This window comes from Meleagris gallopavo, chromosome 3 (genome assembly GCF_000146605.3).
Source record: "Meleagris gallopavo isolate NT-WF06-2002-E0010 breed Aviagen turkey brand Nicholas breeding stock chromosome 3, Turkey_5.1, whole genome shotgun sequence".
In the NCBI taxonomy this organism is placed as follows: Eukaryota; Metazoa; Chordata; class Aves; order Galliformes; family Phasianidae; genus Meleagris; species Meleagris gallopavo.
The window spans coordinates 14,999,589-15,071,677 of NC_015013.2; the positions used below are offsets into that span (position 1 = coordinate 14,999,589).

General features: G+C 39.9%; 1 long non-coding RNA gene across 4 annotated transcripts; it reads right to left on the bottom strand.

Annotated features, from left to right (window-relative positions):
• Nucleotides 1-5,347: 5,347 nt before the first annotated feature.
• LOC116216432 lies at nucleotides 5,348-46,774 on the bottom strand. Of its 4 annotated transcripts, XR_004159157.1 has the most exons (4): nucleotides 46,710-46,772; nucleotides 30,044-30,172; nucleotides 29,088-29,277; nucleotides 5,348-11,499 (listed from the first exon to the last, which is right to left on the bottom strand). It is a non-coding gene; the product is annotated as an uncharacterized LOC116216432 (long non-coding RNA). The 4 variants fall into 4 exon arrangements; XR_004159156.1 differs by lacking the exon at nucleotides 5,348-11,499 and having other exon boundaries at nucleotides 27,428-29,277; nucleotides 46,718-46,774; XR_004159155.1 differs by lacking the exon at nucleotides 5,348-11,499 and having other exon boundaries at nucleotides 27,428-29,277.
• Nucleotides 46,775-72,089: the final 25,315 nt, after the last annotated feature.

The window sequence follows — 72,089 nt, forward strand, 5'->3', positions numbered from 1 at the left end:
TCACCCGCACACTACTTCTCCCTCAACCATTTTCTTTAGGCAAAAAGAAATGGTGCTCTCAAGCCTGACATTAAACCTATATTTGAAAACTCAGTACTCATATGTGGCTGTAACTGAAGAAATGTTGAGTGCCTTCTATTCCCCATATGTTCAAGGGGAATTGATAGTGTTCAGGAACTTTTAGGATCCAGCCCTGCAAAGAGAAATATTCCAAGTCTATGAAACTCACAATAAAACTTCTGTTCCTCCAGCACATCTCCCTCAGTCTTCAGCATGACCAGTTGGACTAACCACCTCAGTTAGCACTACCTCAGTTAGCACTGCCTCACTTTTCCTCTCTATCCAAAAGCAATCCTCAGAGCTGACTTAGGTGCCAAACACTTAATGAGCAAAAAAAAAATCTTTATGCGTCAGCTGGCATAACCCCCAAAAAACCTAATGATATGTGGAAAACTAAGTAACTAGAAATGGGATGAGAGATCTGAAATACCTCACTTCTCAGACAGGCCTGTCTAGGTAAGAGATAGCGTTTTTATCCTTACAATCATCACAAGAAGTCTATAGACTGAATGAAGAGATGAGATTGAGATTTATATAGGCGCCAAAGATAAAACTTCCAGGAGCCCTTGAAATTCCTTCTGTCCTTACGGCTTTGATTAATCATCTTACATTTGTAAAATATCTGTTTAGTTTTGTGTACAGGACCAATGCCTTTCTCTACATGCTAGATTTTTAATATACCCACAGCATTAGTAAGATCCATGATCAGGTAGATATTAATAGAGCTTCATTTACTGCTAAACCATAGAAACAGAATGTCAGATATCAGGTGCTACAATTTAGTAAAATCACCTTTTGCAAGTCCTTTTTTCAAAATAAAAAGTAACAGCTGCATCTTTGACATTAGTGAGGTATAGAATCACATACTCTGCAATTAAAATAAATGTACTGCTGAGAGGTATGATGAGTATTTCACAAATTCAAAATAAGGATTATATTGGCTAAGCTCGTTATTCACAAAATATAAACTGAGACTTGAAAAAAAGGTGTTTTGTTTGTTTGTTTGTTTTCATTTTGTTCAGCCTTTTGGTGAGAAATACAAAAAGGCATTTGTCATTTACATCTCACTGGTTTCTGGATATTTTGTAGATTTATTGTTTACTTCCTCATCAATTTGAGAAACGTTATCAAGTCCACCTGGAATGAGTGTTTTTCCACAGTGCAGAGAGGAAGGAAGAGAAAAATATTTGCAGACTTCTACTCTGGCTGTGCAATTTACAGCATAAGCACAGAAAAGATCATAGATGTTCCTTTTGCAGCCATTTCCTACCTTGTGGAGCTACCTGTACGCTGGGGTCATAATGCTTCTGAAGTCTGCTTGGGTTTTTCAGTGTAAGATATTCTCACATTGAGCTTTTCTTGTTTTCTTCTCCATTATAATTGGAGAGTATGGAAGCATTGCCCCCTGCCCAGCCCAATCACTAGAAGTCCCAAATTAAGTCACTAGACTTGTTTCACCAGAGACATCATAGCTACCTCCCAAGCAGCAGACACATAACTGTTTGAAGTTGCCTTTATTTTAACAAATCACAGGTTGAAAAAGGCAGTGGTAAATCTAGATCTATCTTGAGTAACAAAGGAGCCAGGAGAATCTGCTTCAGAATGGCATTTGGTGGGGTAGGTCTTGCTGATATACCCCATTATAGATTAGATTACATTTCCAAACATACTGGAAATGGAACTGAAATCTCCTATTTTGCATAAATTCATCACAATGTGAGCAACCACCTTGGTGGCAGTCTTACAGCAGTAAGAGATCCTACAAAATAAAAGGATATCTACAGCTACGCATTCATCCTAGTATTACTTACTAGCAGCAGTTGCTACACACATACACCTTCTTTTTCTTCTTTGAAATGCTGCAGTTTTCCTCCCAAAATTGACTAGACAGCAGCCATCTCAAGAAGGTTCAAAACCAAATACAGCTGCTGAGAAGAATTCTGCTTTTTTCTTCTTTTCTGAACAAGAAAAAAAAACCAAACACCTATGTGCTTCTTATCACATAGACCATGAAAATCGCATACTGTTTGGCTCAAATTGTTCATTTCTAAACCCATGGATCAGGTTGTATAGAGTTTTCTTTTTTAAATTTCATCCCTCAGCTGGCTCTGCCTGATTTCCATTATTTTTAGCAGAAAACAGGTATAAAAATTTAAAAATGAAGCATTTCCCTATAACAGCAGTCTAAAATTAAGGTCATTAAAATTTACTAAACTTTAATATAGAAAAAGGCCAGTGGATAATTACACTCTCATAAATTTCTTTTAATTCAAGTTTTATATAATCATAAAGCCGTGCCTTCCTAAATCTCACATTTATGTTTTCATTACTATTTCAGTCAAAAAAAGCCATGAAAAGCCAACTATTCTTTAGCAAGAAATACTATATTAACATTCTGAATGTCAATTTTTATTTTTTATACGTGGTTAACCTGAATCAAAAGCATCTGTGGAAAAGGATCTACACATAAGAAAGTGTTAAGTTTTAGATGCTGATATTAGAAAATGTTTGACTTCTAGTTTAGTTATTGTCAATTTATGGGCTAAATGACTGCAGAGATTATCAACAATTGAAATTGCATCTCATGCTACTGGGATTGCAAATATATATATATATTTTTTCCTGAATTTCCAGGGATTTTGGATCTTCCTATTGCTTTTGGAATTTGACAGAACCTCAAGAGGGCAGACCAGAACCTCATAAATCAGGTAATTCATTCTTCTCTGAAAAGTTAGCTTCACTGCATTTACATCCCTTCTGTCAGCCAATATCTTTTCCAGCCTAGAGAAGCGGCAACATAATCAGTAGTCCATCTAATCCTAAATTGACATGTTGGGTGCTGCACACCCCTTTCTTCACACATCTGGGCAAAACACCAAACAAACAGATGCATTAATTACTCTAAGCACAAGGATTCTGCCAAGTAAGCACTGCTGGTCAAACATGGAAAAGAGGAAGGCATAAACATAGGCATAAAAAGAAACATACTGTACTAACAATTATTTTGTTTGTTTTAAAGTGGGCTGAAACCTCTTTCATCCACCTCCAACATAAGCCCCTTTCTTCATGGTTTATGAAATCTTGCTCGTTTTTACAACCAGAATCATGCATCAGAAGTGCACCTGAATTCATGAAGGAAATGTAAAACAACAACAAGAAGCTTGATTTCCACCTGAATTCATTTGTACTGAAAGAGCTTGGAGATTTAACATAGAAAAACATTTATAACACTCAGACTAGACATCAACCTTGAGGCACAAGCCAGCTTCCCTATTTAGCATAACGAGGAGGGAAGAGAAGGATGGAAGAGGTTCTAAAGTGGCTGATCACTTTCTATTTCCTCAGAAAAAGAGAAGACAAGGACCACACAAAAGCCTGTCACAACAATTTTGGAAGCTGAAAAAACTGCATTTGCCTTTTAAACGACTCCTTTGAGCACATCATGTTCTTAACCAGGGTAATCAAAAGAAAGCTTTTACAGCATCTGAAATGCTTGTTCCTGTTCCCTCTTCACACAGATCAAGGACAGTGAGAAGGTAACTCCTAACTCCCTGGAAATATACAGCCCAAAAAAGGCTTGAAAGTGAGTAAGAAGATAGTAGAGTAAAAAAAAATAAAATAAAATAAAAACAATTTTAAAAAAGGCACCCTTTTCTTATCCTTGCTCTGTTCCTTAATTTGCTGAAATTGACTGAAGAGGTCTCTTCGCCTTTGTTGAATATACATTTTCTGAGAGTTACTTTTTCTGCTTGATCCTCCTTAGCAATTTGCACTGCCAAGTTGGGACCTAAAGTTGATGTACTTTATCACCAGAGGATCACCTTCACTTGGGTGCTTCCTCTGTTTTTCCAGAAAGTATTGTAATTGCCCCCGTATCAGATTTTCCTTGGGCATCAAGAAGGTGACTCCTCCAGCCCCTACATTTACATTGCTTCAAGCTTCTGTCTTAACAGACCTTGTCTTACAAGGACAAAAGGTGCCCATGCTGCAAATGGGCCAGTGTGAACCCAAAGGCAATATCCACCCTGCTATGTCAGCAGCATCTTTCCGCTTCTCTCCTTGTGCTACCACCCCAGGAGCTCTACAGAAGGCCATGAGAGATGCTGGACCTAAATCACTGCCCAAATCCTGCTCTCTTCTTACTGACAAGAGGAAGACTATGGCAACATGAATGGGTTCCTTTTAGGTACAAAAGATAGGACAGGGACAAGACTGCTTCCTCAGCTCCAGCAGCTATTTCTGTTGCTTTAATGTGACCATGAATCTACCGCTTAAAGTTCTTAATATTTGTGTGTAAGATCCATCTAATCAGAAGGAGGAAGAGGAAGTTGATGAGGCCTTCTACAGACAGCAAAAAGTAGTCTCACTATCACAGGTTCTCATAAGGGACTTTAACCACTCTGGTATTTGCTGAAGAAGCAACTCCACGAGGCATGAGAAGGCCAGTAGGGTCTTGCAGTTCATGAAAGAAAACTTTCTGAGCCAGGTGGTGGAAGAGTCAAAAAGGAGAGATGCGCTGCTGAACCTTGTTCTTACAAAAGAAGGACTGGTTGTGAATGGGAAAGTTTAGGCAGCCTTGGATGCAGTGAACATGATACAGTGGAATTTAGGATCCTACGTGGAAGAAAACAATGCAATAAGTAGGATCTCATTTAAAATTCACCTGGACACTTTCCTATGCAGCCTACTATAGGAAAATTGCTTTAGCAGGGTGTTGGACTAAATGACCTTTCAATCTCTAGGTTCTTTTTAATCTCTACTCTTCTGCGATGAGTGTCTATAACTCACAAATGCCTAGATGGTCATAAGCAACATGATCCACAGCAGGATTTCCTGTGCAGTGATGTCCACACCATTTAAGATAGACTGACACATAGATTAAGAGAAACGATGGGAAATTCAATCCTATCTTGAAAAAAGGCTTCAAATCTACCTTAAAAATTTCCAGCATTCAGTGTGGTGCTAAAGTAGATGTGCACACAGCTTCATCTCCAGGGCAAAGGAAGTCATTTCCACATACATCTAATCTGGGGCTAGAACTGCTGCTACATAAGAGTAATTCAATCCTCAAGACCTTGTTTTGCAAACATGATTTCTGATTTTCTGCATTGCAGATTGTAAGTATCAGAAGGGAAAACTTTAGAAAGACTATTGAGTAGCACACACATGGCTTTCATTTGTAAACATGAATCACAGCTGAAACTGCACGAGTTGTTTTGCTATACTGCCTTTTACACTAGTATCAAAAAACAGTGCCATTAGCAGCAAAGTGCAAAAAGTACCCAACAAACCAGCAAATAAACAAACCAACTAATAAAAAGCCACCAAAATTGATAGAAAGGTTCCTTTCATTACTTAAATATGGCCCTCTAGCTTTTATGAGATCAAACCTCTTCACACAATTATGCCCTTGATTAAAAGCATGCATGAGTCATTTTTTAACACTTTACCCTGATATTGGAAATGCAATTTCAATACATCACAAAGGGGAGCTTTCATTTCTGTATTACAACAAGCTACTTCAAACCCAACATACACCAGAAAACAAGCATTCAGTGAAAGGATGAAATATGGAAAACAAAAAGGAAGCTACAGTTATTGATGTTCTTAGCATGAGATTTGCAAGCAATTCCCCAGAGCCACCCCAAAAGCCTCTGGAGAATGCTGAACAGTTCTTAATGTCTTCCTGCTGAGGGCAAGCATTTGTCCCATCTGTGTGATGGATTAGTCCTGTGCCAGCTAATAACTATTTGCTTCATCTAGAAATTAAATAGCTTCTGTTGCAATCACTGGGAAATGTTCCAGAAAACAAAATATAAGTTTTCAAAGGGGTAAGGGAGGTGGAAGGGAGGAAATGGAAAACCAGAGTAATTCAGACGAAGCCTCCCACCCAAATAATAAGAGTTGAGATTAGGCTGGCAAAATGAAAATGAAAAGACAAGCCAAAGCAGTGGGAACAGGCTGGAATAATGGAAGAACACTCTGTACGTAAGTAATGAGGAAAACCACAACTTTATAAATGCAAGAGGATCACATCTAGGGCTTAAAGCATGCTGATCATTTCAGAGCACCTGCAGGTTAGTAATAACAGGCCTCAACTCTGAAAGCATTCTTAAGGAGAATAATTACAGTCTATACTAGAAACCAAACGGAGTCTTTGTGTCAGCAGTCAAAACTTACACCCCAAGGACTACTCTTTCCCCTTTTCATTCCTTGCCTGCTTTTCCTCAGGGAAAGCCATTGCCCCAACCCTGTGCTGGTGGGTGGGGGCAGAGAACGGTGCACAGGGGATTGTTTTCACCCAGAGATATGCCTTTCCTGCTTTATTCCTAGGGTTTTGAGGATCCTGGGACATAGCCCAGCCCTCCCAAACCCAGATCCCCAACTGGTGCTAAGGGGTCATGCAGAGAAATGAAATCAATAGAGAATTGCTCTTTGACTGAACACCACAAAGCCAAAACATAACATCATATCAGACATGAAAAAAATCATTTCTGTCCCAGCTGAACCCAATACAAATTTGAGATAGATATGATGGAGAAAGCATGATTTCTGCAAGTCCATTGGAGAGTGATGCAACTAACTTGGAGAATTCGTACTGCTTAGAAACAGTATGCATCCTGGACAGCAGTGTAGAGCATTTTACTCCTAGGTGCATGAATTAAGTCCATTTCAATCAGCATATACGTACAAGCAGGCAGAAACAAAAAAATCAATGCCATTAATCATGCATTAACAAAAGCTAAGTTAAAAAAGAAAAGCAAACTGTATGCTTTATGGTAATACAAACTTGCAGTGACCACACACAAAAAGAAATTAAACACTTCTCGCAGAAATTTTCCTGTAGGGGTCAGTTCTCAAATGTTTAGGAACCTCTGCAGCATCTTAAAGAAATCACTCATGTCTCCAAATTCTTACAATTCACTGTTCACACACACGCACGCACAAAGAATGCTCCAAAAGTAATGCCTCCTATTTTATTATGTTAGCCTACAACATCAGAAGCAGATGATGGTGATATGGTGGTAAAGGTTGAACCTTCCCACCATACATTTTACAGTCATTAGACAGGTGGCAGCAGAGTCTAACATGGAGATGCATATGAAGCAAAGGGCTGTAATGCAATTCCTCCACATGGAAAAAGTGGCATATAGTGACATTCATCAATACTTGCTGAATTTTATGGAGACCAAACAGTGGACGTGAGCACAATGGGAGGTGCATTTCAGCAATGGGGACGGTAGGTCACCTCCACTGATACAAGTTTAAACAGCTGCAATATGCAGGCTTGTGTTTGTCACTGGTGAAAATACAAAGCTCACAGTGGTGACTGTACTGAAAAATAGCAGTTTGTAGCTGAGAATTTTCTCTATCAAAGTATTATTGTGCCCTTTGTATCTGTTGCAGCTTCCATGGAAATAAAAGGGAGGCATTACTTTCAGAACTATTTACATAGAAATGATATATAAATCACTGGGATGAAGCCAACATACTAGCAATTGAAGACTTGGTGTCAGAAGGAGACCCTAAGTTATACAGTGAAACATTTTTCCATACTCAGAATATGAATGCAAGAATGCCTGTTGGACTCAACTGCCTGACTTTGGGAGGGTATATATGAGGTATTTAACTCTGTATAATGCAATAACCATAACAATTTTGCTTGAAATAGGCTCTGAACAGAAGGTGGAACTATCTGAGAATCAAGTAGTCTATGCACACCACCAAATAATGGGTTTCTGAAATAGTGCAAGAAAGCAATTAGTTTGAATAAAGAAAAAAAATTAAAGCAAAACAAAAAATACTATATTTAAATAAGCACATTTTTAATTTTACAGCTTATCAAACATGCAATTACTTATAAAACAGCTTTATTGTTTACTTCTTGTTTTCATAGGAAATGGGGAAGATACAATCATTAGTTTTCATCAGGGTTGTTGTTTTTCTTAATATGTAAAATAGAAATAATTTCATATTTAAAAAGACTGATTAACTTAGAATGAAAATATTGTTCCATATACCAGGAATGATATTAGGAAAAAAAGAACAGCAGAAAACATATATGGGAACAAAGTCTTTCTGCTAAACTTTTACTTAATTATTAAAAAAAAAAAAGCATATATTTCATCAATTAAAATACACTGGTACAATATAGCTGAATTTTTGAAAACAGACATTTTAAAAGAAATTTATCTCCTAGCAACTTTTTAATAGCTTATGTTTTCTTTCCCCCACATTAAAAAATGATTATAATAAAGTCTCCTATTGGTCTTTGATCAACAGCTGCAGTCCTCTCATCGGTAAATTCCTACTGAAACATGCTTAAAGAGCTTACATGCATGTACCTCTGCAGAGCTGTTGAAACAAAACGTTCAATTGCTGCTACAAGCGTGTTTCACTCAGTGTTTAAAAAGTATTTTCTGTCATGCTCTCAGATGATATTATTCCTTCTGTAAATGCTGACTTAAAAAAAAAAAAAAAAAAAGCACTTCACATTCTCTGAGCATGACCTTTCACTTGCTCAGATAGTATTTCTATTAAAAATATATATTGCCTCTGAACTTTCATTGAGATCAGAAACTTTCTTCAGGGCCTTTTGTCTTCATTAAGTAACAAAATAAATCAGAAGTTAAGTATTACAGCCCGAAGTAGGTGACATCTTTACTTTCCTTAGTTACACAGTTTAATGATTCAAGACAAACTGAGGTTTTTGGCCAGTAGTGCAAATGAGATGACCCAGAACTGCAGTACCACCAGGAAGAATGCTGAGCTGAATGGCCCAGTTCATGCTCCTGCCTCATTCCCCTCTGTACAGGGAAAGAAGGTGATGACAGTACCTTCAAATGGGATACAGGCACTACAGAGCAATAACACATAACAAAAACAAATAGAAAATCAGTTCACCCCTTCCAATGACCGGTGATAGCTCAAGAGGAGAAGAATCTCTATCCAAAAAGGTATTATTCCCTTAGCTGCTAACCCTTAAATGAGGGGTGAGGAGGAGTGTATCCTGGCCCTTCCAATCACTGAGGTTGCATTGCTTGCACCTGAGCTCCCTGGATTAGCCACACCTTCTCATCTAATGATCAACCATTGGTGCAGGCCGTGACCTGGCAATTCCACTGCATCCTCCATCTTAATTGCTGAGCTATAGACAGGCTGGGAGGGAAGGCATCTCACAGATGATGTCCTACTGGGAATTATTTTAAAAAGTAATATAATATGTGAAGGAAAGTGAAACAGAGAAAGAAAACTGCAAATCAAAACCAGGAAGTCATCATTTTATAGATCCTCTTTGATCTCAATTAGAGCCTTTGTGATGCATCTGAAATCATGATTAGAAACAATTTAGGACTTAAAGAAAAATCTTTCCAAGCCTAGACATTTTTCCTCCATTGTTGAAAGATGCGGGCTTCTGGAACCGGAACCTGCTGGGAAGGTTTCTAGGAGCTCAGCTTTCATTTCTCATAAGAACAAGGGACAGAAACATGGCAGGTCCACAAGGGCAATCTTTAGCAATAGCTGTGGAATGTGGTGATTCACAGTTTTTAGACATAAATGATTTTACCTAAGGTGTTCTGCAGGTATGTATGTACCAAGAGCTGACTGGTAGGAAAGAGTCATTCTTCCCTTATTGTTCCTTGGGAAATACACTCTTCATACACAGAAAGCATTCAAAAAGAATATTTAATGATTTGCTCTCCAGGAGCAAACTACACAGCATCTCCAGGCTGGAAAGGCTTTTGTCAGTCGTGACTGCTTTAGTAAGTACAAACCACACAATACCTATGTGGGCTCGCTCTTATTTACACATTTAGAAAGGAATGAATCTAGAAACATTTCTGGGCTGAGTGTCGTCCTTTCCTGAACAGTTTATGAAGAACATTTTTCCTCTCATACTATTTGGCTACTCTAACTATAATCTCATAGCACCAAAATGCAAGATATGAGATGCAGTACATTAATAGTTACATTAAAACAACACTATTAAAACATTACATTACTTTACACTAAAACAAACAATATAAGCATTTTAATGTCTTCTATGAGCATGTATGGCCTCCTTCCATTTTTAGAGAGCAAGAGGTATGCCTCACTCATAATACTTGAATTTTCTTCTTTCAAAGTAGCTGTTAGCACATAATAAATCAGCTGAATAAGAAGGTGGGGGGCAGCACTGAGAAAAATGTAAAAAGAGGATTATACTAAAATTAACTGAAAAGAAACCCATGGAGTGAAATAATTTGAAATTACCCCAGGAGAGGGGAGTGAAAGAATTTTCTCCAGATATGAGTGTGTTGCAAGAAATTAAATACTTTGCCTGCAACAAGCATGTTCAGAGCATCCAATGACAAAGCAGATTCTTTGTAAAAAACTTTGGGATATGCCGAATACATTTTGAAGTGAAGAAACAAGTTTACACTATAGTCCGTCCACATCCTTCCCCTGACCAAAATTTCAACCCTATAGCCATTCAAATGTGCACAACATTTTTTTTCTATTGCTTGTGATGTAACTTTGTGTCATGCAGTTATTCTACACTGCATTTCCCTTGAGTAACTAAAATAAGAGAGTACTAAGCAAATATTTAGGAGTGTGCCTAGATAGGAGAAACCTTCATAGGTTTCTGAATGTATCCCAAGAAAAATCAGATTTAATTTCTTGTACATCATCACTTCAGAGATCAGCAGGAAGAGTTAATCCCTTTCCTAGAGCTGTACCAACAGTCAATTCTCAGAGCCTCAAAGAAAAACAAGAAAAAGAAAAGAAAAAAGAATTAAAACAAAAACCACCAAAACACCAAACCAAAAGCAAACCAGATGGGTTGAAATCAGTCTGGAAGGGTGAATCTGTTCCATTCTGGTTTTGGTCAATACGAAACAGTTTTCCAAGCTCTGACGTGGAAGATGATACAGCACCACCTTGTGAACTTCCTTGAAAAATACTCTTGAAGAGAAGAAAGACTCAGTCAAAAGCACAGGGGTCAGACTTGGAACTTGGTTTGCAAAATGAGTGAAGGCTCCGGAGCATCTTTCCTGTGATTCTTTTTCTTTCTTATTGTTCCAATCCAATTTCACACATATTTTATAAAAAGGATAAGTGATCATAAGTACTCTATATGCTAGACAATATTTTAAGAGTGTCATATATATATATACAGTGTAATACACACGTGTCCAACCCTTTGGCTTGCCTGGGCCTCGTTGAGTGAAGAAGAATTGTCTTGGGCTGCATATACATAGGCCGCTCAGTAGGGCAAAGCTGCTGTCATGATAGCTCAGGGCAGTGTGTAGCTGCAGTACAAGATGGGCTGGGCCACATGTGGTTCATAGGTTAAACAAATCAGGTGTAATTCTTAAATTATATTCCATACAATGTCCACTCACCATCTAGGCCATGCTGTTGCCAACCCCTGCAAGAGGCTCTGTGGTTCAACTCCTATACACAAGAATAAAAAAATGGCTATGAAAGTCAGCACATTTAGTAAGGAAATAAAGTTCTACTAGAATGAGATGGAAGAAGAAGATGGAGGGCCATCATGAGGATAAGTGGAAGAAGAGTCAGTACTCATGAGGAAGACAATAACCATCTGAACTCTTACTATGGACAAGCTGTGAGATATGCTAAAAGATTTCATCTGTCATCCAGATGAGCACATTGTCTGAGCACCTGAGTGCTATGATGCTGGAATAACAGCCTGGACATACAGTATGTGCTGCTCCTCACCTGTCTGGACCAGCATCTTAGCTATTAGCAGTAAGAATTTCTCTACTCAAGAGAGCAGATAACGTGGGTACACACCCTGCATCACCATGTTTTACACGTGTAGAGAAACCCCACTGGCAGCTTGCTGAGTTAAACCACAACTCTGTCTCAGTTATTTATTGGACCATAAAATGTGAATTACTAGACTGTAAAATGTGAACCTTCATATTCCTATTATCTTAGAGTGCGCAACCTGATGAATTATTCTGTTATATTGAGGCTATATGGAAGGCTGTGATATCCTGAGGTTCATGGGTTATATGGAGGGGCAAGCACTATATTGAGGTGAGCGTTGTAAGTATTACATGGTGGATTATTTATGACGTATTATACAAAGGGGGTTGCTATTTGGAGGAAGCATTTTATCGAGGTGCACACATAATATGGAGGGATAGGCAATATATTTAGATAGGTGTTACAGTGACAATAAATTAGAGACAAAAATAACAGTTATGGTCTTTTTTTTCTTAATGATAGAGATTGAATTGGAACATGGAGATACCTTGTTTTTTGTTGGGAGTGCAGCTTTCTTTCAGCTTTTTATTTATATCACTGTAAAATGTGAAAATTTTAAAATGTAGATTTTCTTAACATCCACTGCCAGAGAATTTATTCTGTGCTACTGAATGGCATACAGAATGGTATGAAGGCAATTCTAAGGAAGTTATTATATAAATAGGGTGTTATATGGATCTGTGCAGATACCATATGGAGGAGTTATATTGAAGAAGGTGTCATATAGAGGGGGTGAGGGTTACAAGAAGGTTAGCATTATATGAAATTGCAGGGTTTATAGGGAGGAGCGAGTGTTATGTTGAGGTGAGCAATACAAGACGGATGATTTACAGAATAATGCTTTATATGTATATGAAACTTGAAGATAATTTGAGACATTATCTGCATGCAGAATAATTATGATCAATTATCTAGGCTAATATAGTGCCATATATACAGACAGTGTAATACTTCTGCAAATCATCTTCCATGTAGTGCCCACCATGTAATGCCTGCACCATTGTATAATGTCCTTCTTCCCTAAAATGTTCACAGATTCTATATAATGCACTCTTCAGTGAATCACAGACTCTGTTCTTTTGCCTGGATTATTGGTTTCCTAGAACCGAGAGAGTTGGCAAGAAGCTCGATTCCACCATATTTTATTTTATTCACCAAGGCTTTAATTACTCTTCTGCTTAATAATTGCTTTTAATCTTCGTGTGCCGTTGAGATCAGACGAAAAGTTACCCAGAAAATGCATCGTCAATGATAACACCACCTGACACAGATCACATCTGTGAGGGATGCACTGAGATGCGCTTAAACTGATAGGACGTAGAGGGTGCTGTTGGACTGAGCATCTCGAGGTGGTCTGAGCACACATCTGGGAACATTGCGCTTTGTCCATATGTTTTTCCTGGCCTCATACAGCCGAAACTCAGGATATTACTATCATTTGCTAAAAGGAAATACGATTAGAAATTATAATTCACTTTCAGCCTTGTAAATATGAGGATGAGCTGACAGCAGCGTCAGTTTTAATAGCAGTCCCATTTCTATTTCATAAGCCCACAAGCAAAACACTGATTTCACTGCCTGACACACATTGTAAGTTTCAAACACCATGAGAACTGTAAGATCAATTTGTGTTACAGAGAACCTCATGTGGAAATTGTTTGTCTTAATCATGAATCATAATGAACAAAGTTTGTCCTTTTTTGTTTCCCTTGCAACGGCCAATACTACCTTTAAAGCAAGAGAATGTGGCAGGGAAAAGCAATCAGGCTCATAGATGGATGAGCTGAAAAGGAACTAACATCCTACTACATATTTCACCCCCAGTTTTTAAGGGAGTCTACTTTTAGATTGAGCTTTGAAATAAATGATTTACCCCATTAATGGTCTTGCTCATTGTCTCCAGTCTGCCAAAACAGTGTAACGCTGCAGAGGAACAAAAAAGCCTAACAGCTTTTTAAAAGTGGTTTTCCTTTGTTGAAGAACAAGATTTCATCTTTTTCTAAGACAAGCATAATGCTTTTCTCATTAAAAGGAAGGTGTTATCTAAGATTTTAATTCAGGTACTTAGAAGAGCAGCATTTTCTCTACACATTTAAATAGCACAGGCAAGCTTGGAAGTCACTGAAATGGCAGACATTGAGCAGGCAGACGTTGCTTTAAGACAGATCTTAAGGAAGATCTCTGAATAGGTACAATGGAGCCTAGGAGTGTTTAATCATTTATTGCTCACAAATCTCAAGCTTCCTGTTAGGACCAACTTTCTTGTCCATATGCTCTTACCATTGAGATCATCAAACCAGGGACTTTTAGGACTTTTATCAGAGACAAACTTTCCTCAGTTGCTGGAAATAAATAAATCAATATGTAATACTACATATGGGGTTGCCATAAGCCAGAGAATCCAGGCCCCTCTACCAACAGGTGCAGACTGAAAGACTCCAGAGGCTTATGTCCTAACTCAAAATACGAGAGCATTTCCTAAGGGCAGCTCCCTCATCAGAGGCAACACCAAGCCCTATTTCCCTGAGAAGCTGTAGCAGCAGCAGGACAGCACCTCCCAGACTCCTGTGGCACATGGCAACTGCTGCTTCTTTCTCCTGGGTCCTCAAACACCCAGATGTACACACACTGCTTCTCCCCTGACCTTCATGGAGATTTCAGTCTTGATGTACCTGTTGCTTACATGCATTTCTGCATCACTTCTTCAGCATCTCAGAATCTCCTCATCTCCCATGGGAGAGAGGGTCTGCCAAAAGTCGAAGTTGTTCAACAGGAGGAAGCTAGAGCACAGTTAAGGCAGCAGACATGGATGAACACTTCCAAGTGCACATTAACAGCTTTCTAAAATCTTCCTTCCAGTAGTGTTGCCAGCAGGAGCAGGGAGCTGATCTCCTCCCTGAACACCTCCACTGTTGAGGCTGTACCTCAATTAGAGTGTTCAGTTTTGGGGCTGTCAATACAAGAAAGACATTGAGGTCCTGGAGCATGTCCAGAGAAGGACAAAGAAGCTGTGAAGGCCCTGGAGCACAAGAGGAGCAGTTGAGGGAACTGCAATTGTTCTGTCTGGAAAAGAGGGGGCTTAGCTTGGAGGAGAGTAGGTTCCAGGGAGATCTAATTGTGGCCTTCCTATATTTGAAAGAAGCATATAAATAGGAGGGGGAATGACTGCTTATAAGGGTGGACAGTGATAGGACAAGGGGGAATGCTTTTATACTGAGACAGGAGAGGTTTAGGTTAGATATTAGGAGGAAGTTTTTCACACAGAGGGTGGTGACGCATTGGAACAGGTTGCCCAAGGAGGTTGTGGATGCCCCATCCCTGAAGGCATTCAAGGCCAGGCTGGATGTGGCTCTGGGCAGCCTGGTCTACTCGATGGAGACCCTGCACATAGCAGAGGGGTTGAAATTAGGTGATCAATGTGGTCCTTTTCAACCCAGGCCATTCTATGATTCTATCACTCTCTACAACTCCCTAAAAGGAGGTTATGGCAAGGTGAGGGGTTGGCCTCTTCTCCCAGTTACCAAAAATAGGATGAGAGGAAATGGTCTCAAGTTGTTCAAGGGGAGGTTCAAATTGGATAGTAGGAAAAAATTCTCTGAAAGAGTGGTCAAGTGCTGGAACAGGCAGCCCAGGATGGTAGAGTCCTCATCCTTGAAAGAAACCTGTAGATCATAGAATGGCTTAGGTTTAAGGAACCTTAAAGCCCACCTAGTTCCAACCCCCCTGCCATAGTCAGGGCCACCAATCACCAAATCAGGCTGCCCATCCAACCTGGCTTTGAATGCTTCCAGGAATGGGAGTATCCACAACATCTTTGAGCAGCTTGAGACAGCACCTCACCACCCTCTGAGTAAAAAACTTCTTCCTAATATCTAACCTAAATCTCTTCTCTTTTAGTTTAAAGACATTTTCCCTTGCCCTGTCCTGTGTAAGAAGTTGATCCCTCTCATGCTTGTAAGCTCATTTCAAGAATTGAAAGGCCTTGAGGTCTCCTTGAAGACTTCTCCAAGCTATATAAGCCCAACTCCTCGATTATCTTCATGGCTCTCCTCTGGACTTGCTCCAACAGCTCTGCTTTTTTCCTTTACTGAGGGCCCCAGACTTGGACACAGTACTCCAGGTGGGGCTTCACAAGGACAGAATAGAGAGGACGATCATCTCCCTCACACTGCTGGCCATCCCTCTTTTGATGCAGTTTAAGTTACTGTTGGCCTTCTGAGCTGTGAGATCATGCTGGCCCATGTCCAGTTTTTCCATTCATCTGGACCCCTAAGTCCTTCTCCACAGAGCTGATCTCAATGAGTTCTTCTCTGAGTTTGTACTCATATCTGGGATTGCCTCAATCCAGGTAAGACACCTGGCACTTAGCCATGATAAATCTCATTAGACTGTCAAGTGCCCAGGCTTTGAATGTGACAGATCCCTCTGAATGGCATCCCTCCCTTCTAACGTCTCAAGTGCACATCTCAATTTGGTGTCGTCAGCAAACTTGCTGAGGGCACACTCAATCTCATTCTCTATGCTGTTGACAGAGATGTTGAAGAGTACGGATTCCAAAACAGGCCTCTGGGAGACACCACTTATCACCAACCTCCACCTGGACACAGAGCCATTGACAACTACCCTCTTGCTATGACCATCCAACCAGTTCTTTACCTAATTGTTCAGCTTTCAAATCCTTATCTCAAAACTGGGGGGATATGAATGTGGTAGAGCCCATGCCAAAGGCCTTGCACAATTCCCGGTAGAAAATATCAGTTGTCCTCCCTTTTGTCCACTGATGCTATCATAGGCCTCTAGGTTGATCAGGTATGATCTGTCATAGGGGAAGCCATGCTGGCTGTCTTGGATCACCTCCTCATTGCACATGTGCCCTAACTTCTCTTCCAGGAGGATCAACTCTATGTTCTTTCAAGGTATAGATGTGAGGCTCACTGGCCTGTAGTTCCCTTGTGTTCCTTTCTCCCTTTCTTAAAAATGGGAGCGATGTTTCCCTTTCTCCAGTCACCATGAACATCACCTGACAGCCATAAGAATGGCTCAGCAAACATAAGCCAGTTAATTCAGAATCTTGGGATGAATGTCATCTGGCCCCATAGACTTGTATGCATTCAGCCTCACGAGATGGTCTCAGACTTACTCCCCACTCTTTCACTAGGAGGAATTTTACTCCCCAAATCTCTGCTTGGAAGGTGAGAGATACAGGAGGCATGAGAAGCCTGACTGGCTGTGAAGATCAAGGCAAAGAACTCATTAAATACCTCAGCCTTGTCCATGTCTGAAGAAGCCAGCTGTTATTTATCAGAGGGGGTACACTCTCCTTTACCTATCTCTTGTGCCTATTTATCTAAAGAAATCCTTGATTTTCAAGTCCTTTGACAAGTTCAACTCCATCTACATCTTGGCTTTCCTGATCCCATCCTTGCAGATCTAGATGGCATCCCTTTATTCTTCCAAGGCCACCCAATCCCTGCTTCTACTGCTTATAATTTTCTTTTGCCCCTTAGCCTGGCCAGCAGGTCCTTGTTCAGCCATGCTAGTTTTCAGCCTCATCTGCCTGATTTCTTAAAGTAGAGGATGAAGAGCTGCTGTGCCCTCAGAAAAGTGTCCTTAAAGTGCTGCCAGCTCTGTTCTTTGTGCTTAAGGACAGTTTCCCGGAGGAAACCAGTGTATGATACTTAGTACATGGGTTAGTGGGCAATAACAGTGGTAGGTTGATGGTTGATAGGATGAATTTAAAGGTTGTCTCCAACGTTAATGATTGTATGAAACTACAACAGCAGTTGCTGAGAGACACAAAGAACTATTGTCTTTAGATTTGTCTGAACAAAAATTGGAAGTTTGCTTGCCAGCCACCTAGCACGATCTGACAAGAACACAGCAGATTATGCTCTTTTGCACAGTTCTCAGCAGGGTCACACTTCAAGGGCAGAGCATTTTACGCTCATTTGTTGACACCCCTGTTGAATCTGATTGTTTAGATCATAAGCTCTGTGAGACACAAATCTCCCTACTCTCACTACATAGCCCCTCACAGCCCTCAACAAGGAGAGAAATCCTTTGACAAACCATACTGCAAACGTAGGTGAATACAAAAGATACAGCACAATGGACTCAGAATCAGAGCAGTCAGAGTTCAAAGGCAGTTTCTACTGTGCAAAGGAAATCTTTTAAAGGATAAAGAATTAAATTATTTGACTGGCTCCAACAACAGGCTCAGCTTGTTACAAATAAAAGCAAAAGACACGCTGGCAACTCAAACCAAAGGCAGACAGCATCTTCCATGACAGCTTCTTGAAGAATCTATTTTGATGTCCATTTTCAGGGAACGAGGTAAGGTAAAAGATGACTCAGCTCCAGAGAACTAGGAGCTTATTAGTTGTTGTGGAGACAGCTGAAGTGGTGAGCCATAAGAACAGAAAACTGAGATTTGTCTGTCAGGGCGAGGGACCAATTTTCAGCATAATGGAAGAACACCAGCAGCTGTGCAGATGACAGCTCCACATCTGCGTGGTACGGAGGAAAAGCAGTTCAATACACAGATACTAACATTTACGGGCTTACAGATACCTTGATTACAGCAAGCTGACTCTCTGCAACCTACAAATTACCATCTCAAACAAATCATCAAGCAAAGGTCAGGCTAACAGAAGGTGCTCTGAAGTTCAACTAAAGATTTTGATTCTTGGCAGAGCTGCATTATCCTGCAGTTCTTACTGTCAAAGGGCTGCACTTTCCAAAGTGAACCTCATCTCTCCCAGCTCTTCTCACCAATGCATAATTAAATTACAGACAGATCTGAGTACAAATCAGCCCAGCCAGTATGCTTCTCTGGAATTCAAATGCAAAAAAACAGCAGTCTTTTGCTTCTATGGTGAGCTCAGCTTTGCTTTTTTTCTCTGTGCTGTGACAACAGCCAGACTTGCTTGCTGTTCTCTCCTGTTTTGAAGTAGCCCTGCCACAGTATCATTCTCTCCCTAAGCTTTTAACTAATTGTCTTTTCCACTTCACTTTGGCAAAAAGCCACGTTACTGCCTGCGTACCTCATGTCCTACCCTGTTTGAAGAACACCTCACCAGCACTTCGGCTTCCTGTTGAAAAACCATCTGCATGGTTTTCTGCATGTAGCCTATAGTCACATCTGAACTAAGAAAAGTAAGTTAGGTTAAAAGTTATGTGAGGTGTTGAATCGGCAGCTGCAGATTTTGACCTTGCTAAGCCAGCTTCTTGCTGCCGATGACAGATGCTTTTCTACAGACTTAAACAATTAATGCAGACAGCAAGTCTCGTGTTGTTTCCAAAGAAGACTTAGCTCCCCTACTCTGGAATGTGAGACAGTAGACTAAAATAGCAAACCACAAATTAGCAAAGAAGCAGCAGATTGGTAAACAGAGTTGTGGCTGATGAGATGATTAACCAGAGCCACCCAAGCGTCCTCCATCCTAACCCAAGTCCAAGAAAATAACACAACGACCTTCATCAGAAAGACCACTGAGATATGCATGTGCAAAAGAGCTGAGACTTGGGGCAAAGGGAGGAATGTCAATCATTCTGGGGACTCATTGTAAAAATCTAGCCTTTTCTTGGACATCTTACGCATATGTAAGCAACTTGCTGTTTAAGTATGTATCTTTCTTGCCCTCCTGTAGGCAGGCTAGGTGAGAATATCCCCCTGCATCTGGCATGTGCTGATTAAACATACCTGCTTTATAACTACTCTGTGGTGATAGAGTTTGAATTCTTCATGTCACATCCCAGCTCCCCCTACTTCATTTCAGTAGGTTTGTACACTATTTACACTAGGATTATATGTGTGTTTTGATTTCTTTAGACCAGTACAGCCATGACCTGGGAAATAGTGTTTAAAGCTAATAACAGAAAGACCTACATTTGAGAAATAACAAGGCATCTTGCAACTGGAACTTTCCCTACTCCCTGATCCCTATGCTCTGCAGTATGACAAGGGAAAGATATTGTGGATTATTCTTTCACTGGGGTCTGTGGAACACTATACACCTAGGAAATCTAGAAGATCATCTCTGTGGAGTTTTGCAATTTTAGATCACTTTGGTCTATCCTTGTTTCAAGTTGCCATAACAGCAGTCAGAGCTTTTTTTTCCAAGACAGCTCACTACTCTTACGCTCACCGTTCCTTCTCCCAGAAATTTGATATACTGTGCTTCTGACCAGAATTCCAAAAATTCAGACTAACATTTAAAAGGCAGTATATGAAGCTGAAACAGGGAGTTCACATTTATTCTACATGAATGAGGTATAAAGTGAATTCATGACAAACCTACATGACACACAGCATGTCAGAAGGCTTCCACATGGCCCAGAAAGCAATTGCCACACTGCTGAAGCAAGCAGATTTGGTACTGTCAGACAAATACTTCCAACAACGAGGATAAATGTGAGAATATATTAGGACAAGAGATCTACCTTTACTAGAAAGGTTGTTACTGAAACAGGATTGTAAAATATACTCTGTGATATTGACAATATAGCGAGACCAGTACTAAGCACAGTTTTTTTACTGGCCCTGTTGAGGCTGGAGATTTAAGGTTTATTATCAGCAGTCTGATTATTATGAAGCACTTTGTTTGCCAACACTAACAGGAGGGCGTTTGCTCTGCACGTTCTGAAAGTTTCCTCATTCCTTCTCCATCTCAGAAACAGAAGGAAAAGACCAGTATCAGTGTCCTCCCTAAGTGGGAGGAAGCATCCTTTATTCTTAAAGGAAGGAGGAGAAAAAGATTCCTGCACTTCTACTACCTTCCTGCTCGCAGTGGGGAATACGCCAAGACACACTTATTTTATCTGAGGTAGCACCTCTGTGAGCTCGTGCTGGAAGAGCACGTGGTCCCATCAGAATAGGCTGCTTTCCAGTAAGGTGTCTACATCTGCTGCTGCTGCTTTTGGCAACAGTTACAGCTCATTTGCCAGAGCATACAGATTTCAAACCCCAGTGACCTCAGGAGCACCCCTAGCCTAATAACAGCATGAATTTTTACAGCTGTGAAGAGAGAGATTTTTGTCTCTCCTCACTTAAAGATGCTCAGCAAAGGCACCAAGAAAACATCCTTCGTGTTAGCACCTTCCAGTGGCTCTGCACATTCTTAAGTTTTATATGCCTTATTTATACGGCAAACAAAATATACATAATTCCCCAGGTTAAGTCCAATCCTTTTCTTCAAGATCTCATAAAAAAAACTGGTACAGGAGAAGTTTGGAAATACACAGGGCATTTATCAGAAGGTAAACTGTCTATGTGTATCTACATAAAATAATGAAAACAGTGACTTTGAAATTCAGTTCTATTTCTAAAACAGTGAGTAGTATTTTAAAGGTATAACAATAAAATATGAGGATGAAGTTTGAGGGTAACAGGACTGTTGTTCTTTACCAAGAGTGTGGTGAAGTGCTGGAACAGGCTGCCCAGAGAGGTTGGGGATGCCCCATCCCTGGAGGTGTTCAAGGCCAGGTTGGATGGGGCCCTGGACAGCCTGGTCTGGTATTAGATATGGAGGTTGGCAGCCCTGTCGGTGGCAAGGGGGTTGGAGACTGATGATCCTTGAGATCCCTTCCAACTCAAGACATTCTATGATTCTGTGATGTGCCTTAACTGCACAGGAAAGCAAAATACACATATTTCTCCAGGTTAAACCCTCCACTGACTTCCCAGTGCAGAAAGCCATTTGCAGAAAAGAAAGGGGAAAGAAATATCAAGGGTAAAAAAAGACAACAGGAAGGCAGGTATAAGAGAAGAGCCAGCAACTTATACAGAGAAAACAACTGCCGTGACTTCAAAACTCTTATTAACAGGCTCTTATCACCAGCTACAGACACCAGGGTGGCTCTGACATTCAAGTCTCCTTCTCTTTCTTCCTTGCAACTCCTCGCTAGGAGGAGGCAGTTCACCTGGGGGTGGAGATCTGATTCTGCCTTCTTGACCAGCACACTGCTCAGAAGCTAGTACTGCCATACAACCAACAACAGTCACCCAGGCAGGGAAAAAGAAATAGTCCAGATTCCTTTCTGAGGGGACCTACTCCCACCACACAGTCACCTTCAGACTATCTATTTGTCCCAGCCTCCTCCTTCATTGAGAGGAAGGGATTCAAGGGCTGGTGGAAAACATTTACTCTCTGAAAGCTTCTCACAAAATTTCTCTCCTCAGGAGATATGAAGTATACAATGCTGTCAGGGATGGCAGCTCGTGGAGAGCCTATTCAAGCATAGGCTGCAGAAGTAGATTATTTGATATGCCTAAGGAAATAGATGGAAAGGAAAGCAGATGCCATTTCTCATTCCTGGTAGATACATCACTACTCAACCACAGAGCGTCTCCTTTCTTCTACAAAGGATCAAAGCTGTAGTAACTCACTGAAGCTCCCTCTTCCACTCCTTGTCAGCTGGACTTAGTGTGTAGGCAGCACTCTAACACCCATCTTTGATGACCCAGCAGATACAGCCTCCTTCACTTAAGCAAGAGCAGACCTACGGAGAAGGAAGATGAAGGTACAAGAAGCACACTGAGCCTCATGGTGCAGCCAAATAGCCTCTGTCTACATTTGGATTAGGGCACTCTCTACTGCCGGTCTTTCCATCCAGCACTGAAATAGATGCTCTTCCCTACCAACCCAACAGAGATAAATATCCCTTCATGCCATTGCCAGACCATTTATAAGCAGGCTAAATCTGTAACCAGGCTGTCATTGCCACACACCTGCAAAGCGTGCTGCAATCACCTGAACTACTGGGAGTCCTGCAGATGCTCACCTCCATCTCAGTCTCAGCCTGTACCTGCTTTTCTCATTAAGATTCAAAGCAAACAACAAACTAAATCCTGCAGACATTGTTGAGGAGGGAACAGGCAACACCTTACAAAATCCCACCTGTTTTGGGTCTATCAGGGTTTTTATCACAATGAGGTAATTTTGAGATAATTCAGCCCCTGCTCCCCAGGAATAACACCTAGGGAAACTTGGAAATATCAGATGGCAGTCTGCAGTTCTGCTGCTGTCTGCAGTTTACATTCTCATTTACATTACTGCAGTTTGTGCTAGTAAGAGCTAAAGTTTTTCTCACGAACATGCATTTCACATCACCCACTCAACAACTCCAGGCAATGCTACAGGCATGGGGAAGAGTGGCTGGAAGAAGCTGTGGATATTGGTTGATGCTCATCTAAATGATGATCAGCAATGTGCCAAGGTGGCCAAGAAGGACAAAGGCATCCTGGTTTGTATCAGAAATACCATTGCCAGCAGGAGCAGGGACTTGACCATCTCCCTGTACTGAGCTCTGGTGAAGGCACACCTCAAATACTGTGCTTAGTCTCAGACCCTTTGCTAACTGAAGGGTCTGAGGGCAGCACCAAGGCCCTGGAACATGTTCAGAGAAGGGCAACAAAACTGGTAGAGGGTCTGTAGCAAGTCTTATGAGGAGCAGCTGAGGGAACCAGGATTGTTTAATCTGGAGGAGGCTCAGAGGAGATTTCATAGCTCTCTGCAACTGCCTAAAAGGAGCCTGTGTAGACATTGGCCTCTTCTCCCATGTTTGTAGCAATTGGACCAGAGGGAATGGCCTCAAGTTGTACCAGGGAAGGTTTGGTTTGGATATTAGGTAAAGTTTCTTTTCTGAAAGAGTGATCAGGAGCTGGAATAGGCTTCCCAAGAAGGTGATTGAGTCATTGTATTCAATAAACATTTAGATCTGGTACTAAAGGACGTGGCTGAGTGGGAAGATAAACAGCTGGACTAGATGATGCTGGAGGGCTTTTCCAAACTTGATGATCCAGATGCTAGCAGTTCTCATTTTTCATAAACAATGCTGATGCATCCCATCTAAATCAACCCAGTTAGGTTTTTGTGTGTTTCTACACCCAAAACCACGTCAATTATTATTATTATTTTTCTGTGGTGTATCAGCTGGTACAGTAGAGAAATTACCTTCTTCCCCAGAATTTTTTCTTCCTAGCTGTAAGAAAACCCTCGCTATACTTAGGTACACAAACAAGCAGAAAGTGAGCTTTGCCCTACATGCAGCTGTATAGCTCACCAGCAGAGATTACAGAAAACAGCAAAGGCACCTCTGCTACTCACCCTCATTACAGCCATCAGACAAACAGGTACTGTGTGTGATCAGTGGGAAATACTGCAGCACAAAGATAGAATTGAAATACTCTGCCAACAGCTTCAACCTGCAGTCAACTCTGGCAAGATCAAGTATAATCATCGTTAATTTCCAGCAGCACAGGCTAGTTAGCTCTCACACTGTATATACCTTCCCAAGCAGAAAAGGCATCTGATTGTCAAGATCCAGGAAGGTGTGAAGTGCAGAACTGCATCAGAAGGATCAAGCACAGCGAGGAAACAGATGTATATTTCACAAGTGAGGTCAAGTGCTCCCAACATCTTCCCAGTGATACAGAAAGTTATTTACAACAGAATTAACTCTCATGGCCTGTTATGTGAAATCCACCACTAAGCATGAATACTTGCTCCCCTGCAACTTCAAAGGCTATGGTGAAGACAGAGATGTAGGGTGCACATACTTTCCTTAATCACAGATTGCTTCATCCATCTCTTATGGCTCTGCTAGGCTGTTTAGTGCACCTTTCCACATATGCTGTTGGGATGCTGGAGGTTATACACAGGTGCATATCAGCCCTAGATGTAACTTTATGATCTCCAGCTAGTTAGCCAGAGACAGTAGTGCAAAGCCAGCTGTACTTCCAGCTCCTGTCTGAAATGCACATCAGATCATAAGTTGAGGGGCTTTGCCCCAGCCCAGATTTCCCATCTAGCAGTATTGACTTTTTCAGTTTTCACAGAAAGAGAGCATGCAATGCCACTACGCTCTCTTTTTGGCTGTCAGTCTCCAGCTCCATAAAGCTGTCTTGTATTTCATTGCAGCATATCATTTGTCAAATGAATATTTTATTTTTGTACCTGACATGAAGCTGACATTGCTACTGTTTTCATTTGAATTGAATAGGATGTCTATTTCTGTTCTTTGGAAATGTCACAAAAGCTTCTGTTACTTTTATATCATGGATAGATTGAGTTTTAATTTCAGTGGATTCTGCATTAAAACCAAACATCAGAAAAATACTCTTTAACCAAAGTATTTGACCAGCTTGTTTTGAATCTGATAAGGAAAGGGAACACATTATTTTGCGCCACTTACATCTGAGCACACTTAAAGAAGAAAGACTAATTGTATTTCCTGAAAAAATAGAATTGCAAGGAAGAAAACACTTCATGAAGCCTGATATTTCTTTACTTTATATTGAGACTTAAGTTACAATATAACATAAAGCAAGCATACTTTTAGCATTTTGACTATGTTTCTCCTTAATTTTTATGTAAATAAACTATCTTTATTACATTTTATTACTTCCGTTTTTAACTATCAAGGCAACTAAGAAAAAAGCAGAAGTTACTGAGTGATGGTAAAGATTCATAGAGAGGAATCCTTACTTCTTCAGCTTAATGTGCAAAATAAAGTAGTTTGAGTTGTTCAGTACCTAATAAAACAGTAAGAAAATACTAAAGAATTTAGAACAGTAAAAATATTCAAGAGCCTTCAATCCAGCATCAAACACATACAAGCAATACATGGATTTCAATAGCACTCATTAAAGTGAAGCTTCAGTGAAGCTGACTGAGTCATTTCCTTAAACAACTAATCATGCAGTATAACACAGATAACAGCAAATCTGGCATCCCTTAGTATTTTAACACCAGATGAAATGGCTTCTGAAGTTGTCATTTAATTAAGCAAGTTACGCCGAGTCCAAGAGTAGCCAAATTACATTTTTAGTTGCTCAGAAGCTTGGTGCCTATCTTTTCTTTCAGTATAAAACAATAAAAAAAAAACCACAAGATAAGCAAGGAATCTGAAAAGTATTGTAATATCACACTTTTTTTTTTTAAGAAAGGCAAGAAAGTAAGATCTGAGGAACCACAGGCCAGTAAGCTTCTTAGAGATGTGGGGCAGGACCATGACAATCTCTAAGTTAAAGAGCTAAAGATTTGAAAGCTGAAATATACTAATTGTTAAAGAATTGGTGGGATAGTTGCAGCCAGAATGTTGTGGTCCACAGGTATATGTCCAGGTCAGTCATGAGTGGTGTCCCCCAGGAGTCAGTTTTGGGACCAATGCTTTTCAACATCTTTATCAATGACTTAGATGATGAGATTGACTGCACTCAACACTAAGCTGAGTAGTGCAGCTGACACAACAGAAGGAAGCCATCCTGAGATACCTATATATGCCTCAAAGTGAGCACATGAGAACAAAATTATGTACAACAAGGCCAAGTACAAGCTATTGCTCTTACACTGGGGCAGTCCCAGTTATCGGTAAAGCCTGGGAGAAGAATTCATTGTGAGCAGCCCTGCAGAAAAGTAACTAATGGTTCTGGTGAATGAAAAGCTAGACATGAGCCATTGGCGTGCTCCTGCAGCCCCAAAGGCTGACAGTATTCTGAGCCACATTGAAAGAGGGGTGGCCAGTAGAGTGAGGGAGGTGATTACCCCCCTCTACTCTACTCTCCCTCATGAGGCTCTGTCTGGAGTACTGCATCCATACCTGGGGCCCCTGACAAGATGTGCAGCCTCCAACAGAAGAGGGCCATGAAGAGGATCAAAGAGCTGGAGCACCACTCTTAAGGAGAAAGGTTGGCTCATCTAGCTTGGAAAAAGAGAAAGCTCCAGGGAGGCATCGCTGTGGCCTTTCAGTACTTGAGAGGAGCATGCAAGCAGGAGGGAGATCAGCTCTTCACATGGTCTGATAATGATAGGACAATGTAAAAAGTATTGAACTAAAAGAGAGAATATCCAGATTACACATTAGGCAGATATCCCAGGCTGCCCAGAGAAGCTATGGATGCCCCATTTAGAGATGTTCAAGGCCAAGTTAGATAGGACCTTGGGCAGTATGATCTGGTTGGGGGCAAACCTCCCCCCCGGGCAGAGTTGAAACTAGACAATCTTTAGGATCCCTTCCAACCTACAATTCTAGGATAAGGAAAACTCAAACTGTCTTCATACAGTATACGTAAACTCCTAAATTTGTTATTTACCATGATTTACACCAATACCTGAATCCTTCTGAGCAATGCGCCTACTGAGTATTTCCTCCTGAGGGAATTTGATGCATCACAGACATTTACAGGCACTGTTACAGTTTTCAGCACTGAAAAGAAAACTGTGAGGCCAGCCATGCATCCCACAATTAGACCCCAGGGTTAGCCAGAAAGGAAGCTCCCCAGCACCCTGTCCCACTCTTGGTTCCACCACAGATCTGCCGTGTGAGACATTTCACTGAATGGGCCAGCTCAAACAAATTTCCTATTTTCTGAGTCTCAAAGCTGAGTGGGGAATGCAAGATGTGCGTGTTGTCACAAGTCCTGCCTGCAGAGAAGCAAAGGAAGAACTATTTACAACTTGACTTTCACTTACAACAGTATCTGTACTTTTTGGACATTAGTATGTTACTAGAGCATATCAAGAATTTTGATCAATAAAAGTGAAGTAATCTGGCTAGTAGACAGTTCAGAAATGAGGAAGCAGCCTTGAACACTTGAATTATGGTTTTTACTTATTTGGGCAGGCTGGACAAGTTTGAGACGTTCAAGTTGAGGACACATTCTGACAAATCCAGGCACAAGCTCTCTTGACATTTCAGCAAACCCAGCAAGATACTTTCAATGCCAGTTTCGCACATTCTGAACCATATGTTTCCCACAAGTTCCCTTCAACCCATACTTCTGTTATTTTCAGTTCTGCCATCTAATTTGGTGAAAAATAGTAGTCGTTGGAAACACCGAAAATACTTTCAATATGGAAATTCTAGATACTCAACTATCTTTCCACAACTTCAATTATTTCACTCAGTGCTACACAGTCCAATTCCTAGTTTGAAAATATATTTATTCTGAATGCCACTTGCCCACAAAGGAAAGAAGAAAGCAGAAAAAGCTGGGAACATTCAGTCCATAGAAGAGACAGATATGCTAATAGTGAACAAACACATAAAAAGGAGGTTATCAAGACAGTACGGCTACTGCAGCTAGTTGCTGCAGGCAGAACAAGGTCACAAAGTCAAGTTATTGTAGGAGATACTGAAGTTAAAAGTTAAGGAGGGAATCTGACTCACTGTAAACACATGGAGCTGCCAAATAAAATAGCAGGCTTGCAATAATTGATATTGTAGGCAGAGCCAGACATCCAAAGGTGAATGAGGAATAATGAAATTAAGATCTTCTGCCCACAAACAAGAAGAAAGAATAAATCAGCGAATTGATAATTCAGAACAGCAGAGCCAAGGTGAGTAACCCCTTCTCCCCTCGAAAAACAACAAGAACAAATCTACCCAAATCAACTTATATAAGTAAACAACTTTTCCAGAGCAAGGGTGAAAAATACAAACTAGTTATTGTTTGCACTGCTTGTTTACTAAATGCATTCGTAGTGAAAGATACTTACATAGTTCTCTAGTGAAAGTCTAACTTCTGGCTTGTGAAAGTAATTTTCTCAGTTTTGGTTTGCTTTAAGCTAAAGCATTAAACAAATTGTGATTTATAACACTTTTGACCAGGAGATATATCTTCTTTTCCAATAGGAAAAGATGTGATATGCAAGTACACTTAAGATTCTCAATTCAAAAAGAGCCCCAAAACCCATTCCTTACAAAACAATATTTCTAGCTATTAAAATACTCTGATAGCTTCTTGGCTTCTTGAAGGAGTGAATAAATCAGTAATTCCTATGAAGTACTACAATTTCATAAATTAGCACTTCATGACTGAAACCTTCCCCTGAAAATTTCAGCTTCACTACAATAGTACCAGACTACATGGAGATGAAGTGAGATGAAAAGACAACTTCTTATTTTGAGTGGGGACAGGGAAAGGGATAGAAGGAAAAAAAACCTTGAAATTGTAAAGTAATCCAAGTTCAGCACGTGAGAAAGAAGTCTGACAAAGAAAAGGGTTCAAGAACAACTCAGAACTGCCAGAATTAATTGCCAGTGAAGTGTAAGGTGGACAGAGGCAGAAAAGAGCAGATTTTAAAATGACGATAAAAGCAAAAGGATAACAGTTCTGGTGCAATATTTGAAATGTTGCTTGCAGTTAGAGGTGTTGCAGTATGGGAAATAACCCTAAGTAAAAAGTATGTAAGAAATGACAGCATTCAAGAACTTCACATCTTACAAAAAAGTGATCTTCATACCTTAATAAAGAAAGAAAGTGCCATCTACGGAACCTAGCAACAAACTGATGTACTATCAGTGTTAAAACTTTTAATAGAAACAGAGTTCATTTGCAGGCAAGGATCTTTGCTCCTTTGTTATTTGAGATATTGCTTCAGAGACTGCTGCAGAGCTTTATTACTTAGCTCAACACAACTTCAGACCTTCTCCCTCAAAAAAAAAAAACAACAACGTAATTATACATAAGCATAGCAGATACGCATAAACAAAATAAGAGATACAGAATGATATGTAGTTTTGCATACAATTTCAACGCGTACGGAGATCATTCTAAATTCAACCTCATATTCTCAAGACACATTGCTCTGAGACTCCCCATTTAGTTGCTTAACAAAATGATTAGAAGTATTCATTTGTAAAACCCAGTAGTGATTTCATTTGTCTGAACTAACATTGGTTCAGAATACTTGACAGTACCAGACAGATTTTGCATTGTGAGTGCCTTCCTCTGGTGATGGAATTCTGAAATTCTGACATTTCTCTTTCACAGCCTTCAATAAGGCTTTTAATTCTCTATAACTCTTGCTGTTAACTCCAATGCACATGGGTGACCGTATCAGCAGAATATTTCCATTAACAAATTTGACCCAAGGGAATGTAAAATTAAAGGCACGTTAATTTTCAAATGATTTTCAAAGAGAGGTGACACATTCCTAGTCTCCAGGCAAACCTTACTGCTCTTTATTGTATAAACAGCATGGTGACACGGAATTAATTCATGAGAAGTGCTCCTTGGTATTGCTTGACCCACCACAACAATTTGGTCAGACTCAGAGCTTTTGAATGCTTTTGCTTACAATCATAAACAGGATTTTTAAGGAAATATCAGCTACCTCAAGTGGAAGAGAACTGAATTAGTCTCTACAATTAAGCTAAATGTTTTCTTCTCACTGATAATGTTGATGTATATTTTTACCTGCAGCAGCAGAGTATGACTGTAGTCCTGAGAACATCAATTCTGCACTGGGAGTCATTCTGAAGAGCAGCCTGACACACTGAAGGCTGAGCAGTGTGCGTCTGTAGCAAAGATGGGCAGTTCCTGGAACTGGAGAATCAGGAGATAATCAGTAAAAGACTGAGTAAATCAAGGAAAAAGGATCGGACAACACATTGTCAGTCACTCTGACACAGGAAAGCAATTAAACTCAAGCAGGCAGGTAATGAGTCAGACTACCCTTTCTGAATTTCTTTATAGACTTCCAGGTGCTAGCTCACTACTGTGTAATCACACTCAAATTGATTCTGGGTATGTTCAATTGGGCTGTGCAATAACCTTCAGATACATTTATAAACTGCAATAGAAATATTTTATGACAGTACTGACACAAACGCTTGGAAAGGAAACAATAAAGTTAGTCTGCCTAGAAATTCCTCAAATATGACAGGGATTAAAACACTTTGTTCATAAGAAATCATTCATTCAATTCTGACAGGCAGGCTTTTCCAAAGAGGCACTCTCTGGAATGGCTTTGCTGGCATTTGTGATTGTTTCCAAATCACAGCTTCAACTGAAACATGCTCCTAACCTTGAGTACCCCTATCCAAGTAAACTGGCACAGCACAAACCAGACTGCGTAAGTGCTGCAGCTGCGGCTGTTTCCCACAGGAAAGCAGCTGTGCTGGTAAGGAGCTTGGGGCTGTCCCTCGGTAAGCTGACAGATCCTGCAAAGCGTAAATTGAAGCACGATGAGAAAAATGCACAGAGCAGCATTATTGTATTGGCCAGTGTTTCACAAAGGATCCAAATGGCAGAGAACACAGAGAGCTGCTTTTGTTGGAAATACATCCTGCAATGAAGTCTGACATTGCGGAGATAGGGAAAACAAATTGAGAACCAGTGGAAATGCAAAAATACTCTTTGGAGAAGAAGTGTGGGATGACAGTGGTTCCTGCTCTGGGTATCCTCTGACATGGGCCAAGGGCAAAGGGAAACATGCTTTATTCTCTTGTGAGTCCTTAGGAGTCAGCCACAGCATTATAGAAACACACAAGATCTGAAAGTGCAAGGCCTGTTCAACTTGAGAAGCTATTGGACATCTCTAAAAAAGCCTGGATTTCAATTCTCCTGAAAATTGAACCTTCACTGTATGATATGTTCTAGCAATTCCCAGAGCACAGACCTGTACAGTAATACCTGGCTATCTCACACTAAAATCTTAACAGAGAAACGCAGAGTCAGGTGCCTCAGACAGAAGATCAATTGCACTGGAGCTTCTGTACAACACGAAAGTGTTTTCAATATAAATAGCTGAACACAGTTGACTTTTATGACATTACGTTAAACATCATCCAGAAAGCACAGTTCCTTCTGTGGGAAGAGGTTAGGTGGACTGAACAATCTAAAACACACTAAATAAAGAAAACAGCTACATAAATTAAAATTGAAGTTAGCCAAAGCATGTATGGAATCAAGTTTATGTTTACTATGAGAAGTACTTTTAAGCCAAGATAACATTATTACAGAGGAATAAGACATCACTTTCTCAGAAAAGTGATGGGCACTACCCCTCCAGTACACGCTGCTGTGTTGCACAGAGGCTCATGATTGGCTGTTACAATCATGTCGATCAGAGACAAGAAGCAAACAGAGGGGATGCTGCCCAACTTCTCTCCAGTCTAACACAACTACCACTGCAGCCAGGCTCAGCCTCAGCAGTAGACGCTAAGAACAATTTCATAGGTGCCATTTTATAGATAACTTAAATATATAGCTACTCTGAACTTTCAATACCTGTTCCAAAGAAAAGATTCATTTTGTTGCTAACATTAAGCGTAGATTCAAGTTGCAACTGGCACGCTTCTTAACTTATTCCTCCTTTGATTCTGTAATCCCACAAGTGCCTCTGCCACTTAAGCCAATGACTGCTTGATTCTCGCAAGGATCAATCCCCCAGAAAGCTTTCAAAGCTTCCCCAAGCTTCTCTGACATACAGATGAATCCCTTCTTCCCTGTCCCAAATTACATAACTCACAGTGGCTCAACCAAAAAGAACAAGAGGCTCTCTCTTCTTCAGAGTGCCCTCGTTATTTCTCCAAGCTTGCTCCTTTTGTCTTTCCCAGCACCACCACTCCCTGCCCTTACCAAGTTGTTCCTTAAGCAACAAGGATCACTGGAGCAACAGAAAGCCTGGCAGAAGTTTGCATGGCAGCAAGCTCAGGGAACATCTTGCTGTCTAGGTCTTGCACATAAAGCATTTGTCATCTTCCATGTGCTGAGCACAGGAAGGGACCGTTCCATAACTTCCACTGTTAAACAACTGAATTCCTCCTGTTTACTGTGGACAGGCCTAGCAAGTGGGCGTGATAATGAATGCAAGATGCTGTTAAAACAATTCACATATATACTTAATATCCAGGTAGGCTTGCCAGTGTAGAGGGAGAAAACAACAATTTACCTCTGTTAATTTGAAATTAAATGATAGGAGATGGTGACAAAACAGCAACAAAGAGACACAATAAATAGTTTTGAATCAACACCAAATCCAACCAATAAAAATCAGGTTTGTAACATGGGAAACAAAAGCCTATTGAAGCTGCACAGAGAAAGACTCCAGATGAGACGGCAGCAAGCTTTTTTTTTTTTGGAGTGAAGAGAAAGAGACATAAACAGCTCTCTTGGAGTCCCAGATATAAACATTTCTCAGAAATGGCCATTAGATTCTGACCCTCTGCTCAGAGAAAACAGCATATGATTCCATGCTCAAGGGATGGTGATACAATTGGGTGAAGCAACAGAGTAAGCTTAGGCTTTACAAAAAGAAGATGTCAGTACCCAGTAATCCACCCACTCTCAAAAGCCAGGTCAGGCTGCCTGCAGATAGCAGCTGCTGGTGCTCGTGGGCAGCCACAGCAAAGCAGCAAGCAGCACACTGCATAAAAGCAGCAAGGGTAGCCCAATCCTGGGTTTGTCTCTGCCAAGAGCCAGGGAGCCATTCAAGTACACGTGCTTCTAAGATACATGAGCTTCTAAGCTGCTTCATGGTTTGCTTCATGTTCCCTTTAAATGTAGAAAGAGAGCCTCAAAAAATTAGTAGTATGTAAATATCCTTTGTTTTGATTTTTCATTAAGAATGAGAATTCCTTTTTTTGTGTGTTAAACCTATAGAAACAGATTTCATACATAGATTCTCAATTTGTCAGGCTTAGAGCTTACTCTTAGAAATTGTAGAAGCATATTGACTAAAATATTATATATTTATATATATATATATATATATATATATGATGACAATATAATATATGACAATATATATTATATAAAAATTAAAATCAATAAAGCCTATGCTAATTCTGACCTTACATAAAATGCCTCAACCTTCAAGTAATTATCTTCTGCCAGTAACACTCCTCTTTATAACTTCATATTATAAAAGCATGATTGCTTAAGTAGCATGTGCTAAGGTAAGTGTGAAGTCGAGCATATAACTAGGAAAGCAAGTCTTCACTCCTCTCAGAAAACAAGCTATCTCACATTTACCTTATAAAAAAAAAGGTAGGTGATCATAATTATTCTGCTATCCAGACAGTGTTTTAAGAATAGCATATGTAGACAGAAAATACAGTGCTTTGTAAATAATCCTACATATTACACATACCTCAGCATAGGTGTCTGTCCCTCTATATAACCCCTCAAAACTGTGTAACACACATCTCTATAACACTTGCCTCCCCTCTATAAAACACATATAGCACAATCCACATAATGCATTATTTATATTATGCCTCCCAGAAAATAGCCTTCCTATAACCTCATTTTAACACAATTCAAGTAGCACATGCAAAGATAAAGTATGTACATTTACAGAGTACAGTCCAATAAGAAATGAGTTAATCATCCTTTGATCCCAACAAAAAACATGCTCATTGTTCCAATCCACTTTGGAATTTATTAAAAAAAATGCAACCACAACTGTTATGCATGCCAGAAGATGTTGTAAGAGTGTTATACATATCCTTCTGTTAAATTCTCCTCACTGTAACCTCACCCAAAATATAACACTAATTTGCCCATATAACACCTGCACCTCAATAAAAAACTCTCTCCAAATAAGGCCCCTTTGTGTAACATCCCATTATACATAGTGTTTGCCCCTCTATAGGACACCCTCTCTCTGTATAGTTTCCCCTTCATATAGCATCTCTCACTGTAAGCTTGGTATAAAAGTAATTTCTCAAGTACTACATGCTAAGATGGTATAAAGATTCAGTATTCAAACTCTAATAATGAACTAAGACATAACACAAGGTTTAGCCCTCCCTAGAAGACAGACTCTCTCACCGTTCCAAATAATTTTCATACTTATGTAGATAAGCAACCATAATTGCTAAAAATATTGTCTGGTATACAGAATAGTGTCACATATAGACAGTGTAATACTTCCATAAGTTTTCCTCCACCTGATATCCTCCTAATTTATAAAGCCCACTCCAATGTATAACACCCCTCTCCATACTATGCTTGCTCCCCTTTGCACAAAGGCCTCTTCAATATAATTATATATATCATATGTATGGATAACCTCTGTAGATCTCCACGTATGGCTTCCAACTTAAATAACACCTCCCATAGAACAATCTTGATATAGCCTCAATATATGAGAATAAATTCTCTGATAGTGCAAGCTAAGATAACACATAAAAGGTTCACGTGTTACAGCCTTATAAAGAACTGAGACAATATGAAGATTCATATAGTACAGTCTAGTAAACAACCGAGCAAGATAGCCTTCACTTCCCTCAGAAAAAAAGCTCTCTATTTATCCCAATCCAATTTCACACTCACTCTATGAAAGTGTAAGTGACCATAATTATTCTGCACAACAGGCAATGTTTTAAAAGCATCAAATATATACAGAGTGTAATCTTCCATAAGCTATCCTATATATGATGTCTGCTCTAGTGTATGCAGATTTACATTTTACCATCCAATAAACAACCAAGACAGAAAGGATTCCTTCACTGTTTTTAACTATAACTATTGTGTATGCCAGATGTAAGTATCATATACATAGAGAGTGCATAATATTTCCATAAGTAATCCTGCACGTAATACCCACTTGCACAGAACACCCACCCCTCCACATAATACTGCACCTAAAGATTACATCATCCTCCTTACAATGTTCTATATCTCTCTATTACAGAATCTTAATATTATCAACCTACCATACAACATGCACACACATCCATGTAGCCTCCCCAGTTATGATTTGTCCCATATAAAAACTCTCACACAACCTTAATATAATAAATTCTCTAGTAGAGCAGCTAAGAATCTAATTAGTAAGACTCACATTTTACAGTCCAATAAAGAACTGAGACAGCAAGCTTTGCTTCCAACAGAAAAAACACTCTCCTTGTCTCACTCCTGGTCACAGTAATCCCTTGTGATCAAGAAAGCCAGAGGTATCCAGAGACGCATTAAAAATAGTGTGGGCTGCAGGCTGAGGAAGGTGATCCTCCCTGCTCTGCCCTGGTGAGACTGCATTTAGAATACTGTGTCCAGTTTTGGGTTCCTCAGTTCAAGAAAGACTTGGAGCTTCTAGAGAGTCTAGCAGAGGTCCACAAAGATGAGGGCTCTGGAACATCTCCTTTATGAGGAAAGGCTGAGACACCTGGGACTGTTCTGGAGAGCACTGAGAAGGCATTTCATCACTGTTTATAAATAACTAAAGCATGGGAGCCAAGTGGATGGGGCCAGACTCTTTTCAGTGATGTCCAATGAAAAGGGACAACAGGCTAAAAACACAGGAAGTTCCATACAAACATGAGGAATCATTTATTTACTGTGAGTGACAGAGAACTGGAACAGGCAGCCCAGGGATGTAGCACAGTCTCCTTCTCTGGAGGTATTTAAGATATGCTTGGACACTTTCTTGTGCAACCTGCTGTACGAATTTCTTTAGTAGGGGAGTTGGACTTGATCTCCAAAAGTCTCTTTTTTTTTTTTACCTTTACAGTTCTGTGATCGTTTCAACCCAATTTCACATTACTTAAAGATGTTATCATAATTGTTATGAGTGCCAGACAATCCTTTAACAGTCCCTTATATGTTCTTCAGTAAATTACTTTCACTATAATACCCACCTAAATATAGTATTGGTCTGGCCTGGTCTCAATTGAGACAGTGCTAACAGCACACTGATGTTTTGACTGTTGCTGAGTAATGGGAGTGTGTGCTGAGCACTTGAGAAGCGGCACGAAGAAAGAGAGAGATGCTCGTCTGAATGCAGATGTCAGAAGCTGGCTGCAGGCAAGAGTCAGCCAGTCACTAGAAAGTGAGAGATGACAGCTCGGTTGAACAGATTACACAAAAAGCACGTGAAGTGAAGGCAAGTAACTTTGGTTTGATGCAATAGGGGAAAGGAGCTGAAGACATGTCACATGTTGAAAGCAGCAAGTGAGGGAAATGGTCTTCCTGGAAGCGTTCTGAGTGAATTTCAGAAATTTTACACATCGCATTCAACAAGCTCAGAGAAAAGGATGTTGGCTTACTAAAGAGGTGAAGTGATGATAGTCTGAATGAGATAAGTAAATGGCTGGAAATTACACATTAATCACAAAGACTCAGTGTGACTTAATCCAGTGCACCTTACTGTGTCCATCTCTTCGGCTGGACAGCCTAAGGAAATTTGGTTCTTTCTTAGGAAATCAAAGACTGGATTTCTGTTCTCCTGCTAGTGGAGAGAGCGTTGTATCCTGGTCAGTATAGCAACCTTCACAATACCATTACTTCAAACCTCTGATAGATTCAAGTATCTCGGTATGGTGAAGGTTTGAAATCCAAGTTTATTTTCTTGGCAGATTTTCAGCTTCTTCCTTCACATGTGCATTCATCAATTTATCATCAATGAATTGCCAATTCTATCTGCTTCCATTTATGCTTGAGTGCACATGCATATTATCCTTATAACTTACCTGGCTACTGAAAAGCATCATAGTCCTTGTCTCCATATCCATCCCACTGCCTGTGTACTGAGCACAAATTACAGGAGATCTTCAGAGATACACCCACATACAGCAAATCCTGAATATATGCCAGAAGGTGCAGTAGAACAAACTACTCTAGCTGTTGCCAACCCAAATGCTCAATGCTTATAATTCCCCCCTTTACTTTTCTGCCCAGGCCAGAAATTTCCCTGCGAGTCTGTCTATTAAACAGGATTCAGTTGCATTTTGAGATGTCACAAGAAAGAAAAGAATTAAGTTTGTTCTGATGGTTTCAAGAGAACTATTCACAGTAGCTAAGAGAGTTGTGTCTAAGCTTCTACAGTCTATGCCAGATATGTTAAGAGACAGCGAAAGACTACTTTCTGACAGTGTTCATTTCAGCTACAGAACATAATAAAAACATAGAAGATATCTAAAACATAGTTAAGTCCAAATTGCTTGGGCATTCCACATAACTATAACATTTTGTAAAATGTTAATACAGTGTTTATACCAAGTGAAATTAGGTAATTTTATTGTCTATCAGCAACTCTGCAATGTTTTTTAGATTTGTCATGCATGATAAAAAAAAATCTTTCCCTGAAAATAAGTAATAAGCCATGCAGCATCATCCAATACTCAACTCTAACTTAAGTTCCAGAGCTATAACTGCTTTTTACTGTACAGAGACAAGATTATTTTATAGAAAAGCTTATTTTATAAAAACATGAACATAATCATTCTGCATTGCGGACGATGTTTTAACAGACTTCTATATAGTATAATAATTCAGTTAAAAAACCATCTTGTAATGTCCACCTCAACATAATTCCCATCCTATCCAATAAACCCTCTGCAGCTCTGTATAATGCCTTCAATACCATAGAATTGTTTAGTTTATAAAGCCTGGATTTATATGACTCCTCCCATATAACAACCTTCCAAACCCCTGATATAATAGAACAGTGTCTCTAGAAGCTCAGGCTAAAATAAGTAGTAAGAATACGTACATTGTGTAGTCCAATTAATGAGACAGCAAGTTTCACCTCCAATAGAAAACATTGCTCCAATGCAGTTTCATATTGCTTTAAAAATAGGCCTGTATCCAGTCTCTAACATAACAAACAGTTTATGGAAGGACGTAAGACCCAAAACAATCTATTATGCTCACCTAAATATAACTATCATCTCCGATATATCATCTAATTCTCAAAGAAAAGCTTCCTCCCAATAAAACTCACCTTTGTATAATGCCTTTATGCCTGTAACACTCACCCTGTCCATATAGTTCCCTTTCAATAACACCTCTCTCCATGTAGTACTCTGCTCCATATATTCTTATGTACCGAGATTAAATTCTCAGATAGCACATGCTAAGATAGACTGTAAAATATTTGTCTAATAAGTAACTGAACCAGCAAGACAATAGTTTAAATGTTACACATACACTTCAGTAAGCACTCCATATAGTACCCACATTGCTACCCCTGTTTACCACTCACTCGTTCTCCCATATCTCACCCTGTGTTTGTTGCTTACTCCTCCCCATATAATACCCTCATGTTTAACCCCCTACACCTGCCACGTAACTGCCCCCCATATAATGGCCCTGAGGTTACTGCTTGCACCTCCCCTCCCCAAAAAGTTCATCACTTCAATTCTCCTCTAGAATACTCTGGTCGTAAATAGCACCCATACACTTACCACTCACCTCCCTTTAATATAATACTCTATCCTATACACCTGCTTTTACCACTTGCTCTCTCCAAAAAATGCCCTCCCATATAATGCCCCATGTTCATCATATAATTCTTCTGTATGCTAGAAGATATTTGCAGCATTATATACATGCTTCCATAAAATATCTGCACTGTAAGCACCACATAAACATGGCACCAGACCTTCCATTTAAAGCCTGAACATCAAAAACACATTCCCTCCAAATAACGCCCAACTCTGTACAACACCAGTCACATATGCTACTCACCATTCCCAACCAATCAGCTCTCTGTATAATGTCCCTTCCTCCTCCATAACACCCCTGTATATTGCACTTGACCTCCTCCAATATTAAACTGCCCTCCGTCAGGTATTACTTCAATACAAAAGAGAAACTTCTGAAGGAGCACATACCAAGTGTGAACAGTCACCTTTTACAGTTCAATAGAGAACTGAGACAGCAAAGCAGCTTTCGCTCCCCTCAGAAAATAAATTCTCTCATTTCTTCAAAACAACCTCAAAATTATTTAGGTAAAACTAGTGACCATACTTATTACATATGCCAGAGAGTACATTAACAGGTTCACATATTTAAATAGTGTAATACTTACTTATGCTTGCCTAACAAATAATGACCATGTAATGCCTCCCTCAATATAACGTTCACCCAAGTCATATAACGTTCTCTTCAATATAATGCCTCCACCACATCAAGCCCACGACTTTTGACATAACACCCCTTGCAATTTAAGTCCTCCCTTAAAACCTCCCTCATAACCTCATCATAACAGATGACATTAACTTAGCAAGCACTACCTGAGAAATCAAGCGCAAATACTCATATTTTTTACAGTAAAAAACAAACAGCAAACTTCTGTTCTGATCCACTCAGAAACACAGCTTCCTCATTGTTCCAAATTTCACACATCTGAAAAAAAAACCAACCATAAATTGTCTGTATGCTGAACAGAGTTGTAACAGCATTACAAACACATGCAAGTAGAGCAATAATTCCATACATTATCTGACATAACATTCACATTGTCATAACATCCAGCCATATAAGGAGCCTTCTCACTGCATGCCTACTTGTCTATAACACTCCACTTCAAATAATGCCTCTCATACAGTAAACTTCAGGTAGACTTAAAATAATAAATCGTCAAGTAACTCAAACTAAAACAAGCATAATGTTGCCCACAGTGAAAGGAAAGTTATCTAAGATTTTAATTCAATACTTGGAAGAGCAGACATTTTCTCTACACACTTAAATAGCACAGGCAAGCTTGGAAGTCATTGAAATGGCAGACATTGAGCAGGCAGACGTTGCTTTAAGACAGATCTTAAGGAAGATCTCTGAATAGGTACAATGGAGCCTAGGAGTGTTTAATCATTTATTGCTCACAAATCTCAAGCTTCCTGTTAGGACCAACTTTCTTGTCCATATGCTCTTACCATTGAGATCATCAAACCAGGGACTTTTAGGACTTTTATCAGAGACAAACTTTCCTCAGTTGCTGGAAATAAATCAACACGTGTAATTCTGCATATGGAATTGCCATAAGCCAGAGAATCCTGGACCCTGTGACCAACTCCCTCCAGCAGCTGTCATTAAATTAGAATTCCCTCAGAAACAGTTCTGAAGAGATACCACTGGTGACAAGATTCTACTGCTGTCTTTGTGGCTGTTTTCAACTAAAGGCCATGAAACAAAAAGCTGGGAGGGAGGTTGTTTCCCAGACACGTCTAGAAATCTACCACTAGATAGTTAAAACTAAGCCAGAGGGAGGGGTCGCGGAAGGAAGCTGTGCTGAGAGACTATTCATGAACTAGGTCTCAGAAAGCTGAGGGATGCTATTTCACACAGTCACAAGATAAAGACAGATACGTCCCATCTCTCCATATTCTCCTTTTCTTCTACCTGACTCTCTTGGCTTGTCTACCAGGTGACTCCATCGCAGCTTTCAGTAGCATGCAGTTTGAACAGCATGATTTATGTGTCAGTGTACACCCAACATACCCAGCTGAAATAACAGTAAAGGTTCAATGTTATTCTGCAGGCATTTGAACAGGAGCTAGGATGACTCACTCAGTCCTACTATTGCCTTTTTTTTTTCCTCCAGTGCCTGACTTCTAAGTCCATCTGGGTGGACAAGGACTCACTCTGAGATGACTGGTCAAGGACCACACACATACACAAAATGCATCTCTCTGCAATGCAGCACGTGTGAAATATTGGAGAAAGAAAGCAGGTGAACATATAGAAAGGTACCTCAATGCAAATACATCCACACTGCCCTTGTACCAGCAGGTGCAGACTGAAAGATTCCAGAGGCTCATGTCCTAACTCAAAATACGAGAGCATTTCCTAAGGGCAGCTCCCTCATCAGAGGTACCACCAAGCCCTATTTCCCTGAGAAGCTGTAGCAGCAGCAGGACAGCACCTCCCAGGCTCCTGTGGCACATGGCAACTGCTGCTTCCTTCTCCTGGGTCCTCAAACACCCAGATGTACACACACTGCTTCTCCCCTGACCTTCATGGAGATTTCAGTCTTGATGTACCTGTTGCTTACATGCATTTCTGCATCACTTCTTCAGCATCTCAGAATCTCCTCATCTCCCATGGGAGAGAGGGTCTGCCAAAAGTCGAAGTTGTTCAACAGGAGGAAGCTAGAGCACAGTTAAGGCAGCAGACATGGATGAACACTTCCAAGTGCACGTTAACAGCTGCTCTCTAATCCTCTAGCTGGAAAAAAGAAATCCAGAGCCTTCTATTCCCAATCTTGGCGCTTAAGATCTTACCTTCACCCAGGAAAGCTACACAGTCTCATTTTCCTTTGATAGTGATTGCCTCCACCAGCAGCTGTAGCAGAGGCTGCAGGAGGTACATAGAGCAGCACTGGATGTAAAATGGCATATGATGAGTATGGACAAGAAAATAGGAAAATGTAGAAAATAAAGGCGTGGTGTTCCCATTCTTTATGGGAAGAAAGAATAAGCTGCTTTCATATGATTATTTTTTTTTTTAAGTTCCATCCAGCCCAATTTTGAATGTTTGCAGTTAAGAAAAAAACATTAAAGGAGGTGCTATGGTGCTTAAAACCCTTCTGTTACAAGCTTGAGATGCATCAGTAAAAGAACAGAAAAGAATCTTGCAGGGTAGATCATAAGAGTAGGTTATGTTGAACTAGTTTCAGGATAATGCCTTCTGCCCTAAAGACATGCTAACACTTCTTTTTCTACATGAATGTTAGATTTAAAAAAAACATTTTCATGTGTCAGTTTCATATTCTCTTCAGTAGACTTAAGGAGTAGTAAGAAGTCCTGACTGACAAGCAAATTGACCTACATGAATTGGCTAAAGCAGTCACTGAGGGACTTGAGCAACCATTGTCTTCATATTCTTCTGAACAAGAATTGGAAGTTTGCTTGCCAACCACCTAGCACGATCTGACAAGAACACAGCAGATTATGCTCTTTTGCACAGTTCTCAGCAGGGTCACACTTCAAGGGCAGAGCATTTTACGCTCATTTGTTGACACCCCTGTTGAATCTGATTGTTTAGATCATAAGCTCTGTGAGACACAAATCTCCCTACTCTCACTCACAGCCCTCAACAAGGAGAGAAATCCTTTGACAAACCGTACTGCAAACGTAGGTGAATACAAAAGATACAGTTCAATGGACTCAGAATCAGAGCAGTCAGAGTTCAAAGGCAGTTTCTACTGTGCAAAGGAAATCTTTTAAAGGATAAAGAATTAAATTATTTGACTGGCTCCAACAATAGGCTCAGCTTGTTACAAATAAAAGCAAAAGACACGCTGGCAACTCAAACCAAAGGCAGACAGCAACTTCCATGACAGCTTCTTGAAGAATCTATTTTGATGTCCATTTTCAGGGAACGAGGTAAGGTAAAAGATGACTCAGCTCCAGAGAACTAGGAGCTTATTAGTTGTTGTGGAGACAGCTGAAGTGGTGAGCCATAAGAACAGAAAACTGAGATTTGTCTGTCAGAGCGAGGGACCAATTTTCCAGCATAATGGAAGAACACCAGCAGCTGTTCAGATGACAGCTCCACATCTGCTTGGTACAGAGGAAGAGCAGTTCAATACACAGATACTAACATTTACGGGCTTACAGATACTTTGGTTACAGTAAGCTGACTCTCTGCCACCTACAAATTACCATCTCAAACAAATCATCAAGCAAAGGTCGGGCTAACAGAAGGTGCTCTGAAGTTCAATGAGCATGCTCCCCTGAAGCTCAGTCCAAGAGACACTAGAAAGCCAGCCAGCTAGCTGAACCCAATCACCAGTTCATCTTATGGAGGAGCATTTGGCCTTCCATCAGCTTTTAACAACAGAAAAATCTCACAGGCAAGATACAATTGTGAATCATTTGCTTGGACTTTCCAGGTTCACCTTTAACACCAAGCAGCCTGAAACCTCCTGTGTATACACAGGAAATCCACAATTACTTTCAAATTTATGACAGGGCTCGGGATGCAGGCTCCTGGCTTCCCACCACATTTCTAGTGGTAGGAGCACCTCTTTGGAAACAGGATGCCAAACTGATCTCTTTGGGACACAGCATCCATATTTCATGAGGAAATGCAGGGAGTACAGAGACCAAATAGAAGAACTAACCATTTTATGCTTCTATGGTGAGCTCAGCTTTGCTTTATTCCTCTGTTCTATAACAGACTTGTTCATTTTCTGAAGCAGACCTGCCATTTTATCTTTCCCTTCCTAAGCTTTTAGCTGACTGTCTTTTCCTCTTCACTTTACCAAACAGCCACATTTCTGCCTGCATACCTCACATCCTACCATGCTTGAAAAGCACCTTGCCAACACCTCATCTTCCTGTTAAAAAAACATCTGATGGATCTGAGTGTAGCGTGTAGTCTATGGTCACATACCAGCTCCCACCCCTAGGGATTTCTCCTTTCTACTTCATCTCAATTGGTTTATGCTACAATTATACTAGTATGATGAAATGAAAACATACACATACATAACCAAGAGAGGACACAGCTCCTTATCTTTTTATCACTGACATACAGGAGATAGACACACAGTGCTTCAGGGGGCTTCTATATGGCACAGAAAGCAATTGCCACACTGCTGAAGCAAGCAGATTTGGTACTGTCAGACAAATACTTCCAACAACGAGGATAAATGTGAGAATATATTAGGACAAGAGATCTACCTTTACTAGAAAGGTTGTTACTGAAACAGGATTGTAAAATATACTCTGTGATATTGACAATATAGCGAGACCAGTACTAAGCACAGTTTTTTTACTGGCCCTGTTGAGGCTGGAGACTTAAGGTTTATTATCAGCAGTCTGATTATTATGAAGCACTTTGTTTGCCAACACTAACAGGAGGGCGTTTGCTCTGCACGTTCTGAAAGTTTCCTCATTCCTTCTCCATCTCAGAAACAGAAGGAAAAGACCAGTATCAGTGTCCTCCCTAAGTGGGAGGAAGCATCCTTTATTCTTAAAGGAAGGAGGAGAAAAAGATTCCTGTACTTCTACTACCTCGCTGCTTGAAGTGGAGAATATGCCAAGACACACTTATTTTATCTGAGGTAGCACCTCTGTGAGCTCGTGCTGGAAGAGCACATGTGGTCTCATCAGAATAGGTTGCTTTCCAGTAAGGTGTCTACATCTGCTGCTGCTGCTTTTGGCAACAGTTACAGCTCATTTGCCAGAGCATACAGATTTCAAACCCCAGTGACCTCAGGAGCACCCCTAGCCTAACAACAGCATGAATTTTTACAGCTGTGAAGAGAGAGATTTTTTTCTCTCCTCACTTAAAGATGCTCAGCAAAGGCACCAGAAAGACATCCTATGTGTTAAGCACCTTCCAGCGCCTCTGAACATTCTTAATCTTTATATGATTTATCAGGCATACCAAACACATAATTCCCCAGATTAAACCTTCCCCCTACTTTCCAGTGCAGAAAGCCATTTGCAGAAAAGAAAGGGGAAAGTAATAAAGGGTAAAAAAAGACAACAGGAAGGCAGGTATAAGAGAAGAGCCAGCAACTTATACAGAGAAAACAACTGCCAGACTTCAAAACTCTTATTAACAGGCTCTTATCACCAGCTACAGACACCAGGGTGGCTCTGACACTCAAGTCTCCTTCTCTTTCTTCCTTGCAACTCCTCGCTAGGAGGAGGCAGTTCACCTGGGGGTTGAGATCTGATTCTGCCTTCTTGACCAGCACGCTGCTCAGAAGCTAGTACTGCCATACAACCAACAACAGTCATCCAGGCAAAGGATCAGAGATAGTCCAGATCCCTTTCTGAGGGGCAGCAGGGAAAAGCAAGAGAGAAGGTCCTACTTCAGCCACAGTCACCACATCACCCTGAGACCATCTGTTTATCTCAGCCTCCACCAGTACAGGGAGAAAGGGACAGCAGATACAGCCTTCTTCACTTAAGCAAGAGCAGACCTACTGTGAAGGAAGATGAAGGTACAAAAAGCACACTGAGCCTCATGGTGCAGCCAAATAGCCTCTGTCTACATTTGGATTAGGGCACTCTCTACTGCTGGTCTTTCCATCCAGCACTGAAATAGATGCTCTTCCCTACCAACCCAATAGAGATAAATACCCCTTCATACCATTTATAAGCAGGCTGAATCCATAACCAGGCTTTCATTGCCACACACCTGGAGAGCATGCTGCAATCACCTGAACTGCCTGTCCCTGACATTCTGCAATTCTGTGAGTCCTGCAGGCACTCACCTCCATCCCAATCTCAGGCTGCACCTGCTTTTCTCATTAAGATTCAAAGCAAATAGCTTATATACAATGCTGATACAGCTGACATTACTCAACCCAATTAGGTTTTTGTTCATTTCTGCACCCAAAACCATTTCCATTATTGTTATTAATATTTTTACTGTAGTGTATCAGCTGGTACAGTAGAGAAATTACCTTCTTCCCCAGAATTTTTTCTTCCTAGCTGTAAGAAAACCCTTGCTATACTTAGGTACATAAACAAGCAGAAAGTGAGTTTTGTCCTACATGCAGTTGTAAAGTTCACTGGCAATGATCACAGAAGATAGTAAAGGCACCTCTGCTATCCACCCATGCTGCAGCCCATCAGACAAGCAAACACTGTGTGTGATCAGTGGGAAATACTGCAGCACAAAGAGAGTTTTGGAAGAGAAATATTCTGCCAACAGCTTCAACCTGCTGTCAATTCTGGCAAGATCAAGTATAATCATCGTTAATTTCCAGCAGCACAGGCTAGTTAGCTCTCGCACTATATATACCTTCTCAAGCAGAAAGGGCATCTGATTGTCAAGATCCAGGAAGGTGTGAAGTGCAGAACTGCATCAGAAGGATCAAGCACAGTGAGGGAACAGATGTATATTTCACAAGTGAGGTCAGTGCTCCCAACATCTTCCCAGTGATACAGAAAGTTATTTACAACAGAATTAATTCTCATGAGCTGTTATGTGAATTTTGCCACTAAGCATGGATTAATATTCACTCCCCTACAACTTAAAGTGCAGTAGTAAAATCAGAGATGTAGGGTGCACACGTTTTCCTTAGTCAAAGATTGCTTCATCCATCTCTGCAGGCCTTATGAACCCACTAAGCCACCCCTCTATGTACTGAGATTTAAAACACTCTAAACATTAAAATAAATACCCTGTTAAAGCAAACAAACAAGTTAACTAACTAAGCAGATGAGATTACCTAATGGTTTCATGCTTATAATCTAGTATCCTAATCATACTTCCAGCATTACAGCTGGAAATCAATCTTTGGATTTTCTCTTTTGTAACTCAAAGGAAAGTGAAACACCACAACAGAGCAGCAAGATCTTAGGCCACAGCAAGTGAGAAACTGCTCAGAAGCCACAGCAATACACACAGAAATAAGGAGGAAAAAAAAAACAAAAAAAAAAAACACCTGCTTACTGTTAGAAGACCCATAAGATCCACAGGTAGGCAAGATAAGATACATAGGCCTTCATTGCCAACCCTTAAATGAGATCTGAGAAGGAGGGCAGCCTGGCTCCATCCCTTCCAATCACTCAGGTACATTGCATGCACCTGAGCTCCCCTGAGTCGGCCCTGCCTTCTTACCAGGTGCTCAATCACTGGTTCAAGCCATGACTTAGAATTTCCACTACGTTTTACAGTTGTGTGGATACTAAAGTAATCATTCTAAATTCAACCTCATGTTCTAAGGACATGTTTTTTGAATCTCCCCTTTAGTTGCTTAACAAAATGATTAGAAGTATTCATTTGTAAAACCCAGTAGTGATTTCATTTGTCTGAACTAACATTGGTTCAGAATACTTGACAGTACCAGACAGATTTTGCATTGTGAGTGCCTTCCTCTGGTGATGGAATTCTGAAATTCTGACATTTCTCTTTCACAGCCTTCAATAAGGCTTTTAATTCTCTATAACTCTTGCTGTTAACTCCAATGCACATGGGTGACCGTATCAGCAGAATATTTCCATTAACAAATTTGACCCAAGGGAATGTAAAATTAAAGGCACGTTAATTTTCAAATGATTTTCAAAGAGAGGTGACACATTCCTAGTCTCCAGGCAAACCTTACTGCTCTTTATTGTATAAACAGCACAATGATTTTGAAATAATTAATGACAAATGCTTCATGATATTCTTGATATGCTTGACTCTCCACAACGATGTGGTCAGACTCAGAGCTTTTGAATGCTTTTGCTTACAATCATAAACAGGACTTTTAAGGAAATATTAGCTACCTCAAGTGGAAGAGAACAGAATTATGTGAGTAAGTCTCTACATTTAAGCTAAATTTTTCCATCTCACTGATAATGTGATAACCCTAATCTACAGCAAATGCTTGCATGGGCCACCAGGAAGGATCCCTCCATCACCAGTCAGACAGTTTACAACCCAGAGACTTGGGAAGGGATTGAGGTGAAATCGTGGACACATCCACTAAAGGTGATAAGGTGGCATCTGGGTTGCATGAAACCTGGAGAAAAAATGTTGAAGCTTTAAAAAGTCATGCAGGCATATCATCGGTCACCACTGGTCCGCCAGAGGATGAAGGAGCTGCAGGCTCCTCCTCAGATTCACCCGCTGTACCAGCAACCCCCTCATTCCTACTGCCGCGGGGGGGAGCTTGCTGCCTCCCCTCCTGAGGGCCCTGATGATCCCTTTGATCCTGGCCTGATAGACTCTGAAGAGCCAGATCTGTTTCCTCTCAATCCACACGATGCATGGCTGCTCATTCGAAGGGAGGCTAGGAAAGCTGGAGACACAGATATGTTAAGGGTATTCCCTGTAATTGTGGCCCCAGAACAAGAACCACGTTGTGAGGCTATATCGTATAGTACCCTGTGAGATTTACAGCATATGGTCACAGACCATGGCATCCAAGCCCCATACACTGTCAGTTTGATTCAATCCATACGTGATAGCTGCATTTTTACACCGCATGATTTTAAAATGATGCGTCATCTTATCATGACTGATATGCAGTATACGATGTGGGAATCAAAACTGGGAAGATTGGCACAGACTCAGGCAACTGAAAATCAAGCGTTTCCAAAGTGGAATCCCCTCAGGGCTGTAGATGTAAATGCCTTGATGGGGGAGGGGGATTTCTCCACCCCAGCTCAGCAGGTGCGAATCCCTGCGGAAGGGTTACAGCAAGTTAAGCATTGGCAATGCATGCCCTCAGGGCCATGCCAGAGGCAGGGGAGCAAAGACAATCTTTTGTGAGCATTAAGCAGCAGCCCCAAGAACCATATATGATGTTTCTGGATAGGCTTAAGAATTCGCTGGAGAAGCAGGTTGACAATGCGCAGGCGAGAGCTCTCATATTTCAACAGCTAGCGATTGAAAACGTGCATGCTGATCACCAGAAGGTGTTACATGCTCTAAAGTATCCCAGTACTGAGGAGATGATTAACGCATGTATGAATGTTTGCACGTATCAACATCTAGTTATGCTAGTAGCCCAGGCGTTTGCCGCCATATCCCTTAAGCAGCAGTGCAGATGTTTTGGCTGTAACCAATTTGGGCACGTTCGCGCGAAGTGTCCGTGGAAGGGCAGTAAATCGCAACAGTTATGCTCGAGATGCAAAAAAGGCATCCACAGAGCACGGGATTGCTGGTCGAAATATGACGTCAATGACCGACTGCTCCCTCCGGCAGGAAACTCCCAGAGGAGCGCGATGGGGCAGCATGCGATGACAGCAAATTCCCTTTAGGCAGCTGCCGCAGCTTGTATGCCTGGATCCGTGGCAGTGCTGGGGTGGACTTGGCCACCTTCTCAGACACAATCTTAAATGATACCACCGTCGCCTTAGCCCCCACAGGTATTTACAGACCTTTGGGGAATGGCATGGCAGCATGCCAATGTGGCAGATCCCACTTTTGGTATGGAAAACAGATACACCCGTGTGGGTGGACCAGTGGCCCCTATCCTGAGAAAAACTGCTGCAGCTAAATGCCCTTGTTGAAGAACAGCTCATGGCTGGACATATAGTGCCAAATACAAGCCCCCCGTGTTTGTGATAAAAAACAATCTCAGAAAGATTATTGAAGATATGGGCCCATGGCAACCAGGGCTGCCTTCCCCCACTATGCTCCTGCAGTCATGGCCACTTATAGTAATAGACTTAAAAGATTGTTTTTTCAACCATCCCACTGTGTCCTGATGATACACCACGTTATGCATTTTCAGTTCCCTCTGTTAATACTGGGGAACCCCATTGTAAATACTATTGGACTGTGTTACCTCAGGGCATGAAGAACAGCCCAACCATTTGTCAACAATTTGTTGCCATTGTTTTATCCCCTGTGTGCCAAAGGTTTCCTGATGTTTGCATATACATGGATGATATCCTGGTCACCATGCCAAGACAGGGGACAGTGACTGAAGTTGTGTCAGTGATCGTAACAGCAGCAACTCAGGCAGGATTGCACACTGTGCAGCATAAAGTCCAAAGACACTACCTTGGCTATACTGGTATGGAGAATTTCGCAGACTTGAATCCAGCCACATACTCTAACTTTGGTACCAAAGTTAGCACCTTAAATGATCTGCAAAATCGTTTTATTAGGTGCCATAAATTGAGTGAGACCCCTAGTGGGGATTTCTGCAGAAGATCTTCACCCTTTCTTCAGATTACTGGCAGGGGATCCAGACTTATCGTAACATGATCATCACGTTTTCATCAGCAGTCTGGATTCCAGTTCAACCAAAATGGAATATATGGGTTACCCTCGCCAACAAGACGGGACAAGACACACTTTGTTTGTCAACTGTGTCACCAGGGAACCCATTCTCGACACTGGTGGAACAATCCCTAGACAGATGGCCCATCCTGAGCTCTGTTCTTGGGATAGCATTTAACATGAGTGCAGTAGATGACATAAGGGATGGATGTATTCCCCATCTGGGGTTGGTCTCGATGATCTCTAGAAGTCCCTTCCAACCCCTACAATTCTGTGATTCTGTGATCTGCAACAGAGTAATCTTGAACCGCAAGAACTAGAATGGTTTGGTTCAGTTAAAATGGATTATTGTTTGTATTTTAACTATAGTGGAAAGAATCAATCATCAGTTCAGTGTGTTAATTCTAGTTTAGCTGGTTATAGAAATTACTCTGTTTGCTGTAATTATACTTCACCTAACATCTCAAGATCTAGTAACTGTCTGCTTAGTTTGCCAGCAGTTTGTCTCATTTGTGGGGACAGCACATGGCCTGCTATCCCCTCTCACATCAAAGGAGATCCATGCAGTCTGGGAGGACTAACTTTACTAACACCTAGTATCTCCATGATTATTCACCACCAAAAGTGCCTTAAGTGAACTGTACATGGTTTTCAATCAGAGTGTAATGATAACGTAGAATTTTGGAACCCTGGGGGAATAACAGCAGCATCCTTTTTAGCCCCAGGTGTTGCATCAGCTAAAGCTTTGAGCACGCTTGGATGCTGGCTGGCCAAGCAAATGAATGCTACTTCCTTGGCTCTAAGCAGACTGTTACTAGATATAGACTCAGTACGACATGCTACGCTACAGAATAGTGCTGCTTTAGACTTCTTGCTGTTAGCTCAAGGTCACAGATGTCAGGACTTCAATGGCATGTGTTATATGAACTTGTCAGATAATTTGAAGTCAATACATAAAAGCATTCAAGATTTGCAGAATGAAGTTAAGAAATTACAGGTTGATGATGTGTTGGATATACTTGGAGGCCTCTTTGGAAGCCTGGGAGTGTGGACAGAGAAATCTGTTAAAAATAGGGTTAGTTTGTCTTATTGCTTTTCTCTGTGTTTTAATTTGCATTCCTTGCTTATTGCAGTGTGTTCAGAAAATGATACAAGATGCTTTAATTCATGATCTTTTCATTAGTAGAGAAGGGGGAGATGTGGGAGAAAGAGAGGTCAGCTCGACCTAGTTGAATGTCAACTTGCTGATAATAAGGCATTGGGAAAGAGAGATGAACAGAATAAGCAGGGATGTGTTTTGTAGCTAGGCATAAGATAAGCTCTCTGCTGTTATGAAGACTTGTTATGGAACTTGCTTGCTTTCTAGCCAATGGATTGTTAGTGGAAGTGTACTGACTACATGTGTTAGAATATAAAAGGCTTGTTTGAGAAAGCAAGGGGATATAGCAATAAGGAGAATCTTCCTTGCACAAGAACCCTGTGTTGTGTTGCTAACTTGCAACAATTGAGAGGTTGGTAAAGGTCCAAAAACAGGCTATCTAGATAAGCTGTGGATGCCTCGTCCCTGAAGGTGTTCAAGGCCTGGTTGGGATGGGGACCTGGGTAGCCTGACCTAGTCTTATTCAGGGTTTCTGTTAATATGGTGATCAGCCAAATGAAATGTATTGTAAACACATAAAACAGACCTGAGGCAGCAATATCCACCCATTAACCATAACAATAAATGGTATTTTCTCAACAAAAATGCTACCAAGGTTAACAAATGATGAGGGAGTTACTGGGAATGGATCCACTACAAGACAACACAGTCAAAATATTAGCAGGAAAAAAAAAAAAAGCTGCTTTGGGGTCAGAAGATCCATAAGAAATCTGCCCCACTTCAGAAAAGGGTTGATGAAAGCGTGGAAAGAAGAACAGAAAGGAGAAGAGAAAAAATAAACAATTTGGTTTATCACCAACCAGATTAATGGACAAATGCATCTGGGCAAGGTGAATCATGTACTTCCACCTCTCTGAAGCTGAAAGCATTTGAGTCATTTTTCTTATTTGCTTGGGTTTGCCTAGAAATTATGTAGTTTAAAAAAATTTGGCAGGATGTATAGAATGCTCTGTATTTTAAAAGCTACTTTATGAATGGCATAAGTGAGAGAAGGTGTGATGATAAATAGCTACCTAGAACAGAAGATATTTGGAGGTAAGACATTGTGTAGATTACTGATCAGGACATATTCAATTCACATTTTCAGTCACACTGACACAGGAAGAAAATTAAATTCAATTGATGGGTAATGAGTCAAGACTACCCTTTCTGAATTTCTTCATAGACTTCCAGGTGCTAGCTCACTACTGTGTAATCACACTCAAATTGATTCTGGTATGTTCAATTGGGCTGTGCAATAACCTTCAGATACATTTATAAAACTATGTTTCTATTGCAGTTTACGACAGTACTGACACAAACACCTGGAAAGGAAACAATAAAATTAGTCTGCCTAGAAATTCCTCAAATATGACAGAGATTAAAACACTTTCTTCTTCATAAGAAATCGTTCATCCATTCAATTCTGACAGGCAGGCTTTTCCAGAAAGGCACTCAAGGAATGACCTGACTTCGCTGGGATTTGTGATTGTTTCCAAATCACAGCTTCAACTGAAACACGCTCCTAATCTTGGGGACTCCTATCCAAGTAAACTGGCACAGCACAGACCAGACTGCGTAAGTGCTGCAGCTGCGGCTGTTTCCCACAGGAAAGCAGCTGTGCTGGTAAGGAGCTTGGGGCTGTCCCTCGGTAAGCTGACAACAGAGATCCTGCAAAGCATAAATTGAAGCACGATGACAAAAATGCACAGAGCAGCATTATTGTATTGGCCAATGTTTCACAAAGGATCCAAATGGCAGAGAACACAGAGAGCTGCTTTTGTTGGAAATACATCCTGCAATGAAGTCTGACATTGCGGAGATAGGGAAAACAAATTGAGAACCAGTGGAAATGCAAAAATACTCTTTGGAGAAGAAATGTGGGATGACAGTGGTTCCTGCTCTGGGTATCCTCTGACATGGGCCAAGGGCAAAGGGAAACATGCTTTATTCTCTTGTGAGTCCTTAGGAGTGAGCCACAGCGTTATAGAAACACACAAGATCTGAAAGTGCAAGGCCTGTTTAACTTGAGAAGCTATTGGACATCTCTAAAAAAGCCTGGATTTCAATTCTCCTGACCTGTCCACTAATACCTGGCTATTTCACACCAAAATCTTAACAGAGAAACGCAGAGTCAGGTGCCTCAGACAGAAGATCAATTGCACTGGAGCTTCTGTACAATACGAAAGTGTTCTCAATATAAATAGCTGAACAAAGTTGACTTTTATGACATTACGTTAAACATCATCCAGAAAGCACAGTTCCTTCTTTTGCTCACTTATGAGCAGAGTCAGCTATGGATAAAGAAAGAAAAATCTGCTAGGAAGTGATACTTAACAAGCGACTTGTATGCAGGTAGAGATCCTTTAGAAGGCTGTAAAGTCCATGCGGAGTTTCAATTAACATGAACCAAAGCAGAATTTATTCAGGCAGAAGTAAAAAGTAATCATTTCCAATCAGTAATAGACTTGTGCAGTTTCACAAGTTCAGCAGGTTAATCGCAAGTAATTGCTGGATGTTAAGAATGCAGAGCCAGACACATGTCTGGCTGGAAAAAAGTGATTGGAACACTCTTGATTTTACATGAAGTCCATCTCTAAAAGAAACTTATGTTTAGGTGCTGTTGTGTGTTGAGAGCAATGTGCAACTGTAATGTCATTCTTTATCTAGTGTCTCTCGTGTCAGTTCCACCAGCAGAGAGGAGGGCTAAGAGGATATCAGCCAAGAAGAAAATAGGAGTGGGGTCTTCCGAGCCCCCACTCCAATCTGGCACAACTACCAGTGCAGTCAGGCTCAGCCTCAGCAGTAGCAACAGACATGAAGAACAATTTCATAGGTGCCATTTTGTTGGTAACATTAAGCGTAGATTCAAGTTGCAACTGGCACGCTTCTTAAATTATTCCTCCTTTGATTCTGTAATCCCACAAGTGCCTCTGCCACTTAAGCCAATGACTGCTTGATTCTCGCAAGGATCAATCCCCCAGAAAGCTTTCAAAGCTTCCCCAAGCTTCTCTGACATACAGATGAATCCCTTCTTTCCTGTCCCAAATTACATAACTCACAGTGGCTCAACCAAAAAGAACAAGAGGCTCTCTCTTCTTCAGAGTGCCCTCGTTATTTCTCCAAGCTTGCTCCTTTTGTCTTTCCCAGCACCACCACTCCCTGCCCTTACCAAGTTGTTCCTTAAGCAACAAGGATCACTGGAGCAACAGAAAGCCTGGCAGAAGTTCCCTGAGCTTGCTGCCATGCAAACATCTTGCTGTCTAGGTCCTGCCCTGCCTTCTTTTCTCCCTTGGTCTGTATTTGAAATCCCGCTTCACAAAGTCCCCTGGGGAAATCAGAAATAGCACTGCCCACCACATAAAGCATTTGTTGTCTTCCATGTGCTGAGCACAGGAAGGGACCATTCCATAACTTCCACTGTTAAACAACTGAATTCCTCCTGTTTACTGTGGACAGGCCTAGCAAGTGGGCGTGATAATGAATGCAAGATGCTGTTAAAACAATTCACATATATACTTAATATCCAGGTAGGCTTGCCAGTGTAGAGGGAGAAAACAACAATTTACCTCTGTTAATTTGAAATTAAATGATAGGAGATGGTGACAAAACAGCAACAAAGAGACACAATAAATAGTTTTGAATCAACACCAAATCCAACCAATAAAAATCAGGTTTGTAACATGGGAAACAAAAGCCTATTGAAGCTGCACAGAGAAAGACTCCAGATGAGACGGCAGCGAGCTCTTTTTTTGGAGTTGAAGAGAAAGATACACAAACAGCTCTCTTGGAGTCCCAGATATAAACATTTCTCAGAAATGGCCATTAGATTCTGACCCTCTGCTCAGAGAAAACAGCATATGATTCCATGCTCAAGGGATGGTGACACAATTGGGTGAAGCAACAGAGTAAGCTTAGGCTTTACAAAAAGAAGATGTCAGTAACTAGTAATCCACCCATGCTCAAAAGCCAGGTCAGGCTGCTTGTATTAAGTCTTATAAAACCAGATTTCCATATATAGATTTTTAGTTTGTCAGGCATAGAGCTTACTCTTTGAAAGTGCAGAAGTCAGTTGACAAAAACAGAAAACGGAGATATAAATTCAAATTAGCAAAGCCTCTGCTAAACTCGTAGGTACTTTTATAAACAGCGTGTGGTTCAGTTAAGCAAGCATTTAAGAGTCTGATTAAGTTCTTTTAAATCATATACTTAATTATCAAATTTAATTTTTTAAAATTTCATTTTAAATTTTTGCTATTTTGAATGCTTTGCTCATAAAAGCTAGCATTATTTTACACCAGAACTCTTACAGATTTTATTGTACTTTGGAGTACTGCTCTTTCTTTGTAACCCTTACATCTGATCAACTTTAATGATCCTTTCCAGATATTTTTCCCAGCTTCAGATATCTTTTATGTAATTCATGGATTTAAGCATATACTTTAATTTTAAAACAGCAATTTAAATTTTGTAAATGAAAAATTACTGTGTTTTTAGCTTACAAGCAGAAGAAGCAATGCCAGGAAAATCTTGTTTCTAATTCACTTTTTCTGCAAGCAGACTTATGAAACCTAATGTTTTATCAGAATTTGGCTACATTAACTGAAATGAGGTCATATCAAGCTACATTAGCATGAAATCAGGCCTGTAGCATTGCAGCAAACTTAACAGTCACAGTGGCATATCTCATTTACTGACAGGTTTTGCAGTCTTTCAGGCCGAACTGAGTTTATTAGGGAAGAATGCTGGATTGAGATCTCACGTGTTCCTATATGAAGACATAGCTTCTTTTTATATTTAAGTAGCTATGTAAAGTCTCTGTACCCATCATTTTCACTCTTTAAATTGTCACTGGCAGGGATTTTTCCACTTTAAATTGTCACTGGCAGGGATTCTTTCATTGCTATTTTTAAAAATGAATACTGTACCCATCTCAAAGAGAGACTGAAATCAAGGCATGGTTAGCCTTAACACATCTGCAGAAGTTTGACTGTGGTTTTAGCTAATACATGATGAAGATGACAGAAAAGTTGGAGTTTAGCTGCCTGCTTAAGATAAGCCATGCACATAATGATATTACCACTCAAAGATCCACATGCCACCCAACTGCCAGAGAGGGAAACATGCTTTTTGTGATTTGTAAGGTCAGCTGGGAAGTAGGCCTAAAAACATACAACACACAAGAGCCCATTTAACACATTCAGAAACAGACAGCTCTCAGTCACTGGACCAGTGGCTCCTGCTTTGTCCTTTGTGGACACTTACACTCGATACAACATTTCACACATGTCAAAGGGCCTCCAGAAAGGACACTAAGTGTCCCATCTCATGGCAAAGTGAGCTCTGTAAGCAGGCTGGGCGCTGGAAGGAGAACAGTGCTGGACAGAGAGCCAGGAATGGTGATCTGTAGGCAGCAGGCACCTGGTGTCACACAGAGGGTCAGGACCACAGCCCCAGGACAGCATCTGGTGGCAAGTGAGGGTGAGCCATCAGTTGGTTTGGGAGATGCTGAAAGCAGCAGCTGTCAGAACTCCGCAATTTCCTCTGCAAGAAAAAATGAGTTGGGAGGACACAATGTACTCAGAATTGTAATAGGGCACAAGTGGAAGATCTAGAGAGAGAGATTTTTTCTTCTTATTTTGCTGCATCCAGAAGCGGCCAAGCAACAAGCCTCTTTCAGAGAAAGGCAATAGAAAACACTTTCATCATAATTTCTCTGAGTTCCCTTTGCAAACTATCTCTGTGTGTCATTCACTTTGAAATACATCAGCCTCTTACTATACCAGGCAATCCAGGCCAATTGCCATAGCATGTCACATCTATTTTTGTTGAGGACCCATGGTCCTTCCACAATCAGTGGATTATAGTAGGGTACTTCTTTGGTACCTTCTCTTCTATTTAGTAGGACATGATACAAGGCAGATGTTGCTAATTTCAACACATTTTACTAAGAGAATTCTTCCCAATTTCTGTTCCATTTGGAGATAAAACTATTTTGCTAATGCAACCTGATAAGTAAAGTTTATTAACCTTTCTTTTCAGTCATGTGAAACTACCTTCTAAGAAGTTCCATATGCTTTTTTTTCCCTCTAAAAAAACAGATGATGTGAATGAAAACTTAATTACACAATAAAATCCCTGCTTTTCATAAAATTATCTTTGTAGGTCTTTATTCATTCTAGAGAATTATTATACTAATATTTGAAGGCCGGTAGGAAAGTACTAATTTATAATCTTCAAATACATCTTTCATGAGAATGGTGAAGTCATGGAATGAGTAATTAAAGATGTAGCGTGACTAGCACAATTTATTATCAAATTCTATTGCTCATATTCCAAAAGTAGTACTTTTTCCTGACTTTTGTGTGTAATTCTCTGAAAATTCCAAGCAAAACTGGAGGGAATACAGTTCTACAGTGCTTTCTTCTCCGTATTTCCCATTTTCTTTTGTGTTTGTGTGTGTCTCCCAAAGCTGTTGTCACTAATATAAATAAAAGGAAACCTTTTTTGTGGAAGGGTTCTTTATAGTGAATGGAGCCATTTATTACTATTTTAAAAAGTCCAGACATGTTTGCTAAAACATGTAGCTTATTTATAAAGTGGAAAAACTATTTGCTAGCCTTTGTTTTTTAAAAACACAAAAATCTGCAGTGTGGGTGTGGGTGAGGCATGTGATATATTGAAAAAATATCAGCATAAAGACTGTCATTTCATTTCTTCTCATTCATGTTCTTTTAAAAACCTAACTGATCCCTTTAAATAGATAGGAATAAATTTGTGAATATTCATTAAGCAGAAATTACCAAAGCAGATAAGCAGCAGGATATACATAACTGACCTACAGAAAATTAGCAGAGATAATTTCTGCTATCACACCTCAGAAGCATTAGAAAATTAGAGAGAGTCAGTGATGTGAAGCATTAATGCTGTGAGAATTATTCATTCCTAACATTCTAATCTATCGTGATTTTTCAGTGTTGTCCTGACTGTAAAGTTTCACCACCCTGTCTTGACTATTTCTGATTTAGTTTTCACTGTTCCCATTCCAGACCTATTGCTCATACTGAGGCTAGAGAAGTGAAAGAGAAGAATGACCATTTTTGCACAGAGTGTCTGCATAGGAGAAAATAAAAAATAAAAAATAAAAAAAAATTAGAGATTCGGTATGAAGTGAGGCGATCTAAGGAAAAACTAAGGCTTCCTGATTTTTGTCTGCTCAAACATCCTGGTGGTTCTAACCAGCAGAAGTGATACCTAGTGATACATCTTAGTGGGCCAAACTAGCCCTGAGCATCCTGACCACCATCTCTGCTTTTGCACAGTGCTGACAGTGTGTGGGATATCTGACTATAAAGCCCCTTTATCCACTCCTTAGGGATACTAATGTCTTTTGAAAATAGTTAGGGTAGCAATATTACCAGCAGAAAGAAAGAGGAACATGGAGCTGAATCAGAACCTTCATCTATTGATGGAGACTAGAATTATCGCCAAAATATACAGCTATAAAATTGTTTTAATGTGGAGGATATTAGCCATTAATCATAATGACTTTACATATCAGGGTGAGTCTTACCCTGTTCCCTTCTAGATAAGAAAGTAGCTCTATATCTCTGCCAAGATGTTTCACTCTCTCACAGCAATTTTGTAGCTCAGTCCCCAGATGAGAGCAATAGTGCATCCAAAATAATCCTGCTAACCAACATGCAGTATTCTGAACACTTTTTTTACCCACATTTACCCACTATTTTTACCCACACTTATACAAGCCAGAAAATTTTAGATAAAAATGAAAAATCAATTGAAAGAAACAACAAGTGTTACGTTACCACAAAATCCTTTCATCCAGCATCAGCATTTCCAGATGATACAAAATAAAAACAGTGGATTTGCTGCCCTGGTGCGGGATGGGACATGCCAGTGGATAAGCAAAAGACTGGAGCCATAGGGACAGAAAAATCCCCAGCAAAGACTAGAGGAAAGGCCCTGTAAGAGCAGGGGTAAGACAAACTTACCCATCTTGCCTACCAGAGTATCTCTCAGAAAGTGAGAAATGATGAGGCAGTGACTGCATTAGCAAGCACAAGGAAGAGTGGAGCCATCTGAAGGTTTTAACAAAACAGTCACTTCCTGTCAAGCTTGAAGAGAGATATGCACCTGCCAGAAGTGCCATCAGCAAGCTCAAAATAAATAGCTGCAGCACTCTAGTAAAGCAGGAAGCACAGGCATACATGAAGGGTCAGGATGAAAACTGAAGACAAACTTCCAATCAGTTTCTTTTCTGGTCCCACCCTCAAAAGAAGTGCAGGGCTTAAACAAATGGTTCAATATAATGCTTTCAAGTAGAAGAGAGCTAAAAACAAAATAAAAACATGCTAAAACTTTTGTTTTCTAAGGGTTCTTGTGATCATATTTTTCCCAATTTTTCTCCATACAGTATTTCCAGCTTTTGTCTTCAGAACCTCTCCACAGCCATTTGCCCATCTCCAATGGTCTGTGTCACCAGGATTTCAAACTTCTTCATGTTGATAAAAAACTGATTATGCAATAGCTTCTGGATGTATTTCTTGCCTTATAGGCAACAGGAAAAGCAACTTGATTCATTTAGAGATCTCTTTTCACAGATGAAGAAACCAGCAGAAAAGGAAAACTAAGTTACCTTTAGTTTATATTTAGGTCTGTAAGTACTTAGCTCAAAGATTATTCTTAATCTTTCAATGGAAAATGTTACAGTTTACATAAACATTCTCTGTCTTCTGCAGTGAGCGTATCCTTACTTCAGGTTATTGAAATAAGACTTGCTGCCCAAACAAACCCTGGGGCACAGACTTCCTTGGTAATTCATAACAGTGCCAGGGGCTTTCACAGCAAGTACCTTAAGATAATTCTGCTTCCAGAGACGTACCAGTACAAAACTTTCCTGTAGGATCTGACCATAGCAACCAACTTTCTGCTCTATTTTGGACCGAAGAGTGCTCTGTTAAAGGATGTTTTTTCAACACCACACAAAGCAATCTATGCCTATGCACTATAACCATTAGGTTGAATTTTCCAGCAGTGCTACCCCATTCTCAAAATACAGAGACACTCTACTACTACTTCACTACCACACTTTGTTATTATTTTCTTTAGTGCATCTTCCATTCCGGTTTGAAGAGTGAGTATGCATTGTGCTTTTACTTTTCCACCAGTGAATAAGTCATCATTCCTCCCTGTTTGGTGGTTAGCTAAATTCTATAATTCTATATACATCCAAGTCACCAGTGAGAAACTGTGCAAATATTCCGGTTTGCTTTTTTGCCCATATATATTGGGTACATAAGCTCTTTCACTGGAACACAGACTAGAATTTTCAGTGACACAAACTTTTGTTTATTTATTGGTAATGATGTTCAGATGATATTAAGATCTGCTTCCTGTTCCATGTGACATAATATGTCTGAACTCAAAAGCTGGTGAGAAAAATAAAAATAATTCTTGTGTTATTTCACTCTCACTAATTGCATCTGGGAGGCTTTGATACGTACAGAATATCTAGTTTGATTCTTCTGCTCCTTTACTGCACAGGGAACATTCTCAATTAAATTTCAGTCATTTGAAAGCTTATGAAGCTCAGGCTGGGCTGTGCAGATAATTCAGTTCCTCAGCTTCCAAACTCCAGCAGTTCCTTAGGGATCAATACAGCAGAGGATTAAAATGTAAAATCCCAAGCTCCAAAGTCAAATTATTTGGCTACATGCACAGCTCAGTGGGATACCTAGGCCATGTAAAACATAGGCCCAGTGTCCTGCAAGCGGAGCAAGGCAATATGTAGACTTCCATCTAGACAAATCAGTACACCCTATTTCTGCTCCTTCACATAACCCTCTGACAGAGATTATCATTTGTGCTTTGTAATGCAGCCAGAAGCCCCTCTGGACAACTCATTTTCAGACCTTGCCTGCATTTCAGGTGACCAGTTCTGAATTCCAAAAAAATATGGTTATCATAACATGGCTCACACACACTTTCACTGATACCTATCCATCTGGCTTGCTGGAGCTAAGACATCCAGGATCTCTGCTTTCAGGAAGACTGACTATAGAGGGAGCCTGAAACTAGGTAATGGGGTGAGATGGGGATTTCTAGATAACACCTGCAGAAATCTCTAAAAAGGAGATCAGTTAACCTTCAGAGTCACGTTTCTCTCTTTGTTCTGCCTTAAGAGGGAGTCTTAGATGAGTAATTAGTATAGAGCTAAGACAGCTGAATCTCTATCATTAGTCATTAATTTTGCACCCTGTGAAAGTGTCCTCTGGTTTACTTTTGCTTGTTAAAAAATATTATAAACAGTAGAGCAGATTACTAAGAATTCAGCAGACTGATATGCTGCTTTCAACACAAAATACTATCTGAAAACTTGAAGGTAGATAATTATTGAGATAGCGAAGGACAAATATTTATGAAAAGATTTGCCCTGATCTCAGTCCTTTCCCTAGGAATTTGACATTATTTGTCCATAGATTTTATTCTCTAAAATGCTTCCCAATATATTCAGCAGATGATTTGGAGTTTCCCCTTCAAACATCTCCAGACAGATCTCTGCTTAACACCCTAGTTGTTGTGCAGCCAGTCCCCTTGCTCCATGCTCTTGCATCCCTATGAAATGCTAGGTGTCTTTAGAATACAAAGCAGTGCCATTTCCTATGCAGGAAAGCTTCAGAGAGCATGCATGAAACTTAGAGCAGCTGTCTTCTCAGTCTGAGATTTGAGAAACAGCCATGAAAGCCACTTGAAAGATAACATAGAAAGACAAAGTCACAGAAAAGGAAAACTTTCATCTAAGAGGAGGATCAGGAAAATAATACATAAGATCAGCTCTGGAAAAAAGGCAAGACAAAAAAGATATAAATCTAAGAAAGCTTCAGAGGTTGGATAAAGAAGACTGAAACGAACTTCTGCAACATGCTTAATGTCACCCAGGAGCACCTATAACACCACTACTCCATCTCGATTTGTTTTTTGTACAAGTAATATGAACAGTAACCAGTCCCTATGTCTGTGAATTCAGAATATAGAACAATTGCAAGACTTCTACGTTAAGTCAATGAATCTTTATCAAGCCAGAAGTTCTCTTTCAAAGCAAATGTGTCTCCAACACCCCAGTTACACAGAGACAGATTTTAGTATCCAGTCCTACGCTCTAGTAACACCAGTGACCTTTCTTACTGATGCAGTAGAAGAACTGTTATTGTCATAGGAAGAACAAAATTATCCTTGGGACTGTATTTCACATATCTAGAGCTATATGTATTTTTAAAGTATAAACTGAAGTCTTTGAATTCTTATTTTCTTGCTGATTTAATTTTTTTACTTTCAAAATCTCAGATTATTTAGTTTTCAATAAGTAAAACTTCATGCATAAGAGAAATCTGTCTAGGATAGAAATTGCCAGTCTTTCCAAAGTGTTGTGTTACCAAAGGCTCATTCTGGCCCTTTGTATTCATCTGAAGTTTAGAACTACTATAGACATCTCTTTTAACAGAAGCAGCTCTGAGAACTCATTTTGGTCCACTGAAGATGGGCTTTGCCTTTTTGTAGTTGCACAGCAAAATCCTAATAACAGTGTTTTAAATGACTGTTAATAGAATCATAGACTTGCTCAGATTGGAAAAGACCTTAAAGATCATCAAGTCCAACCACAACCTAACCATACTGTCCTAAGTAACAACCCTCCACTAAATCACATCCCTGAGCACCACATCCAAATGGTTTTTAAACACATTCGGGGATGGTGACTCAGCCACCTCCCTGGGGAGCATATTCCAGTGCTTAACAACACTTTCTGTAAAGAAGTTTTTCCCAATATCCAACCTAAACCTCCTTTGGCACAACTTGAGGCCATTTCCTCTTGTCCTTTGCCATGTCCCCTTGTTCCCTTTTTCACTGCAAAGCTTTCACTCAGTCTAGAAAAAAAATAATATTTCCTATATTTACATATTGTCAAAGGCTAACACAGGGAAACTAATGGATTATATTTATTTTCCTTCAGTACATACTTTCTGTTATATAAGAAGCATTAGGAGTGTTACATGTAAAAATATATATATATATTTTTCAATATACAGATTCTAAGTAAGATTACCTCTAGTAAAGACAGCATATTCAAATCAAACTGGAGCTTACGCCATTCATGAGAAATCCAGATATTGTTAGAATAAAAGGTTCTAAATTAAATATTAAGATAATATAACACAGGATTTTGTTAATATATGTTCAAAATTCAATAACTCATCTGTTTGAAATAATAATACCATCTGAAAGGATTTCCCAATTGCATGAACAGGGTCTGCATTTGTGCTGCTCAATAATTTGTGATTAATCTTTCTAAAGATTCAGTCTTAAATTCTGAAACCCCATTTAATGGTTAGTTTTTGTTTTTTTTTCTAGTCTCATAAGAAACTCTGCTTTGAAAAATAGAAAATATGCTTTTGTTTTTTTTGCAAGCACAAGAAGATCTTTCTTTAGTAAAGCTCAGAGAGACTTAAAGTAAAACATTAATGTACTTACAGAAGTTGGCAGAGAAAAACATTTATTTTTAAACTGTAAAACAAGAATTCTTAAACAAAATCAGCTAGCTTAAAGTGCGTCAATTTCTGCCCACATTTGGGCTCACCCACCTGCAAGTAGGCCTTGGTGGGCAGCTTTGCTTGGGCAGTTAGCCAGAATTTTGATGCAATGCTGTCTGCACCTTTCTGGGGAGGACATGGAAAAACTAAAGCAGCTTTCTTTCACTCACAGAACGTAGTACTTCACTGCACTTTCAAATGACAAACTTTTGGCATAGAGCTCTTGCTGGATGAGAAGCATTAAAATGAAAGAATTTGCAAGGAAATGCCTTCTCTTTTTCCCATGCTTGCTCTAATTTCCAGCAACTTTCAGTACCTTCCTAAGATGCAACACTGTTTACGGTTTTCTTTTTCCATAGGGGAAAAAGAATGGAAAAAATAGAGAAAAAAAAGCATAACACACTTCCCTGTGCCACATCTGACCTACAACAGATTCCCCTTCCTATGACACTCCCCTAGCCACAGTGCTTCCCTTCTGACATCACACTACACTTTTCATCTGAGCATTCTCACTTCTTCCCAAGTAAGGAAGACTACAAGGGAATGCACAGGAAAATGGGAGGAAATCTTAGAGGAACAATTTTAGAGGAAAGAACAACATACAGCCTACATTGCTGGGGAAGAATTAATTATGTGAAGAAAAAGAAAGGAAGATCAAGGCAGAGTTTTCTGATGAGTTTCTAGAATCAGAATTGTATGATCACAAAGAAACTTGTACAGATAGTCCCTGGTCTTCTGGGGCCATTCAACTGGTCACTCTGATATTGGGAAAAAGGAAAAAAAGTGGAACATAATCAGATCGTATTGCAAGCAGGATAAAAAACCTCAGCGCAAGGTTCATTTTCGTTTCATAGCATGCTGCCTGCAATCCCAGCAACTCTGTACTTGAACAACAACGGTATTTAAATGTCAGAGGTGAAATCCAGAGTTTACTGCAGTCAGCTCAGGTTTACTGTCCATTTCAGAGAGACAAGAACTGGACCAGAGAGTTTCATGAGGAGGTATACACCGGCATTTCTACCACTGCTCCTCTATTAGTATTGCATATATTTTTCTCAAAAAAAATAGTATAAGCAGAGAGCAGTATTTCTTCTCATTAATTTCCACAACACTTTGGAATGAAAAATAAGGCATTCTAACTCATATTAAATAAAAAGAAATCTTCTTAGATTCTCCCTCCCAAGAACCACTCCCACCTCCAGAGCCTCAGAGCCTGAAGGAGGGAGGGGGGGATGAGAGGAAGATATTCACCTATGAGAGAAATTACTTTCATTTCCTGGAAAATTATTGCAATAACGTAATATGTACAAAAGAAATTCAGCTTCCACTCTTCCAACTGTAATAAGAGCTGCTTTGCATTTATATAGAATCTTTCACCAAATGATCTAGGTATTATTTACTTTAGAAACTCTTTCAAGTTGTGCCTGTCTATCATACATTTGTAAAGCACTTAGCACAGCAGGATCCAATACAGTTGCAGGATTTAGGAGATAATGCCTTTAGATGATATCAACATAAAATTCTCAACAGCCATGCTGAGCAGTTAATCTTTCTTAAGTTTGTTTTCCAGCAAAGGATACAGGACAGAAGGAGTGCCAGCCTACCTGACAGAAGTAATCATGGTTCAGTGGGAGAGTTTAAGGAATTTGCTGATTTGCTAGGAAAGTTTTTGAAAAGCTCAGTTTTCTGGGGCTGAGCAGGGGAGGAAAAGTTTGTATTAAACCAAAATGTGCTTGGAAATTGCGAAAGATGCTATTATCCCAAAACAGCTGAGAGCAGGTTTAAATTATTGGAGTTCTGGAACAATTCATACTTCACGCAATATATTTAAAATAATCTTTGCAGAACTGTTCCAGTCATCAACACAGTTCTATAGAAATACTGTAGCAAAGTTCCAAATTCCATTGATTTTGTGGCCAAAAAATCTAAAAAATAATGCACGTATTTTGTCTTTGAGTTGAAATGCATTTCCTACTTTCGCACTTTTTATTTTATTGCTATTTTTGTAGTTTGCACCTGCATGTCAGGAAGGCTTAACACTAAAATGCATATGCAAAATCCCTACTCTGAAATGCTATGGATCTAGTAACAAAGCAAACATGGACATTAGTGACAGACAAGTGAATTAATCTGTAGAAACATTGCAAATTACATCCTAAAAAATGGGGATACTACTTTCTGAATCAAGTGGCATCCTTATCCTTCTCTTAAAATTCTTTTTGAGTGCAAATTTCAGTGAAGAATATTTTTAGCATGATTAGAAGCCAGGTTCAGGTTTTAAGCAATTGTTAAAGTATCTGTAGAAAAAAATTATGCTGATTTTCTCCTTATTTCTAATATTCATTTTCTGCATCTATCAAAGCTAGCACCACTTAAATATAAGCACTTTTTTAACAGGAAACTTTAAGCATACTCCTTTAAATTGATTTTGAGCTGCTAGGATGAGAGATTAAAGTCTCCCTGTGCATCCTACCTTAATTGTTTAAGATAATCATCTATCTTCCCTTTCATAAGCTGCAATTCAGAAAGCTAAATTCTGGGCATTTATTCTTAGAATCCCCTTCGGAGTTAAAATTTCTCTGCATTCCAGTGATAGAGCAACAATAAATGGAAGCTCAGAAGCTCATATTAAATTATTTGGGTGGGTAATACCACAGCACTATGTGACCTCTGAAGCATTTTAACAACGTAGATGAACTACTGAAAGGCCCCTCAAGAGCTGATAAACCTACCCAATTTCAGAGACAAATGCTATGTGTATTATACTTCATGAGATAGGAAGCTGTGAGAACAGTTCATTGCCTAAACCACGGAACTGCAATTCCATTCTGTTGCTTAGAGATGCCTGCTGAGATAGCTAAAAGCAGCACATTTTTGGGAGGAACTGCACAGTCTCTTCTAGAAGGATTGCTTTAAGGCTAGCCTACTCCTTTCGCTACTGAGATATAAAAGAGGAGGCATCTTCACATATCTTCTGTCTTAACTGGTCTTAAAAATCAGCCTCTTTCCTATGAGATGCTGCTACTTCTCTTTATTTCTTATGAACCGTGGAGTTAAAATTGAAGGAGAAATTAGCATTTGACATGAAAACCATATGTCTGTGATGTCTAATACTTAAAGAGTCACGTTTGAGAAGTTTTCCATTGTGAGTCAGTAAACACAGCAGAGACAAACACTCTTTGCAGGGTTACCTACTGAGGAGGAGGACACCTTCCCCTTCCAGAAAGAAGTAGTGCTCAGAGAAGGGAGCGCAACCTGAATGTTGAACGAGTCTGGAGATTTCACCTAAGAAATTAAGCATATGAAGCAAAGGACACACTGTCTTTTTAATGAAACCTTTTGGAGGTCCAGCTGTTCAGTATTACCAAATTAAATTCTTCACCTAGCATAAAATACAAGAAATGTTTTCCTTACTCTGGCATTAGTACCTCTTAGTAATTGAAACCCTGAATATGTGTGGCAAAAAATTGTCATGGAACTGCATGCCTAGCAGATGGGATTTGCTTCCTTGTTTTCTCTTAGTAGATGCTATGTGTTAGTCTGCTAAATGGAAGGAATTTATGAATAATAAACCTTTCTATTCCCATGGTCAAAGAATAGTTTCTGCTCCTGTTTGTTAGGCACTGAAGTGAATTTACTAGACAACCTTCAGTAGCCACATTCTTCACATTCAGCTACCTCAGAGGTGCATCGTATGTTACAGTTAAAATCAAACATAAAAATATATTAGATTTCTAAAATATTTCCTTCCTATGAGATTGAAGGAAAAAGAGAGAAAAAGCAAATAGTGCCAAACATGCATTCTTCAGTTCCAGCATCTAATTTGGGGAAAAAAATCAGTTTCTCTCTTTTGAAACATATACCAAGTCAGATTCAAAATCACAATACTAGCGTATTGGTTGGGCTTTAATTTTTTCCCGAAGCTGCACCTCATCTTTTTGAGGCTGACCTTCATTTATAAAAAGAGGCTTTAAAACCTGAACGACAAGGAGATGTCTGATGTCTTCAAATGAGAAACTAAGAATGAAAAAGCAGATGCAAATGGGTCCTTTCCAGTTCCTGTTGTCATCATTAGAAAGTTAATGTTTACCATCAAGATTTCCCTGACATCAGTAAAGGCACTGCAACAGAAGAGAAGGATGCCAAAGACACATCATTAGATTGCAGATACAGCAAATCAGGAAGTTTATGTGATGTTCTTTAGGGGAAAGAGGATAAGTAATTATCATGAATGCAACATTCAGGTTAAGAAAGCTGAATATCAGACTACGAGAAATACAGTCTCGAATTTCCTCTATTTAAAATACGTTCTTAATTACTATGTAGTTAATGATTATATCTACAGGAAAATTCATTCCTTACTTGCAACACAGAAAGACAAGAAAGGCTGTGAATGAGTTTCATCTTTTCTTCCTGTGGCTTTCAGAAAAAGTGAGGCCCTCAGAAGCCATACATCACAGTGTCTGGCAACGCACTCACTGGCAACACTGCTGTGTGAGGGAGGGGAAGGCTATACCTCAGGAGACAAAGTCAAAACATTGCTTTTCTTTGTATAACCAGATGCACAGAGAAGTACTCATCTCCCTGAGCATTTCTCCTTGGGATTTCCTGAGCACAGACAATCCTTCTAAATGACAGCTAAAAGCCAAGATGAGTTTGGAATAAAGTAAACTTTTCCACTGAGTTACTAAAACAATAACCCTTGAGCATCTGAATAGCAATTTCAAGGTTTAAGAAAAGATGGATGGAAATGGCAGGTGAGGTGAGCATAGCACTTAAGATCAAGCACTGTGATTGATTAAACATCAAAATTAATAAGAAAACAATTAATTCAGTGATGGATGGCTATCCTGACAGTGTTTGAATATAAAAATTTGGTATCTCTTCCCAATGTATTGCTGTGGCTGCAAACTCAAATGCCCAAAGACAATACAGAAAAAAGAAAGTGTAACTAACTGCTGTAGTATTTCCAGCACATAAAACAGGACCAGTGTAGTTCTGAACTATTTACTGGGAAATGACAGCTAATTTGGGTCAGAAGTCAGTGTCAGAGAGGTGATGTGGATACACCCTGGGCAGGAAGGAGGTAAGCCTGGAGTTCAAGAGGTCTGGCAAAAGGACAGAAATCAGGCAGCCCAGGAGAGCTCTTGCCAGGAGCAAAGATGCCCAGAGAGAAGAGCAGAGGCACCTGTGGCTGGAGTGAAGGCAGCAATGGAAGAAATCCACAGCAATGCTTTGGGCATCTACTGACTTACAGGTAATATTGCTTACTCCAGAAGAAGCTAGTGGTGACAGACAGAACTACCCAAAAAAGAGAGGAGAAAGAGTTTGTTCTTTACCAATTCTTCCCTTGATATACATCTTTTTACAGACTTAAACTCTTAAATTGTTAGGGATGAGGTTAACTCATTAGTCATTGTATTCAAAAAGTATGAGAAAGCAGAACTCACGTTCAGCACAAGATTCAGAAGTTATATCCATCGATTTTATAGTAAAATAGAACAAATTGTTTGCTTTCAAATATATTATTGATCCATGAACTATTTGTTTTTTTTTCAGTCTGAGAAATCAGCTGTTCTTCAGAAATCGATGTTTTTTCATTAAAACTAAAATAACAATCCTACATTCTGCCTCAAAAAAGCCTCTTTCTGAAGAAATTTAATTAAAAAAGGCATGCTATTCACCTCATTGACTACTCCCACAGACAATCAAGAAATAACAGTTATTAGACAAAAAAATGAACTGGTAGTTCTATTAATGTAGAGGGTCTTGTTTTTCAGTATCTACGTGCATTAAACACATATGATTTTAAGCATTATAACCATTTTTCAGTTTCGTTCAGTCAGTCATATCTTTCAGAGCTGGAATAGTCGAGATCAAAGGAATCTTCAAAGCAGGAAATGTATCGGTTGCAACATTTATAATCCTGGATTTGACAATTAAGATACTACATGTGACTGAGGTGCCTGAGATTTCATAAAGTGACTACAGTATTACAATTTTAAAGGAAATCTGAGTATTCATGCTCTTCAGATCAACAAAGGATTTTTGTTTATCCAAAGCCAGAGAGATTAAATTTTGCCTGGCTGGTATTTAATGCCTTCTGAAAACTTAGCTAAAATTTGTTAAAAAATATGTATTATATAGTGTATAAAATGCCATACTTCTGCATATTTTAGATACTTTACCACTGAACAAACTCTGAGAGGAACAACAGCTCTGTCAGTATCAATATAAAGATATAGTTGAAACCTGGTTCATAGTAAGACCTGTGAGGGCAACACACTCTAGTATATAACTTGAATTAATTAATGTCAGGCTAGGTTGCTTAGATTTTTATTTTTTATCCGTGTCCTTTTCTCCTGAGCCAGATGAGGGTTCTCTGCTACTTTCACAGAACGGAATAGCCTGGGACACCGGCAGCTTTTCCACAAAGGTAGTGAGAAAAATGGTGTTTCCTACAGGAATGATGGAAGATAAAGCCTCTGTAGATAAAGCCTCCTGCTTGAAGCCAGAACCAAAAAAGCAGTCCAAACTCATAGTTAAATTTCCTTCATCACCTGTCTATTGGGTACTGTATTCTTGGCGTCACCAGGAGCTCTTCCACGTTCAAGAGGAGTTGTTTGAAATGCAATGAAGCTGGATCATCTCTCAGTTCAGCTGACCCCTCACAGATTTGCTGTCTCAGTTCTCTGCCTTAGGCAAATGGCAGGAACAGGTGATAAATAGTCCTGAAGTATTGTGAATAACAATTCACAGACAAGGATACCTTTAATACAGCATGGGAAGAAATACCATCCTATTTGGCCTATAGGCAATCCTTACTGGGAACCAGAATTTTTGTCTTCAAGGAGAAAATTAGATTGTCTGTGTTACTTACGAGCATTATATTTCCATGAGTGAAGCAAAGGGCAATAAATATAAGAAAGTAAAAATACCCACCTCATCTCTCCATTAAAAAATTCAGGATAATAAGTAAAGATTATTTTTTAACAAACAAGCATATGCTTAGGTCGACATCACGCAGAGCCAGGGTTTTATTTCCAATTTTACTGTGACGTGTATCTAGATAATGAGAAAATAAAGTATGCATTATGCACACTGTAAAATGACTGTAAGGGACTGGAGCACCTCCTCTATGAAGAGGGAGCTGGGCTTGTTCAGCATGAAGAAAAGAAGGCTGTGGGGTGACCTCGTGGCAGCCTTTCAGTACCTAAAGGGAGCCTACAAACAGCAGGGGAATCAACTCTTTGAAAGATAACAGCAGGACAAGAGGAAATGGTTTTAAGTTGAGGGAGGGAAGATTTAGGTTGGATATTAGGGGGAAGTTCTTCACAGAGAGAGTGGTGAGGTGCTGGAACAGGCCGCCCAGAAAGGTTGTGGATGCCCCCTCCCTAGAGATGTTCAAGGCCAGATTGGATGGGGCCCTGGGCAGCCTGGTCTAGTATTAAATGGGGAGGTTGGTGGCTCTGCATGTGGCAGAGGGGTTTGAGATTCGTGATCCTTGAGGTCCCTTCTAACCCTGGCCATTCCATGATTCTGTGACATTCAGTGCTTTAATGCACTACTCGGTCAGGTTTATACATGGGTAGTTATATAAATGGACAGATAACTTCACAATTCTTCCTTTCCAGAAAGCTTTGGGTTCCCTCAAAACAGTCAAGAAAAGTGTAGAAAGTGACTAATTCAGTAATAGGAATATAATTTTTCTTCTTTTTACTTTTTTCTAATTCAGACCTCTTATTTTGTCTCCTCTTTCAGGGGAAAAACAAGGTATTTTTTAATAATATATTAGCCTTCACAATGTACTCAATACAAGAACATTAGAAAGCCTGCTCTTAACATTTGTTTGTTCTTTATGATGTCCTTGAGACTTGAATGTTGAACTATACATGACCTGTGCTAGCATGAGAAAAAACCGCAGGACAATTGCACAGAGATGCTATCTCAAGAGAAAATATTGTTATGGCAAGTATTTTCTTTGCAGATTGTTGCATAAATAAAGTGTTTTGTTTATTCTCTACGGCTTCCAAATGAATTCATCTTCTGTTTCTTTGCTTACCCGCTCCCTTTTACAAGAAAAAAAGCTCTAATAAGCTCTAAAGTTTTTATTTCAAAAGCAGTTAAGTATCTCATATTGTACACATGTATGAATTTCAGCTCTCTTTTTGCCACCTGCAAACCTAGGTAAATTACATTTTATTGACACTTGGCACAATATAGGCAAGATTTACAATGGGTCCCTGCTCATCAGAGCCTGGAGCCTGAGCCTGCCCTGCGGGTCCCACAGCGCTGTGTCAAAAGAGACGTGCCAGGGTCACATCTCAGTGGTAAAAGGCTGGCTGCAATTTCCACAGAAAAT